The sequence below is a fragment of the Balaenoptera borealis genome (genome assembly GCF_965194805.1).
Source record: "Balaenoptera borealis genome assembly, chromosome: X".
Classification (NCBI taxonomy): Eukaryota; Metazoa; Chordata; class Mammalia; order Artiodactyla; family Balaenopteridae; genus Balaenoptera; species Balaenoptera borealis.
In genome coordinates, this window is record NC_138881.1 from 113,093,138 (window position 1) to 113,154,085 (window position 60,948).

The following is a 60,948-nucleotide window of genomic DNA, read 5'->3' on the forward strand; positions in this document are numbered from 1 at the left end:
AGTTCCCCGACCAGGGATTGAACCCGGGCCACGGCAGTGAAAACGCCAAGTCCTAACCACTGGGCCACCAGGGAATTCCCTGGCTCTCTTTTTTTTTTAAATAAAACACTAATACTATTCGTGAGGGCTAGAGCCTCGTGACTTAAGCACCTCCCAAAGACTCCACCTCCCAATACTATCATTTTTGGGGGCTAGGATTTCAACATATGAATTTTGGAGGGACACAAACATTTAGACCATAACAACAGCTAAGGCTACTACAGAGGAGATATCAGTCCATTTGGGAAGGAAAAATAGGCATGGGGGCCCAAGGACAAGCATTACTAGCAGAATTTATACATCATCAGCATATTCGTTATCTAATGGTGGGGAATAATTTTAAGACTAAATTAGCAGATTAAAACAACACGCATTTAACATCTCACGGATTCTGTGGTTTGAGGCTGGCTCAGCTGAGTCCTCTGCAGTAAAGTCTTCAGCCCATGTGTCAGCTGAGGCTGTGGTCTCTTCTAAGGCTCTACGAGCAAAAGAGCTGTTTCCTCACTCACATGGCTGTTGGCAGCATCCGGTTCCTTGTGGTCTTTGGACTGAGGACCTTAGTTTCTTGCTGGCAGTCAGCCAGAGCCCACCTTGAGCTACTTGTCACGTGACCTTCTCCTTAGGGCAGCTCACAACACGGAAGCTTGCTTCTTCAAAGCCTAAAGGGAGTGAGAGTCTTCACACAAGATGAATGCTCCAGTCTTACACACTGTCACCATGTTCATACTATCACCTTTGCTACACTCTGCTGGTTAGAACGTCCCACTCATACTCAAGGGGAGGAAGTTACACAAAAGCATGGATACCGAGAGTTGGGGATCATGGAGATCACCCCAGCACTGTCTGCCACCCTTGGTGAGCAGGGAGCTGTGGCTCAGGGCAGATCATGTGAAACGGAGGAGACTGCAGAAGGCCATACACTGGCAGCCCATCTTAAGTGCCCCATCCAGAATAGTATTATTCACTGTAGTGAATGTAAAAAGCAACTGAAAAGTAAAAATGAGGTTAACCCAGCAACTAGGGTACCAAAGGGGAAGCTACCGCAACAGGGCTGTGATAGGGGGTTCATCGGCACGTTTTATCAAGGAATGTGCAAATATCCAAGTGCAAGGCCATGGTCAGTCGCAGAGTTTAGACCTCCTCGGAGACCAGGGAGCAACCTGCCTTGGAGCCAGCAAAGCACAGTGGAGGGGAACGGGGACCATTGCAGCAATGCAGGGGTACATCCACAGATTGTCTTTTTCACTTTTAGTGAATGCAAAGCCAATTACTCAGGAAAGGTCAGGCCATCCCAGAAACTAGAGGACAGAAGAGAGGCTAGGCACGATATGGCTTTAACATTAAAAAAACTTCCAAACCCCATATGAGAACAATAGAAAGCACCAAGGACGGGCTCCAGGTGCAGGGACCCCCTCCCTCGGACAAGAGGCAGAACTCTGTGTGCGGGAGGAGCCACCAGTGGGGGCTGAGGACGGCTATGCTCTCCAATCACATCTGAACCCCCCAGAGAGCAGGGGCGAGTGCCCTGGGGAAATGCAAGCCGTACTCAAATGCTGTGAATACGTAGTTCAGGGGGGCAGAGCAAGCCAGCTCCTAAAAGAGATGCTCTGCTTGGGTGGGGTGAATACAAAGAAGAGGGTAGAGGTCAGATCAGCAAAAGGGAGTTAGCCGATCTGGGAAGAGCAGGAAACTGGCGTGGGGAGCCAGGGATTTCAGAGGCAAGACTCACAGCGCAGAGTGAGGGAAATGACAAACTTCTTTTGAGATGTACGGTGGGGAGGTGGCCCCTCAAAGTCTGCTCTTACTCAGTTCGATCCCCTTGGAAAGCAGCCTGTATCCACCCTAACATCAGAAACATTGGTTAACGGAGACCCACCTGAGGTCCCTTTAGCAGGCCAACACCCCAGGAGGAGGGGGCACTCTGTGTCCCCATCTTCCCCACACAGTTCCCCATTGGAAAAGCAGGCCAGACTCAGCAGCGTAAGTGCTGTGTGTCTGTGAGAGAGCCGAGAGTCCTGGACTGGGGAGAGCTTCCCCGGAGCAGGTGGCGATGGTGTGTGTGTGTGTATGGTGGGGGGAGCCCTGTGGCCACAGCAGTTCTTTAGTAATTGTCCCAAACCCCATCTGCTTAGTTTAGTGAATTAGGCATTAGCAAACAAAAATGCCAAAGAGGCATTAGTGAAAGGGAACATGAGGCCAGGCCAGCAACCAGAGGACTGAAAAGCAGAAAATAGTTTCTTACTTGATCTCTTTGGGAAGCCCAGTGAAGCAGACAAACCATAAACTGGGAGAGCCGGGCCAGCCTTTCAGAGGAGCATAAATAAGGTCGGTGGACAGAGGGATGTCTCTCCGAGCCATCTGAGCTCCCGCCGTGATGGTGGAGAGCAAGGGGGGTCTCTCCTCAGTGCAGAGGAGGAGGGGTAACTGATGCGGGGAGACACAGTGACCCCCCCAGCACCCCACCCCACTGCCCCGTTCCCCGCAGCATCACACACATGGGAGAGAGCAAACTCTCTCGCTCTGGTGTGATGAGCCCTTCAGAGGACCTGGCAGGACCCGCACAGCTCCTGCGAGAGCAGAGATCAGGAGGCCCCCTGGACACCAGAGTGACTGAAAGAGCAAAAGGGAGCCAGGGCCACACACGTCCCTCACATACAGAGAGGAGCGAGCACTCCTAGCGTGCAGGGCAAAGCAAAATTTGGCAAAACACTGTACAAATCTCGGTGACACAATTAATCCCCTCCAGGGGCAAAGAAAGTGGCCCCCACATTTTTCTTAGTCTCTCAAGGCACATCCCAGGTTGCCAAAGTCAACCAGCTTCAGGGTCTGAGGCCTCTTGGGCTCAAGATTTCTTGTCCATGTTTGTACTTTTTGCTTCCCACTCCCACACCAGCCATTCATCAGCCTGACCCTGTACAGTGGACCTGGCTCCTGACCGGGTCACCCTCGGTCAATTTCCAAGCTCGGGGGCCCTAAGGCACTTGGGCTGACTTTCTGGTTCAACCCTTGGCCTCCAGATTGGACCGAGATCCATACATGACCTCAGACCCCCCGTGCTTCTGGTCTCTCCAGGTACTACTGTTGGGGAAATACAGGCAGACCTCACTTTATTGTGCTTTGCAGTTACTGTATGTTTTACAAATTGAAGGTTTGTGGCAACCCTGCATTGAGCAATTCTATTGGTGCCATTTCCCCAGCAACATTTGCTCACTTGGTGTCTCTGGGTCACATTTTGGTAATTCTCACAGTATTTCAAATTTTTTCATTATTATTATATTTGCTATGGTGAGACTACAGTATAGTGTAAATGTAACTTTTATATGCACTGGGAAACCAAAAACATTCCTGTGACTTGCTTTATTGTGATATTGGCTTTATTGCGGTGGTCTGGAACCGAACAGGCAATACCTCTGAGGTAAGCCTGTATAATTAAACACGAAAATCTCCTCTCAACCTAGAAAACCCGTTTTCAAAGGTACTAGAGAAAGAAAATAATTTTGTATTGAATAAACATTAAACAAGAATGTGATGCATGTCACAGGCAACCCACTACAGGAATTGTAGAGACAGAAAGAGAGCTACTCTTTTATAAAGCTAAATGGCGTTTAGAACTCATTCCATTACATAGGTTTTGCAGTTTGGAGTCAGGTGGGGTTAGGTCCACAATTCTCCCAGGAAAGGGGGAGATAGAGCTTTCTCTTTCGGGATGATAGCACTTCAAGAGATGGCTTCCAGGTCCTTGAGGAGACATTCCTGAGTTGTGAGACTGGCAAGAGGTTTATCTGGCCACTATAAAACTTACATACATTTGAAAAGTACAGAGGAAGAAGTTCTGAAGGAAAAACAATTCTCCTTATTTTCAACAAGGCGAATTGTTTTGTTTGGTTTCTGGCAAATTATGCTCAGAGACTGAGACTGTCTTTACCAATAATTTATTTAACACAGGTTCACTGAGGGAATTATAGTAATTTCACAAGCCAACAGCATACAGGATAATATCTCTTACTGAACCAATAAAGAAATACTCCAAACCAATTATAGATTAATCGCACTATGGTTCTTGGCAAGGGGGAGATGAAAGGAATAAAGTCCAAATTTAGTTGAGCTGCACCTTTCTACAGTAGGTTCTCGAAAGAGTGGGCTTAGCCAACCATGAGCTGACGAGCTGACGTCCAGCTGCCTGCACAAAGCAAAAGTCTCCTGTTGCTAGGGCACGTTGCTAGGGAAGGAAGACACCATGTTGGCAGGCACAGTGATCTCCCTCTCAGGCCACTGCAGGCAAAGAGTCGCTTTGTCCAGGCAGGAGCTAATCCCCATCCCCACCCCCGCAAGGTCTTCAGAGAACTATTTAGATCAGCAAAGAGTTGCCTGGCCCAGACCAAACACTCTGGAGATGCTGTTCACACCTCTTGGCATTTAAAGCTTAAATGTTCCCCAGCCTTAGTAGCTCCTCCTCGTGCTGTTTAAGCCCCCAGCAGTGCTTGTTAGTAGTTGAACTACTGTGTGCTTATTGACAACCACAGATGTCCGTGACATCCCGACACAGCTCCCTCAATGTAAACAACTTCCCTCTTAGAGCAAAACAGCTTCATTCTTACATCAAAACAAGTGGGTTTGAAATCATATCAATCAATACACAAGAAGTAAGCCTCTTCTTTTTCATTTGTATTTGCCCTTCTACTTCCCATGTTTATTCTGTTTCATGCCATAGGGACAAATCCCAACTAACTGACAGCTTTTCCCAGTGCTAGACGCTGAATGGCTAGCTCCTCCCAACCACACAAAGTGGGAAAATGGGTCTCCACCCACCTCTCAGTGAGGTATGACTTGTTTGGGACCAGAATTTTGGTTGAGAAAGGAACCACACTGACAGAAGATGTCCTGTTCCAAAGGGCACAGTGACAGTTTGCAGAGTTGTGTCACCTCTTCACCATGACCACTCGAGTGCTAGAAACAGCAGTTACCTTTGCCCAGCCCTCTCCAGGGGCCACAGTGGACACTACCTCGCCCCTTTGACATTTTGCTCTTCCTCTCACACAGACCTCTGGGAATTGCATGGCTACGGATTTGGGGTCTGATTTGTGAGTTCCAGGCCATCTTTGCTTCTTGGAGTTGAGAAAGTGTACTATGGCTTCCTGCACGGATCCCAGACATTTTCTACTTCTCTGGCTCCACATTTGCTCTGAGACCTGTCCAACAACATTTGACCGAAGAAGAGGCAGAATCCCCGTGTGATAGGACGACTCACCGATGGGGAGAAGAGGACAGATAGACCATGTAGTAGGGTTGGAATCACCTCAGAGCCCAGGGAGCGATTCCCTTGGGACAAATGGGTACAAAACCCAAGAGCTGTGAGTACGTGGGTCAGGGAGACTCCATAACCAATTGCCTTAAATAGATAAGAGTTCCTCTGCATTATTCAATATAAACATGGAGGCCCGTAAAGAGAGGTTATCGTGAAGAGTGGGAACGGTCCATATGAGCACTGGGCTTTTTTTTTTTTTTTTTTTGCTTTGGAAATGAGCTTTATTAAAAAAAAAACAAAATTCATGAGAAACCAGACAAAAAGCCATGCTTTGCATGAGATAGTAATAAAGTTTGTCCTAAGAAATACAAATCAGCAGGTATTTAAAATTATACTACACATTTCATGACCACTGAATATGATCAAATAAGCTGAACTTCAATATGACAAGTAAACCTAATAGCAATTATATACTATATATTTACATTATATATGTTTACATATAATATGTATTAACATGCACATTTATTTATTGTAATTGTAGAACTATAATCATATAACTATACTACATTATGTGTATTATATCTTTATATGTTTCTAGTTTTTATTCATAGTTTAAAATTGCTCTAAGTCTTTTATTCTTTTTATTCATGATTCCTAAATGAAGAAGCTGATGAAGTTTATATTTCGCTTTCCACTAGAGCAACATTAGGAATATAATACCTTGGGAAGCAGAACTCAAGAAGCATGCTTCCTAACATCTTTTTGTAACAGATATGCATAATGAGCTTTATGTTGACCACGTAAGGTTTTCTGTATTTTTAAATAGTTTTTTTCAATGAAACACAACCTGAACATTAGATTAAAGACATGCCAAACAACTCGTTGGATTCTGTTAATTATTTTTTAAAAATTTTAATTGGAGTATAGTTGATTTACAATGTTATATTAGTTTCTGCTGGACAGCAAAGGGAATCAGTTATACATATACATATATCCACTCATTTTTAGATTCTTTTTCCATATAGGTCATTACAGAGTATCGAGTAGAGTTCCCTGTGCTATACAGTAGGTCCTTGTTAGTTATCTATTTTATATATAGTAGTGTGTAATTATTTGCATGAGACTTTAGGAACACTGCTTAAGAGTTTTTTTGGATCTACATTAGAGCAAAACTACCTATAGGTGGGTTTAGAGATCTATGAATGTTTCCAAAATGCTGGCATGTTGAAAATTGGCTGGGGAGGCCAAGTGAACCTGCAGTTTTTGAAACAGTAGCAATGAGAAATGGATGAAATAGTAGGGAGGAAAGGGGTTGCTCAACAACACTTCCTATCTTAAGCATGTCCCTCTGAATGCCACATGTTCTCTCAAGATGTTGAACAGACGGCTTCTATGGGGATGCCCCTGTCATCAACAGCTTTGTGAAGGAAGGCACCTGAAACTGTGATTGAATCCTTCTGCCTGCATCTGCATTGCCCTGTGGCTCTCAGCATTCCTAGAACTCAACTTTTCCTAGCAATAAATCTCTTCCAGCACACTACGTTGAAAGTTCACTATTCATACATGCTGTCTCCCTTTTACTGAATAATTTGTATAAGTGAAAATGAATAATAGTGGTCACAGGAGTTACAAACAAAAGTGGTTCCACGTGTCCTTAGAGAGGCAATTCACTTTGGCAAAGGGGCAGCCCCATCCTTTAATTCCACTGGCGCTCTAAGAAACCCACGCTGATCCGAATTCTCCAGATGAAGAACCTGATTACTGTGATGATGTTAGTTTGAAGTTGCAATTTGTTGATAAAACCTCTTCCAAAGTAATTGTTTCTAAGGGAGACTACAAAAACCAGTGAGTATAATAACCAAAATAGTATCAGTTTGGAAATTTTTACTCATATCTCTTCTATTACATTATCTAGAGATTCATGAGTATGCTTTCAGGATAAAGCCAAGTGTTTTACTCTTTCTCCTTGAAAAAAAAAAAAACTTTTAATTCTTCCAGGAGCCCTGAGTTTAGGGAAATGAATAAGTAAATGGCTGCTTAATCTGTTCAATAAATCCTATTACTAGAGGAATGAATAATCTCACTCTTTTATCTTGCCTTCCATAAAAGTGAGCAGACTCTTAGATGGAGGGCACAGAGTTTAAGGACAAGTTGTAGCATATTACATGTGAATGACTGAATGAATAAAATCTCCATTGTCCCCAAACAGTGAAACCACAGCTAAAGAAATAGTCTTGGCAGAATCAGAGGAAAAATAAAACCCTACTGAGCTTGACTGCAGTCTCACAGTAAAAAGAAATGAGAAATATAGCAACATCTTCAAAATCACTGGTTCTTTGGTTTGGGTCTCCCACAGCAGTTTTATGTCATTAGATTATAAAGTACCATGGATCTGCCATCCTGTTCTTCCACGGCACACATTTATGAGAAAGAGTTATTTTAATCCTCCCTGAGGCCAAGCGTTTTCTATTTATTTTTTTTATGATTCTACACAGTATCTAGCATGTACTTTACCAGAAAGTATATGCTTAATTAACAAATCTATAAGCAAATGAATGAACGAATGAATGATTTTAATGAAGGAGATGTAGACAGAGCATTTGGTATCTGTGATACCAGGGGAAACTATCATGTTGGAAGTCTGAGGGCATGAAAGAGGAGGCACTTCCAGTTGCTCCCTTCAAAAACACAACATTTCAAGAAGTCTATGTTACAATATCCCATCAATTTATGTGTTTTTTTCACTGCCATCAAACTATATGTTTTTGTGGAAGAGAATATAGAAGTTCCCTTGTAATTCCTGGTTCCCTGAGATAAGACTATAACCTGGCATAAATTGAGTGCTCTATCATTGCTTGTTTGAAATGAAACTTTCTCATCTCTTGATATTCTTTTTTTTTTTTTAATACTTTTTTTATTATTTTTTTTTCACACACACACACACACACACTGTATTTTATTTTTACAAGAGATAAATAGACTGACACCAAGCATTGTACATGGATGACCACAACAAAAGCAACAATGATTGCAATTACCAAACATGAAACACACTCATACTATGTCATAATATTGACATTCAGTCCAGTAATCCTCCACTGCAACAGCTCCTTTACTTTGCAGTGAAAATTGATTTGTATATTCTTTGCCTCGAGCACTGGGCATTTTTAAAGGAGACCCACCCCAGGTCACATTTCCAGGCCAAAACTGCAGTGGGGGAGGAACCCCTGTGTCCCCACGTTCCCCCAAAATCCCCTGTGGAAAAGCCAGCCAGTCTCAATTGCAGGCGTACCCTGGGACTCCGCAGAAACCATGTGTCCTGGGCTGGGTAAGTTGCCAGAAAGAACTTCCCACGAGGGTGACAAAGAAGTAGAGTCATAGCAGTTCCTTAAAAAGTGGCCAGAGTGAGTCATTCTTTAGTAACCCTATTCACATTAGTGAATGAAAAAATAATATTGCAGAGGAAAGCTGGGGCCCTGGTGGTAACTGGTGCACCGAAAGAGAGATCACCCACAGCGAAGCTGGGACAGAGGAATTGAAGCGATCCTTCAGGGTATGGAAAGAACCAGCACTGCCTCGAGGGGATAATGCCCACTGACAGACTCCCGACACCTGCAGAGAGCAGAGAGCACCCATCCCACCTTCCCACAGAGATGGCTGGAGAAGACGGCACACCTGCTTCCTTCAGAACATCTGGTATCTGTTGAGGAGGAAGGAGAATTTCTTGCACGTGACCCACATTCCACTTTTCCCAGGCAGTGGACAACCCTCTCTCCCCCGGTTTGGAAGCGTTCTTCCCAATCTTAGGCCTGTGAGGATGGTCTACCCATAGTCATGAGACCGGGTGAGCCCCAGGTGTGAAGGGGCTCCAAGATCCCAGCTTTGTTCAAAACCAAATGTCAGACAAGTGCTGCTAGCGGAAAGCTGTGTTTTGTAGGCTAAATGGTCCAAAGACTGGGGAGGGGGGCATCGGTGGTACGAGGACATCCTACTCTCCCCCACTGGGGTGCATGGGCGCAGCAGCCTCCAGGACGGGGTTCACATACTCCTTCTCAGAAGCTCAGTCCCAACAAAGAGGCCAAAGCTGGGGTGGCGGGGTTTCCTCTTGTCTTCCTCGGCCAACCTAATTGTTGATGGCAGGGCCCTCACTTGCAGTTTCCTCAATTTGAAGAGGAGACAGCATCCATCATACAACATGTGACCCAAATACCATGATGGCAGCAAGACAGCCAAGTGAATATTCAAGAACAAAGTAGACGGCAGCTTTCTAACAGTGACTCTAGAGAAGAGTAGAAGGCAGTATTTCATACCGTCAAGCCAGGAGTGGAGTGAACAGCAATCCTCACCAGCTCAGGGGTAAGAGCAGTGGCACAAAGTAGAAGGTTCCAGCCATGTTTCTATCCTTTGAAGGTACTGCCATAACAGAGATGAATAGGACATTGTAAAGCAGAGACTTATTATTTGTCTTTGATCCGATATTAAGTTGGAGACCAGGGGCAAGTGTTCATCTCTACATCTGGATTTTTCTCTGCACCACTGCCAGACATACCCCTTTTATCCAGCTCGTCCAAATAGACAGAAAACTCTCCTGAATCTACCCTAATGGTGAGTTTTGGCTTTGGATCAGGACTTTTTGCTTTAAAAAGTATTTTCTGATGTACATTTGTTTCACCAGTGGGCCTCTTCCACAGAGGAACTTCTCTCCTGGCCCTACAACCCCTTGCCCCACCCCTGTGGTCTTAGAAGCTCACAAAGGTAGCCCCATCCCATCCCATCAGTTCCCGAACAATCCTAGACCTCAGTTCTTTCCCCATCAGGCTGGCTCACACAGAGAGCAGGGACCTCTAGTGAATGATGGGCTCATGTAGGGCTGGGCCACCACTTCCCCCAGGGCCTGCCTAGTGGGGAGCAGCAGGGACAATGCTCCTTAGGAAAAGAGCAAGAGTGAGCTTCTCCCCTCACTCCCACCGTGACGGACTTGTCCCCACTGCCCTTGGGCATGGCTCTCTGCTTGGACCCTGGGCCTCTTCCTTGGACTCAGGTCATCCTGGGTTTCTGGGCACATTTATGCTGCCTCCACGTAAATACCTGCTCCCTCTGGACCAATCCTATATCACCTGCCATTTCCGGCACTCCCAGAAGCCTGCCCCCAGCTCCCAGGAAGGGGATCAGAGTGGGCAAGCAGGACCAAGGCAGTGGAGAGAGCCCTGAGGGGACCATGGTCACTCGCTGGGACAGTCCAGCTATCGCCCAGATGGGGAGCAGAGAGTGAGTCCCTCCAGTGGGGTGACCGGACCCTCAGGGAATGCCGGGGCCGGGCCTTCAGATCTGCCAGTACCTCATAGTCGTGGCCCTGCCGTGGGACTCTGCTTAAGCACAGGTCTCACCGACCCCATGGCCTGACGTTTCTGCGGGCAGAAGGGGCCCTTCTGTCCCAGCCCCATCCCCACAAGTCCTAGCCCTCAATGAGGCCCTTACTCTTGGCTCGCTATGATGTGCTGGGCTTTTCCTGGCCTCAGGAGCCCCGCCTCGCAGCCTGCACCTCCAAGCGATGCCCAGGTGCAGCCCTCCCCGTCTGTCTCCTGACTCTGCCCACCTTAGAGCAGGATCGAGGTCAGACTCCACCCCAGCATGTGCACCCCCCTACCCAGGCAGGTGGGAAGAGCACACAGCCTCCCCGGTCCTCGCATGGGCACCTCCAGCCCCCCAGGAGCCGATTCCGTCGGCTCTCCCTTCCTCAGCCTCAGCCTCTGGCCTCAGCCAGCTGTCTCCCACTGCGTGTCTCCTGCCACCTCCTGCTCTGCTCCTGCGTTTCCACCGCCCCGAGCTCAGGGCTCACTCAGCATCTGGGCCCAGGCACAGCCTGTGTCTTCCGATCCAGCGTTCTCGGCACCCATGTTTGTCCCAGGCCTGAGGCTGCCTCTGGGTCTGCAGACTGCACCCCATCGCACGCCCCGCTCCCTGAACCCACTTCCCCAGCCCCGCCAGGGAGGCCCATTCCAGCCCTTCTGCTGCCCTCCCCACCCACCCAGGCAGGAGGAGGATGCCCTGACGGGGCCTGCCCACGAAGGCCAGCGCTACAGGCCCTCCCTCTGGCTGGAGAGCCCCTGGGGCCCATGACTGAGCCGCCCGACCTTCACAAACAGCCGGCCTCCACAGCCCACGCTCCCTCCCACCGAGGCAGTGGATGACCGACCAGAACGCCCAAGGGCTTGCCCCCGACCCCGAGCACTCGGAGGCAGTCTCACTGCCCCCTGCACCAGACTGGCTGACCTCCCCACTGGCCCGCTGACAGTGGCAGAAGCCCCTGACCGCCTCCAGTCACCGTCACCATCTCCAGGCTGTGTTCCACCTCGGCCACTGGGAACCCAGCTGGACCCGAGGCCCTCTGCCCCTTCTACAGAGCAGTCCTCAAGGCTACCCCGGTCCAGCTTCTCCCTTGCCCCGCACACACCCCCAGCAGCTCATTAATGTTCACCCTGATAATGGGGTCACAGTGACACCCAGAGGGCCTGAGGGAAGGCGATTCCTCGGAGACCCTCGGCCGTTCGTTTGGTAAGACATATTTCCTGGGCCCCTCTCCGTGGCCGACCCCAAGGTGGGCCCTGGGCACACACCCCTGTGGACCAGTCAGAGGAGCCCACACAGAACATGTGAGAGCAGAGTAGGTGCAAGGTTTGTGGGAGGGCCCAGCCAGCAGGAAAGCGACCCCCGACGCACCCAGGAAGTAATCTGGGCTCTGGGTGCTATGGCTACCTCCGGGTCCAAGGTCGACTCAGAACAACCTGACCGCCCAGGCCAGCAGAGGCATAGGTGGCCTTTCCAGTTCCCAGAGACTGGCAGCCAAAGGTTGCTTCTTTACATGCTGTAGGTTAAAAAGAAATGTCAGGGCACATGTGACAAGAATTCCAGTGAATGCGCCAGACACAGCTGGAAAGTAATTCCATCGATGCTCTGAAAGTGCATTCAATGCAAGTTTTCTGGAAGGTCTTGTTAAAGCCGTTTCCAGGTGAATACCATGGCAGATCTGAGCACTTTTAAAAGCATCTGTTACTCAGATGTCATGCAAAACCTTGACGCAGACCCTGTGTAGTGTTTTCCATCCTGCTTTTCCTACCTCCCTCTACAACAGATTTTTGTGCCCAGAAGTGCGGAGGGCAGAGCACCAGCCTGGGAGCTCAAAGGCCAGGTTGGGGTTCCAGCTCCACAGCTCACCAGCTATGGGGACGTGGGCATGTCACCGTGCCTCTCTGCACCTGTCTCCTGGTCTGCCCCACGGGCACAGTAATGGAGGCCCCGGGAAAGCAACATCCCAATTCTTATTGATGTTTTGAGACCAGCAGATTCATTTCTCTTATGTATCTAGTTTCTCACTTTCTATGACTTCACGATGATGGCAACTCTCCACGTACCTGCCACCTGCGAATTACTGCAGTTTGACCTTGCACTGCTGGATGCCCTTTCCCCAGTGTCAAATTTAATAAAAAGCCAGACTTTATCACCCTGGGAATCACAGCGAAATGGCTAAAGCAGAGGCTCTACAACCTCACGTTGACACCCACTCCCCTCACTCCCTTCCTGTGCCCCAAGTCCTCCCTTTTCTTCCCCTTATCATGTGCCTGTTGGCAATCTGTATGTCTTCTTTGGAGAAGTGTCTATTTAGGTCTTCTGCCCATTTTTTCATTGGGTTGTTTGTTTTTTTGATATTGAGTTGCATGAGCTCTTTGTATACTTTGGAAATTAAGCCCTTGATAAATTAGGAGTATGATATTAGCAGATACACATCATTATATATAAAACAAATGACAAAGATTTACTGTATAGCACAGAGAATAATATTCAATATCTTGTAATGAACTATAATGGAAAAGAGTCAAATATATATATAGCTGAATCACATTGCGCTACATCTGAAATAACACAATATTGTAAATCAACTATACTTCGGTTTAAAAAAAATACACAACTGGCTGTGCACGGGTGCTATCCCTGTGTCTGAAGGCCTTGGCAACACAACACCCTCCAGCGGTTTCTGATGTAGTTCACGGAATCCACCAGGAGATGGCGCTGTTCCACTAGCGCGGGCCAGCCTCGGGCTGGAGCGTGGAGCTTTCACCCAGCTTTGGCAGAATTCGCTTTCTGTAAATGAACAAACCATGAGGACGAGATATATAGGTTTTCGAGTTCTACGAGGTGCAAGATCTTGGGCAAATAAGAACCTATGAACTGATTACGTGCTTCCGATTTCCATGCACGCTACAACAAGACTTGCAGATGCATCCGGCGGGCAGGGCATCGCAGTAAGTCACCAGGGACTTTTCAGAACACCAGCAGTACTGGAGATGGGCCGTCCCATCTTTAAACCAGGCGCACGGCGGTTGGAGCAGGCTTGGGAAGGGGAAACCAGCTGGGCTCGAACCCGGCGTCTTCAGGTTACGAGCGGAGTCACTTTGGCCAGGTCCTTCAGGCTCTCTGCGCTTCGCTTCCTTCATCTGCGAGATGATTAGTAATTCCCAGGTTCTCTGAGGAATCGGTGAACTAACGCACATCAGTCAGTGAACACTGAGCGCGGTGGCAGACACGTGGGAGCGGTTCGTACACGAGGACTCGCCTTTATTAGTGATCAGCCTGATTCGGAGCTGGTCGGACGAGCTGCTCAGTCTCAGGACGTCAAAAGGCAGCAGTGCGTCAGGGTCAAGGGCGCACACTGTCGTTGGACACAGCAGCTCTACCACTTAATCAGGGCGGCGGGATGGCCCCGGCCTCTCTGAGCCGCAGCGCCGTGACCGGTCCAATTGGCGTGGGCAGCACGCAGCTGGCGGGCTGTCGCGGGGTCCTAGGCGGCCGCGAGCGTGGGGAGGGCCTGGCTCGTGGGAAGGGCTGGGTGGGTGGCGGCTGCCGTGGGAACCCGGCCGCAGGGGCGCCGTCGCCGCGCACCGCCCGGAACCAAAGGTCTCCTTCTGCCCGGTCCGCGCCTCGTTCCCCCAGTTCTCGTCTGCTCGCCCTCAGCTGCACAGAGGGGGCAGCCGAGCTCCAAAGGGAGAAAGAGAAAACAGGAAACACAGGCGATTCTATCCATCAACATTTCCCCGGATTTGGAAAAGACAAAGGCACCCTGTGACTTTGATGGCGGTACTACCGCTGAAATCCGCGGTGAGCCTCCCTCAAGCTCACAGCCTGCCTCTGCTGGCTCCCAGCTTTGCTGGAAACGTCCAGAGGCCTAGTTCGCCGGAACCTTTAACCTCCCGCCGCCCCTTAGGGCTGTCTCTCCTCGCCAGTGCCTCTGGGAGGACAACTGAAGGCTGAGAGCTCCGCTAGATTCCTGCCCTCACTCGGTTCTGCCCTCTGCCTACACCAATCCCCATCTAGGCGCTGTCCATCACCTGTGTCTCCCAAGGAGCATGTGGATTTGCTCTGCCTCTTATGCCACAGAGGTCTTAAAACTGCAAAGTCAGCCACATTTTTTTCCCTCTGGAAACCTTATGGAACTCTAGACTACTATACCTCACCTGGCTCTGGGGGTCTTTGTCCCCACTACCCAGTTAAAATACACCTGTCCTAGCATCCCTTTCCCTCAAGAATACCTTCTGCTTTCTAATTCATGTTGGTATTTTATCCTGACCATTATAGTTCTCACTGTAGTTCTCAATCATGAAAGCTGATTGGCATTCTAGTTTGTAGATCAGTCTCTGGTGAGTATGCCTCAATTTTTGACTCTTGCAAAAATGAGTTCATTACCCTGCAATGTCAAGAACCAGCCCTTAGTGGTAACCAAGCAGGTTCTGATCATAGATCTAGCTGCCTATGGCACACTTAAGTGTTCAAAGTCAAACTGTTCCAAGTTGAGTTTGTCTTTTCTAAAAACCAAAGATACCCTTCTTTTCTTTCTTGGTTCCCTATCTTGGGTGGTGTCACCACCATCCATTCCAAAATCAGGAGTCATTTCTGAGTCGGCTGTGTCCTTCTCTCCCATGTACCCAGTTAGTAAGACTCCCTTTCGTGTGGTTTCTGGATTCCATCCCCCCCATCAGCCTTACCTTGGTTTAGATACAAATTATTTCGCTGTTGACTCTCTACAAGTTTCCTGTCACTTTCTACCTGTTCCCAGGTTTTCAGCCCCCACTCCCAACCAATGCCAAGTTCACCCTCCTTACGCCAGATAATGTGGTTCAAGGAAACCGTAAATACAGCCATTCCATTCTCCTCTCAACATCTTTCAACAAATCTCAAAGTTTAGGATTGAGCCACATCTCCAGAGCACCTCTGACCCCTTCTCTCTGAGTCCAATTTCCAATGCACATTGCACAATAACAAGCTTAACAGAGCACTTCATGTTCAGAAGGGCCTGAACTTGCAGTTGCTCTCCAAGGCAGATTGCATTTCACAAACATCATGAAAATGATCAAACACGTGGAAGTTGAAAAATAATACAGAGAAACTTCATGGCCTCATCATCTATGTACAATAAGTATCAACCCATAGTCAATCGGACTTGGTCTCTGCCCCCTCCTCTTTCCTACCACCATGCAATTATTTTAAAACCAATCCCATACATCCTATATGAGTATGTATAGGAAATTGCTTTCCAAAAGCAATCTGGAAAGCCTTATGAATAACACTAAATATGCAATTTTCAGATCTGTTGTATTCATCCATTTTATTGGCTTGTGAAATACTTCAGACATCCCCCATGCAGGAATAAATTTTTGAGTTTCTAGGTCCATGAAGGATATCCAGCCCAATAGGAGAAGAAACCTTTACAGGTGACTCTAGCTGATCCAAGCAAGTGTATTAGGCCATGTGGTGCAGTGCATGAGGGTGCTGTACTGCATATCAGGCTGCTGTATGAAGCCTATGGGAAGCCGCCAGATGAGAGTCTTCCTGGTGTATACTAGTGTTCTAGAGGAAGCACGTGCTCTCTTCACCTTTTCATTGCCTCCCTTGGCTTGATACTAGGCCCTGATACTAGGAGACTAAATGCCCCACCATGAGATACCAGGTCCCCCAAGCTGCCCTGCATAACTTGTGATTCCCAAGGTTTAACACTTTATTAAGGAAAGAAAGGGAGTAGGTAAATTAATAGATCCCTATGAGAAATGATCCTTTGGGCCACGACATGAAGGCCACACATACATATTTAAGGACTATAGGAGCATTGAGGGAAACCTCCTGACCCTGCTAAGGTAAGGCAGAGTTAGAGTGACTGGTATGGTCTTACACATGATCATATAAGAAGTCAGGAGGTTCTGACACAAAAAGCAAAAGGAGCAAAAGCAAAAATAAACAAGTGGGACTATATTAAACTAAAAGGCTTCTGCACAGCAAAGGAAACGATCAACAAAATGAAAAGGCAACCTACTGAATGGGAGAAAATACTTGCATATATCTGATAAAGGGCTAATATCCAAAATATATACACAAATCCCACACAACTCAAGAGCAGAAAAGTGAATAATGCCATTAAAAATGGGCAAAAGATCTGAATAGACATTTTTCCAAAGAAGATATAGAGATAGGCAACAGGTACATGAAAAGATGCTCTACGTTATTAATCATCAGGGAAATGCAAATCAAAACCACAATGAGGGGACTTCCCTGGCTGTCCAGTGGTTAGGACTCTGGGCTCTCACTGCCAAGGGTCAGGTTCAATCCCTGGTGGGGGAAATAAGATCCTCCAAGCCAAAAAAAAAACGAAACAAAAAAACAAACAAACAAAAACACAATGAGATGTCACCTCACATCTGTGAGAATGGCCATTATCATAAAGACTAGAAATAACAAGTATCGGGAAGATGTGGAGAAAAGGAAACTTTGTACACCGTTGGTGGGAATGCAAATTGGTGCAGCCACTATGGAAAACAGTATGGAGGTTTCTCCAAAAAAAAAAAAAAAGTAAAAATAGAACTACCGTATGATCCAGCAATTCCACTCCTGGGTACATGTGCAAGAAAGGGGTGGGGGGAGAGAGAGAGAGAAAGAAAGAAAGAAAGAAAGAAAGAAAGAAAGAAAGAAAGAAAGAAAGAAAGAAAGAAAGAAAGAAAGAAAGAAAGGAAGGAAGGAAGAAAGAAAGAAAGAAAGAAAGGGAGAGAGAGAGAGGGAGGGAGGGAGGGAGGAAGGAAGGAAGGAAGGAAGAAGGAAGGAAGGAAGGAAGGAAGGAAAGAAAGAAAGCAAGAAAGAAAGGAAGGAAGGAAGGAAGGAAGAATGAAAGAAAGAAGGAAGGAAGGAAGAAAGGGAGAGAGAGAGAAGGAGGGAGGGAGGGAGGAAGGAAGGGAGGAAAGAAAGAAAGAAAACATACAAACCTGAAAAGATACATGCAGCCCTTTCCCGAGTGTCTTGGAGGAGACAAACCCAGTTGGCAGAGGAAATTGTAAAATACTTATGTTTTTCCAATAAAATGTGTATGTTGGAAAAGCTCCCACTTGTAGACGTTATTATTCACAATGACTTCAAGCATGATCGATGAAGATGTGGCTCTGTGTGTGCATCATACGGCGTACCAGGCGGGGCTCTGAGCTCGGTAATCTGGGGTATTGATGTCAGGGGGTCAGTGGCAGGGTGAGTGGTCTCCAGGCTGGGATTGAAGTTCTCCCCTTGTTAAGGTAAGAAAGGTAGTAGGTAATCTGACACCTTCCTATGTGAAGTGATCCTTTTGGCCTCTACATGAGGACCACAGATACATGTTCAGATATTGTGAAGGTGGTGGGCAGTTCCTGCTAGAGTGAGGCGGAGTTAGGGTGACCAGCCCGGCTCTGCAGAAGATCACGTCAAAAGTCATCAGGATCAAAACTGGAACCAGCAAGCATGCAGTTAATCCCTGGTCCAGCCTGCAGTAGAATTTTGGTACCTTAAGTCTGAAGCGTTTCTCACCGGACCACACTACGTGGTTTTATAAAGTCTTAGTAAAGGCAGAATCCAGAGAGGCAGGTCAGTGAAAGATTATTTGTGGCACTGTCCCTTTAAAATGTCAATACATTTTCCACCACTTGTATAAAATTTCCAATTAACTAAAATTGCATGCTTTCTGTACACGTTTTCTGGTTGAAACATTCATCAAATAGCCTTATCATTGTGGTCATGAAAATCTCCCCCATGGGAAAGGAGAGCAAGACTGTGATGATCTGTCCTGACTGAAGACGTGCCCGCTGGGTGGGTGGGTTAGGGTTAGGGTCGCTCTCTGGGGTTCTATGAAGATCTTGGGCTGCAGGTGTTAGCAAGCCTATTCTTGTCATCCGGTCTAGAGGGCCCCAAGCTGCAACATGTCACGTCCTGCCTGCGGGGTTCCTCAGCATGTGAAGGTCAAGGAAGCCCTTCTGTTCTCCCGTGGCAGCTGGCATTTATTGATATCACTATTATTACTACCTCCATGTTAAGGAACAGGTAGCCCGCCAGGCTGCTCCCACCCACCTACGCTCATCCACACCCACAGCCAGCATAACGTGCTCATAATGTGTGCCCCTCTCCACACGGATTCTCAGAAATGCTGTTCTGGGTGGTGACTCCACTTCAACACCAACACAGTCACTGGTGGCCACAGATGGCATTCTCAAACTTTGATGGGAATCCAGCAATGAATCTTTGTCATAGTTCGGATGAGGCTGACAATGCCCAGCTCCTCTGTTTGTCATTTTTCCCCTCTCCAGTCCCACCAGTCATCGATTATTATCAAAATATCTGAAAGCTATGACGACTTCAGGCTGCAGTTTTTGAGCATCATGTAAATGACTGGGGACACCTAGCGGCTTGGGGAGAACGCAGCTGCTTGCCCTCTGGATTAACTTTAAAAGAGACGGATCAGACCCAGCATAATTCCTGCTTACGATAAGACAGGTTAAGAGAGCTTGGGGGCTTCCCTGGTGGCGCAGTGGTTGAGAATCTGCCTGCCAATGCAGGGGACGCGGGTTCGAGCCCTGGTCTGGGAGGATCCCACATGCCGCGGAGCAACTGGGCTCGTGAGCCACAACTACTGAGCCTGCGCGTCTGGAGCCTGTGCTCCGCAACAAGAGAGGCCGCGATAGTGAGAGGCCCACGCACCGCGATGAAGAGTGGCCCCCGCTTGCCGCAACTAGAGAAAGCCCTCACACAGAAACGAAGACCCAACACAGCCAAAAAAATAAATACTAAAAAAAAAAAAAAAGAGAGAGCTTGGAAAGAGCTCTGTTTAAGTGGGGTCACTACCCTCAGAGAGAAAACCAGGAAAGGAATTCAGAACATGAATCCAGCCCAGGGGCAATCACAGCAACTTTGAGAAGAAGGGCGCGTACCTTTAGAGTCTCACTGCCTATCCTGTAGGGATCCCCATCACTTCCCATCTGTGTCCTAGGCCCAGATACATGGCTCATCACTTTAAATGATAGAACTACAGCTCCCAAATTCTTTCAGGGAATACTAGACCTATGAGATATTAATCACTGTTCTGTAAAGAAAGTACTCCCTTGAGCAGTATGTTTGGAAAACTCTTTATATTGCGCTATATCCTTCTTTGGGTGATAGACAATGTCCACGAGCACTGAAGACTCCAAGAAGCCTTCTTGTACTGTACCTCTCCTCTCACTCTTCACCTTCCCCTTTCTCTTCCTCTTTTTTTCCTCCTTCCCCTCCTCTCCCTCCTATTCACATTCCTCTTCCTTCCCAGGAAGGTATCTGGATACAGAGGGAGCTTATATAATTGCAGAAAAAGGACAGATCTGTCCCCTCTGCTCGCTCAGCGTCCTTGGTCTTTGGATGTTGGCCATGGTATAACTGACTCTGGCTGGCTATAGGCACACACCAGCGATGCTGGTGTCTGGCTGCTGTGTGGCTTCCAATAAGGAGGGATGCACACTTGGGCCATCCTCTTCCCTCTCCCAGGCTTCTACTTGTCAACCAAGACTCTTCTCAGCATTTCTATGGAGTCTCTTTCTGAAGCCTGTAGCTGGAACTCATTCATGCTACAAATAAGCCACGGCGAACCCAAGGGCACCATCTCAGGATCTCTCCTAAAGGTCAGGCTGTCATTTCTGACCTCTTGTTGCCGCATCTTGTTGGTGGGAGGCACTGAGTGGATGTCTCCATCCCAGAGTTCCAGGCAGGATATGGGGCCAGGTGTCATTCTGCCCCAGGATTCCCACCGTGTCCTGAATCTCTGTTCCTGTTTCCTCTCCTGGTATTCTCCCCCTCCTTTCCAAGTCTCTCAACACCTTGCCTTTTCTCTCCAGCGTTACCGCATACAGTTATACAGGTGTGTGTACCTGGGGAGAAGCTCCTGGGAGAGCCTGGTGCTTGACGTGCAATATGATGGGAGCCACGGAGCCCCCAAGGGTGGAGTCAGGCACATCTGGGCAGGCCAGGGGCTTGGGTGGAGGAGTGAGGTAACGGGGCAGGGGTGGGGCTGACAGGTCCAAAACCCTGCAAAGCGTCTCTTGGGAGCTCCGAAATCCAGTGGGAAGGAGAAAAGCAGGGAGAGAGGCGGCACCCACAGCACTAAGCATGCTGGGAAGAAAACAAGCAAATTCTCTATATTTCAAAATGTAAAAGTTGGAGGATGAATGAAAAAGTTAAAAGTTGGGGGATAGGCTAAAGAGAAAACACTGTACTCAGGTTGCTAAATTCTCAGGAAGGGATAGATTAACATCTGTGAAGCTGCTTTGCACATATACTGATTGCACAAATTAGTTAGTGGATGGTGGATGGTGGGAGCCGCGTTTCTCACTGTTGGTGAGGAAAGTTCTAGTTAAACAAGAAGGGACAGTGATTCATATGGTAATGGATTAGAGCTGGAGACACCGGTATGAAGTCACATTTATCTTAATATAGACACAGATGGATAGATGTAGAAATATTTATAGATAAGTGTGTATTCAAGTTATATTAGTTTCCTATTGCTGCTGTAACAAATTACCACGAACTTAGTGACTTAAAACAAACACATTGTTTTTCCCTTCGCCTTCTGAGGTCAGAAGTCTAAATTCAAGTTGCTATTAGGGCTTCATTCCTTCTGGAAGCTTTAGGCAAGAATCCACTACCTTGCCTTTTTCAGCTTCCAGAGGCCGCCTGCATTCCTTGGTTCATGACCCCTTCCTGGCATCATTCCAGCTTCTTGCTTCCATAGTAACATCTCCTACTACTCACCCTTCTCCTCCTGTCTCTCTGTTATAAGGACTTGCGGTGAGTTCAGGGATTTGGGAGGTGATGAAGGAAGAGACAGGACCACGAGAGGCAGTAGCACACAAGCTTTCTTTGGGCCACACGTGGAAAGGGTTGTATGAGAGGGGAAGTCCCACCCAGCAAGAGACCTTCCAGAGAAAGAAGCATGGGCCACCACCCAGATGCGGACTAGGGCGAGGGAATTTCCAAGGAAGATGGGGAAGTCAGAGAGGGGACTTACATGCCTAGGCGATGTCACTCAGCAGCTTAGTGGGCAGTCTCCGGGTCCGACTGCAGCTGTTGAGGGTCTTTCATAGCCCCAGGATTTGACTTACTTGATGTTGAGTGAAGTTTTGTGGAGTATATAAAGTAGGTAGGCTCTAAATGGCTTTAAAAATATGTTTTTTTGTACTATATTTAAAACAGTTGGATGTATGAGAATTTGAGTTGGGCTTTAGGCTAATGGTGACAGCCTGCTGTGAAAAAGTTAATGACAAAGGGGCTTGCCTGGAGGAACCGCCTGCAGCTGAAGACAGGACAAAATGAGAAAGGAAACAGCAGTGGTTACCAGAGGGCAGACTTACCTCCCTTAACTTGCTTACTTTTCTCTAAAGCCCCGAAGCAGCAGATTGTAATCTTTTTGGTGGTTTTGAGAATCCGATGAAAGCCATGGATTCACTTCTAGAAAAATACAATACACATCCAATTCTGCATCCAGTTTCCAAAAGGAATGTCCAAGCCCATCTATGGACCGTCTAGAACTGTGCTGTCCAATATTGTAGCCACTAGGCCCATGTGGACACAAGTCAAAATTTACTCAAATAAAAAATTCAGCTGCTAGCCACATTTCAAGTACTTGACAGCCATCGGATCAGAGACTTCTATTGGACGGCTCTGCTCTAGAATTCCCCTGACCAAAGCTAAAACGCCTTGCCTTAGATAAACCCCTAGAGATTGGGTGGCCTTTAAACCCACTCCCAGCCTAATTTCAAATGTCTTGTGTTTCTGAATATAGCTAGGCCACAGAAGAAATGGAGGAGCAATACTTACAATGGTGAAGAACCATGAAAGTCCATCTACCTTTGAGTAACCTTTAGTCACCTTCAACCATGGGCATCTTAGCTAGGGCCATGCCTTGCAAAGACAGCAAACCACCAATCAGTCCCTCATTCCTCTCCACTGGAGGTTCTGCGTAGTTCAGGCAACATCGCCTTGACCCTCATCCTGAAACAGCATTCTAAGTGACTTTCTCATGAGCAAAACACATGGCAACAGGGCAGGCCAGCAGAAATCGGGTCTACATTAATAACCAAGAACATCTGTCACATTCATCACGCCTCGTGCCAGCTACTGTTCTAAGCCTCCCACATGTATTGGTTCATTTAGCCTTCACCCAACGTTAGGAGGTGGGCTCTGGTACTGTGCCCTGAATACAGACGAGGGGACTGAGCTGAGGCTGAGGAGGACTGCATAACTTTGTCCCAAGTGACACAGTAAACGCCAGAGGGAAGTGGGGAGGAGGTTGGAATCTACAGACTCCTGCACTGCTCACGTCCCAAACATCCACATGTTCTCTGAGTGCAGCCTCTGAGGTCACAGAGGCCGTCACGTACATGTCCCCACAGGTCTCAACACCGGTGCCCGCTCCCCCCACCGCCCCGTGTGCTGTGGTTCCTCTCTGTCTGCATTTGCCAGGACGCCTCACGTACCTGTCCTCTTCCTTGGAGTGGTGGGACAAGGAAAAATATGCTCATGATCCCACCCAGTCATCCCAGATGGACACTGCCCCCATAGCACCGTTATCTTGATGGCAGCCTGGGCTTCAGCGGCAGACCCATCTCGTGATAACATGCTAGCTCTGAGGCCCTGACGCCCAGGGCTTCTGTCGCTAACACGAGATAATCACAGCATCTCTTTCACAGAAGTTCCTGAGGCGGATCCCAGCGCAGGGAAAGGAACAGCAGTGTGCCTGGCACAGAGGAAGCGCTCAGAAAGCTCATTTCCTAGGAAGCTTCTATTTCCTCCCACCCCACCCCGCCAAGGCACCTAACCGTCGCTGGAGGGCATCCAGGGACCGTGCTGGTTTGGGCTACGGACCCGCCTTGAGTGCGCTCCAGCCTCACAGCTGGGCAGCCCTCCGCGGACGGTCCCCAACCTTCCACCACGCCGACCAGGGTCTTGACCCTCTGGCTTTCTCCCCGTCGGCCCTTCCGGAGGAAAACTTCACTCCACCCCGGGGCTGATGGCTTCTCCTCAAAGCCTCCTGAATGAAGCCGGCCCACAGGGCCCGTGGATGAAGAAGGGTGTAAAGAGAGGGCACTCGGGGAAAGGATAGGGGGACAAGCCTAAAAGCCGGATCAAAATCGGGTGGCCGCGGTGCGGCCCGAGCGTGCTCCCCGGGGAGGATGTCCCGCCGCCCGGAGGGGCGCTCCCCGCCCCGGAGAAGCCCGGGAAGGCCCGGCCGGGTCGCAGGGAGCGGCGGCGGGGACCCGGGCCGGACAGGGGCCCGCCGCCCGTCGCTCCTTCCCGTGCCCGCACCCGCATCGGGGCTGGAAGCGGCCGGTTAGCGCAGCCCGAGCGGGAAGGGAGCCCCGCTCCCCGTGCCCGCGCCCCAGGGACGGCCACGCCCTCTGACCGCTCCGGGACTCACCGCCTCAGCGCCCACGGCTCTCCCAGGCTCACCGGGTGCAGCTGCCCAGGGCGCAGGCGCGCGGCCGCGCTGCGCGCCGCAGCTCTGAGACCCACTGAGGCCAAGTTGGACTCCTTGGTCTGGACCTGGCTCTCCGGGTCGCCGGCTCGGGGCGACGCCACGCATCCTCGTAAGGGGCTCGGGGCGCCTTCCCGGTTGAGCGCGGTTGGTTTTCAGTACAAGGGCTCCCAGGAGGAACGGGCTTCTAATAGTGAAAGTGCAGGAGCTGCTACCCTTTGGAGGCTTCCGCTTCCAGGAGGTCGTGGGTCCCCGGGAAACCCTCAGGCGGCTTCTGGAGCTTTGCCACGGCTGGGTAGCTTTGGCTTGAGATGCGCACCTTGGAGCAGGTCCTGGCGCTGCTAGTGTTGGAGCAGCTGCCGACCATCCCGTCCCAGGAGATCCACAACAGCGTGCAGAAGCTGCGCCCGCACAGCTTGCCAAGAAGCTGTGAGTCTTTTAAAATACATGCAGACAGAGGTTGCGAGACTGAGGGAATAGGTGAGTGAGTGAGACAAAGATGTTTTATGTGCGGTTTGGTGGCCGCGACTGGGACATCACGGTGTCGTACTTCCCCGCCCGGAGTCTCTTGATTGCCCTGAGTAGACCTACACGGGCAAGTGACTTTGTAGTTTAGTCTGGAACTTCCATCCTCCAGATTTCCCCCCAAGCGCACAGAGGGAACAGTGAAGAGTGCCTGTTTCCACAGGGAGGCAGGTCACTGCTGCAATAGCCAGTGTCAGCTTGGATCAAAGGGGTTCGAATCTTGGCTCTGCCCTGTGCCCACTGGCTCCGTGGCTTGGGACAAGTTACTTTCCTCTTTGCGCCTCAGCTTCCCCTTTGGTAAAATGGCTTCTGGTATTGTTTTGAGGACTAAAGGGAGAGCAGCGCGTACATTTTGATCACACTGCTGGCACGTGGTCAGTGCTTAGAACTGTGAGCTGGCCGGGCGCGGTGGCACACGCTAGCGGTCCCAGCTACTCCGGTGGTTGAGGCGGGAGAACCGCTTGAGCCCTGGACTTCCGGGCTGTAGGGCACTCTGTGATCGCGTGTCTGCACTAAGTTCAGCTTCAATCTGGGACCCTCCCGGAAGCGGGGGACCACCAGCTTTCCTATGGAGGGGGGAACAGGCCCAGGTGTGAAATGGAGCAGGTCAAAACTGCCCTGCTGATCAGTAGACACGTGGCGCCTGTGACCAGCCACTGCCCTCCAGCCTGGGCAACAGAGCAAGACCCCCGCCCTGGCAAACAACAAAACTCTTAGGCGTAGAATTCCCTGGCAGTCCAGTGGTTAGGACTCTGCGCTCTCACTGCCGAGGGCCCGGCTTCGGTCCCTGGTCAGGGAACCAAAATCCCACAAGCTGCGTGGCCAAATCTGTTAGCTGTATATTAGCGTCAGCAGTCAGGGCTGTGGAATGGCCTCGCTGACACCCAGAGGGTGGAGCGTGGATACTAACAAGAAAGAGTTTCTGAAGTCAAGGTTCCTCAGTGTGGAGTGAAAGACCTCAGAAAGGGTGGTTTGGGGTTTTTCTGGGAGGGGGCTGGGGAATATCTCTTAGTAGAGTCCCTCTTTTAAATTAAACATTTAATCTTGGCATGATTGTAGAGTGGCAGGCAGTTGAAAGAAATAGAGAGGTCTCCTTTCCCCTGTCCCTCCTTTCCCCAGTGGTAGGTAACATCTTGCAAAACTATAGCACAAGGTACAACCAGGATACTGACATGAATCCAGTCTGGGTACAGAACAGTTCATCACTGCAAGGGGCCCTCCGGCTGCTCCTTTGTAGACTCACCCACACCTTGTCCTTCCCATCCACCCCTCTCCTGCCCATTCCCAGACCCCTCAGCCCTGGCAACCACGAATCTGTTCTCCTTTGCTAGAAGTTTGTCATTTCAAGAATGTTTTGTAAATGGAATCATATAGTCTGTGACCTTTGGAGACTGGCTTTTTTGTTCTTCCCCCACTCAGCATAGTTCACTGGAGATTTATCCACGTCCTTCTGTGTACCAATTATTTGTTCCTTTTTATTGCTGGGCAGCATCCCATGGTATGGACGTAGCACAGTTTGTTGAACCAGTCACGCGCTGAAGGACCTGGGGGTGGTTTCCAGCTTTTGGCTATTAGAAGTAAGCCCGTGTGAACATTTAATTGTTTGCTGAATTATTTTTATGATCGATGCTTTACAGTCATGGTCAGATAATTCTGACACCTAATTCATTTTGGAGTTAGTGTCACTTGATTGTCTTTTCTCACTCAGGTTGTGAATTTCCTGGTTCTTTGTATGAAGGATGATTTTCCATTGTGTCCTGGACATTTTGGTGTCGTGTTAGGAGACACTGGCTTCTGTTGCAGCTGGGTACTGTAGCACAGGGGTCCCCAAACCCCGGGCCGAGGACCGATGCTGGTCGGAGGCCGGTTGGGAACCGGGCCGCGCAGCAGGAGGTGAGGGGCGGGCGAGTGAGCGAAGCTTTGTCTGCTGCTACCCATCGCTCCCGTTACCGCCTGGACCACCCCCTCCACCCCCATCCGTGGGAAAACTGTCTTCCATGGAAACCGGACCCTGGTGCCAAGAAGGTTGGGGACCGCTGCTCTAGCTTGCAGTCCCCGTGTTGAGGTTTGGCGAGCAGGCCCTGGCCTCCTGCCGTGGGCTGTGCTTGGGAGGACAGCGTGACTTTCCAAGCGTCTGCGGTGCTGTTCTGGTTTGCTTGGTTTACCGCGGGCTGCTGGGGGATGCTGCCTGGGGAAGTGGAAGGCGCTGCCCCAGGCCGGGCCACCTTGGGATTCTAGGCGGGGGAAGGGATTCCACCTGCTGCCTCCGAGAAAGGGATGCTTGCTGCGTGGGGGGCTTCTGGAGGCAGGAGCCCCTGCCAGTGCGCAACGGGGAATGTTTCCTGGGCCTGGGCTCTTTGTGGCCGGTGCCTCCCAGCAGTAGAGTGTCTCTTGGGGGCGGGGAGGGCAGTTTCCGGGCCAGCAGAGAAGCAGTGTGCTTGCTTGGCAGGCACTTTATTGTGATCCAATCCCCCCTTTGGGTGTCTTTGTACGGAGGAATGGAGTCTCAGCTGTGAAGAAAAGAATTTCCCAGGTTGGGTGCTCCTTTTGGTGACCCGTCCCTTGCCAGTGCCCCCAGTTACAAGATTTCTCTGTGTGAGGGAGGGGAGCCTCAGACCGGGTGGGGAGGGGAGTCCTGTTCAATGTAGAGGGAGGGCCCCTGGATGACAGGAGCCCTACAGCCGGCAGGGAAAGATGGCTGCTATTCCTTTACTGTGACCTCACCATTTTGGATATTGTTAAGCCCTAGTTGCCTTCTCTTTTTAGAGTGTTTAGTCTTAAGGAGCAGGGACTGGGTTTGGGGGATGCTGTTGTCATTGTGATTTCTGTCGCCTTCAGCATTTTCTGCCCCCAGACTTTCTCTCCTTCCTCCTGAGGGAACCATGGAAGACAAAGTGATGATGGCCCCAGGTGGTGTGACAGATGCTACTGTCTCCCCGCAGTGCCCTTCCCCCTCCTAAGTGCTCCTCTTGGGGGGCCCTTCCTGCCACTTGCAGAGGGTCCTTTTTCTGTCACCCACACGTGTCACCCCACCCTCCTTGTTTGTCTCCCCCCATCTCAAACGCAGGTCTGCTCCCCTTCTCCCCCATGAAACCTGTTCTCGGCCCGACCATTTTCCCCCTTTACCCCCTGCCTCTTTTCTAGAACTGTTATTGATGGATCTGGGGCTGAAGGGGACATTTTGCTCTTTCCGGTGACTGTGTACTTCTCCCAGGAGCCGTGGGGTGTCAGGGTCCCAGCAAGAGGGTCCTCTCCAGGGACACGGTACAGGAGATTAATGGGAATGTGGACTCAGTGGGCGAGGACTTCTTTTCCAGGGATGAAGACTGGGCTGTTTCTGACCAGGATCCTGTCCCTTAGACACCCACCTCCTGGCATCAGCTCTGAGTTGGGCCAAGAAAGTGCCACAGGAGGTATCCCTTGATGTGATGTCCCCTTGACTAGGATCAGTTCAGCATCAGCCAAGCAGCACAGTAGCCTCAGACTCAAGCCCCAGCCACCAGAGCTTCCGGAAGGGAGGTTGCACCATAGTGGACGTCCTAGGGCAGGACAAGGAGACTCCAGTGACGCCCTCACCCCACACACACTCACGGTGTCTCAGGGTACTGCGCCTGCTTGAAGTTTTTGACTCCTTGCAATTTCAAGGAACTTGTGCTTCTGAATCTCTCGTACTTTCTATTCTCCATTAGTATATTTAGGCTCCTTCCCAAAGACAAGTATTTCAGGGGCACTCACTCAGTGTTTCAGTTTATCAGCTGTCAAGGGCCTTAAAAATTCAGGAAGGAGGATCTGTGTGCTCAGAGATTTTCAGCAAGCAGTACTTATAATTGTGGAAATTTGGAACCAAGGAATATGTCCAAAATAAGAGGCTGTCTAAATAAATAATATGCATGGATGTGATGAACTATTACGCAGAAATGTACAATGATGCCCATAAAGTATGACAAAAAGCTAATCATTGGATTTTGCTGGAGGGTATAGAGGTGTTCACGGTCCAATTTTTCCAACTCTTCTATACGTAGGAAAATCCTCATGGGAAGAAATTTGGGAAAGCCTTAAAAAACAACATTATGGTTCATGCCCACCCAGGGACCCCAAAAAAGAAAAAAAGAACATAAAACAAGATCCATATACATTCTTATGACAACCACGACGAGGCACACACCAGGCAGCATTCCAGGAGTAGGGAACTGTGATGCCAGGAAGGTATCTCAGGATATGGCTCTGGAGGAAGACACCTAACAACTATTATTTGGGAGAAAGAGCAGGTGAGAAAATTCTACTGGCAACAGGCTGTCCAAAATAGCAATTCAAGTGATGGAAACACCCTTGCTTCCCTTTCCTTAACAGCCTTGTCTTAGCCCTGCCCCAGTTTAGTACGAGTTTTTCTTGGTTTTCTTAGCCAATTAAAAAAACGAATGTTCTCTTATTTTCTCCCTTTCTTTGCTCCATATTGTTCACAGGAGGAAATCAGTGTGGGGGACAGGGAGGCAGGGATTAGGAAGATTAGGAAGGGCAAGGGAGAGGGGTATCAGAGAGAGGCTGATATATGATCACCAATGGTGGGACCAGAGCCAAAGTCAAATACAGCAGGGCAGGGCTGGTATATGTGTTGAGGACATGAAATGTGTTGGGGGGAGTAAAGTTGACATTATTACTAAGCATTCTCTCTGGTTAAGATGGCAATTTATGTGGATGGTAAAGCTCGTAAGGATGTGGCCTCTCCTCACCACTGTGGCCACTGTAACAGCCCCCATGCGGCTCTTATGATGTCACCAAACTGATGTTGCTCCTACTTAGAGCATTGTGCCTGGGGCTGGAGCAACAAGAAGGCCCAGATAATTGCCCTTAGGCACTAAAAAAAGGTGTTCCAATAGGGGTCTTCCCGCAGTCCCTAATTTAGTTCCCCTTCCGGCAAACTTTACAGGCACTGCTGTCCTCTGCTTTGTTTTAATGAGATGATGTTATACAAAATATTACATGTAAAACACTTAGCACAGTGCCTGGTGCACACATGTATTGTGTCAACTGTGGGCAGATAAAACTGGCAGATTTCCTTTCTTCTAAGTCCCTGGCACTGGGGTCAATGTAAGACAACGTTGGAAGGAATTTCAAAGAGTAATCTGCTGTTGATCAGCAGGACTAATGACCTTCTAGCCACTTGTAGTCATATTTCAAACAGCAGTATGAGTGCCTTACTGGAGGCTCCTATGAGGTCACTACAAAGGATGGCTAAGTTCATACTTTTTACATTCATATTTGTACATCACATGCCTACTTTTACGTTTATACTTTTACTCTCAAGTCCTCTCATAAAAAAAGCCAGAACAGATTTCACTGTCTTTTATATCAAAGGGAGACTAAAAGTGGGGTCATAAGAATCCCTGGCCCCCAAATCCAAGTGGTACAAAAGGAGACCTGGGAACTGTGGACTTACCTTGAGCAAGAACCACAACTCCCTGTAGCAAAGGTAGCACGTGAGACTGGCAGAAGTCTCGTGGGTGAAGCATCAGTACCACGCTAAAGTAAAGTAAAAGGCTCGGCAGAGCCACGTTCAAAGGTAAAATGAGATGCCCAGCCTAACAGTGAAAACAAAGCCTGTGGTACCAGGGGGGGACAGGGAGTATGGAAGAAGTTTTATAGCAACAACAACAGAATCACTGTATTGTTTTCACTTTTTTTTTTTCTGGGAAAATCCCTTAGAAATCACTTTATCTAAAGTTTTTTTTACTGAAGTCATAAAGGAACTTATGGGTCTAAACATCATAATCAGAAATTTGAGGTTTTATACTCAGCACCTTTTTAAGAAGAATTTAGAAGCTTACTGTTGAATCACTCCATCCGCTTATATAATTTTGGAATGTGCAAAATCACCACCACTACTTAACAGCTGCAATTTATCTAAATGTTTTACAAGTGGCTGAAACAGTTGAGTCTTCATATGTGTCATAAGAAAACCAACTAGCACTAAGAGAATTTCTAACTTTTCTTTCTCCCCAAGAGCTCAGGAATATGAAGATCAGTGAAAGGAAAAATGGGTTTGTTTTGAAGCATTTTCTTTTACCCTTCAATCTATCTTACAAGCACTTTTTTTTTTAAAAGCACTTTTGAATAAAAATTGACTTCCATTCTTGAAAAGAAAACTCATTTCATTATGGTCATATAATTTCTTACGAAGAAGGGATTATGTGTGTTTCTTCTACAGGAGGAAAGGTTTAAGAGTGCCTCTTGCCTGCAATAGGTACACAGAAAAGAGGCAGTAGGAATGACCCAGGAAAATCTTAAAATATTAGACAATGCTTGTTGATATCACACCCTCAAAATGTTTGATAAATCTTGCAGTTGATATTAATATCCTTATACAAATGGCCAATAAGCACATGAAAATATGCTCAATATCATTAACTATCAAGGAAAGGCAAATCAAAACCACAATGAGATACCATGTCACGTGTACTATGATGGAGCTAACAAAAGAGACAGATCATAACAAGTGTTAACAAGAATGTGGAGAAATTAGAACCCTTATACACTTCTGGTGGGACTATAAAGTGGTGTAGCTTATTTGGAAAATAGTCTGGCAGTTCCTCAAACAGTTAAACATAGAGTTACCATATGATCCAGCAATTACACCTCTAGGTATATATGCAAAAGAAATGAAAACATATGTCCACACAAAGATGTGTACATGAATATTCATAGCAGCATTATTCATAATAGCCAAACAACCCTAATATCCATTAACTGATCCATCTTGTTTATCCATACGACGGTAATACATGTTTATCCATACAATGGTAAAAATGTAATCCATACATTTTGAAACACTAAAAATAGAAACTATGTAAAATCTAAAAGGCATATTTTGGGCTTCCCTGGTTTTTGGGCTTCCCTGGTTTTGGGCAGTGGTTAAGAATCCACCTGCCAATGCAAGAGACATGGGTTCGAGCCCTGGTCCGGGAAGATCCCACATGCCGCGGACCAACTAAGCCCGTGCGCCACAACTACTGAGCCTGCGCTCTAGAGCCTGCGAGCCATAGCTACTGAGCCCATGTGCCACAACTACTGAAGCCTGTGCGCCTAGAGCCCATGCTCTGCAACAAGAGAAGCCACCGCAATGACAAGCCCGCACACCGCAACAAAGAGTAGCCCCCGCTCGCTGCAACTAGAGAAAAGCCTGCGCGCAGCAACGAAGACCCAATGCAGCCAAAAATAAAAATAAATAAATAAATAAAAGCCATATTTTTTCCCCTAAACACTTCAATATGTATATCCATACAAAACAAAATGTGGTCTATCCATAAAATGGAAAATTATTCAGCAGTAAAATAGAAATGAAGTACTGATACATGCTACAACATAGATGAAGCTTGAAAACATCAGGCTTAATAAAAGAAACCAGACACAAAAGATCACATATTGTATGATTCCATTTATATGATATGTCCTGAATAGGCAAATGTATAGAGAAGAAAGTAGATCAGTGGTTGCTTAGGGTTGGTGGGGGAATTATAGGAAATGAGGAGTTACAGCTAAAGGGTTTGGTGTTTGTTTTGGGGGTGATGTAAGAATTCTATAATGGATTGCCATAATAGTAGTACAACTCTACATATATACTAAAAACTACTGACTTTTGGCATTCTACAAATGGGTGAATTGTATGATTTGTGAGTTATATCACAATAAAGCTGTTTGAAAAATCTAATTACTAGAACCAGAAGTCAAAGTCATGTTTAACAACTCCTTAATATTATGAGGCCTCAGTTTCAAAAGCTACCACTTTTACAACGGAATCTGCATTGGAACTGTTCTTTGATTACTACCTGTTGCATCTCCTTCAGCACGAAATAAAACTTTTAAAATTCCTTTGTAGTATCAACAGAATCATGGAGGGAGTCCAAACTCTGTCTTACAGCAGATAATTTCAATTCAGCAGCCTGCTGTTATTCTCCACCTGTCTTTCCTCTTTTCCAAACAACTCCCTTTGTAATCACAACTTTGGTTTTTGGAGGCAATCCTTTTCTTTCTCATTCTCATTTAACCACATCCTTTCTCTTCCAAGTTGGTTTCTAATTCTCTCTGTTTCTCAAGAATTTATCTACAATTGCCCTCTGCTAAGCCTTCCAGAACATCTTCAGATTCCTTTCTGTAAAGATTTCCTATGCAGTTGCTAAACAAATTCCTCTATCCCAACTCTTGGCCCAGTTAGAAATTACAACATTTTTGTGTTGTAGGCTTTAATTTTAGAAATTCCTTTTCCTTCTTTGTCCTGCTCATATGACCTTATTCAAAAATTGCAAGATCTTCTTCAAGTTGCTTCCACCTATAAAGTTGTTTGCTGCCCAGGATCACATCTTGATTCCTTGGGTGAATCGAGGTTGAAGTGTTTAGGGGAAAGAAAATGCCCTTTAGATTTTACATAGTTTCTCTTTTTTACTTAGTGCTTCAAACATATTAGCCAAGACATAACTATGGATGGGATCTGGGTGTTATGGGTTTAAATTATAAACCTTTACTTTAATTTTGTAGAGTTTTATAAAAGAAAACATGACTCAATGTATGCTTTTACCACTAACCATATTAACAATATGTAATGAAATTTGTTTTAAGTGAATTACAACTTGTCTTCCTGGAGTCTCTAGTCCTTTTCAAGAATTTTCTCTTTTCTTTGAAGCATATAAGCCATAATAGGTTATAAGGAAAATTGAAGAGATCATTATATTTATGTCCATATTCGTTCTAAACGGCTAACTATATAATCTACAGATAATTTCTATTGAAGACAATTACAAGGGATAACTTTGGCAGATTAATATTAAACTCCACACGGTTTAAAAACCTTACTATTTCAAATAAAAAGGAAAAAGAAAAGAAAAAGAAAATGCCATTATCCGACCATCCTCATTGGTTAGTGACTCAGCTGAAAGGTAAGCCTGGGACTTGTCCAGAAGCAACAGTGCTCTAACTTCCCCTTCATTGTCATAAAACATTCGGTTGACAATGCCTGACCTCAGGAACAGAGCTTTGAAGGAATCATTCTGAAAGTGATTCTCTGGTGAAGCAAACATCTTTACTAGGTTTACAATCACAGATAGCGCACTGTGTCCTCTCGCACACTTCTGGGCAGCTTTACTTTGCAAATATGGATTGACCTTATCTTCTGAGAGTAATCCTCATTTGCATATAAAAAGGCTGACAGGTGATCCTTGTTTATTTTCCTCCCAGGCATGCAGAGCTCTGGTTCCCTAGCCTGAGTGGTTTCTCACACTGATTTCCAAAAGAGGTCAATTTCATCCCCACTGTACAACTGAGCTACATACAGTTTCTCCTCTTTGATTCATATGGATAACTTCTGTCCAAATGGCTCAACACTAGGTAAACACTGAAAAGTTGGAGACACTGACAACCCGAGATATTCGGGTTCTTAGAAAGAGGCCTTCTCCAGAGGGCTATGCTAAGCATTACAGAAGATATAAGACGAAACAAGGTTCCTCTCCTTCAGGGAAGCATAACGTAGTAGCAGAAACACGGGGTATGACAACAGGAGACCGAAATTGGTCTACAATCTGCCACCGGTAATCCAAGTGACCCTGCGGACATCGCGTCCTACATCTCAATTTTTTTATATGTCAAGGAGAAATATAAATGGAACCCACACCATAAGGTTAAAACCTACCTAACAAGAATAAAACAATAATAGCTGGGAAGGACGTGCCAGCGAACCAGACAAGGGTTTTAAAAATATAAGGGACTGTTATTCCTGACCTAGCGAGGGGTCTGACCAGGAGGACCAAAGGCCTCTTAACTTAAGGAGTCCCGGGACGAGCCTAGGGATGACTTTCGGGGTTGGTGGCCCTAACCAGGCGAACTTCCCGGTAGAAAGGGCCACCGACTGCCAGAACGCGACGCAGGAGTAATCTGGACGCCACTCCGCAAGTCGGGGGTCCGAGATCACGGCGTCGGGCGTCAGCAGGCTGCATCGTTCCCAGGCGACGAGACGCCTTCGGGGCGCCGCTAGGCCTCCCGCGGGCCCGAGACTCGGTGACCAGAACTCTTTTTTTTTGCATCCGGGGCTAAACCCGGGACGGGAAGGACCCGCGAGACCGTTCCGGCGTGGCTGCGCTGCGGCTCCCCAGGCGGAGGGACGGCGATGCTGGGCGTGGCTGTCACGGAGCCACCGGAAACGCATTCTTCCTTTTCCGGTTGGGGCCAGTCCACCGCCTGAGACCCCAAAATGGCGAGTTGGGGAAGGGTCTCGGGGCGTTAGAGCGCTCGGGCTGGAACCGAGCTGCCAACGCCCCGTGCTCCCGCCGCTCGCGGGGCCTCGCGCTTTCCCGACATCGCCCCCGGGAGCGCGGGAACCGGACCCTCCTTCCTCCCTGTGGGGGCGGGAGGCGTGACGACGTCATAGCCGAGCCGAGAAAGAGGGAAGTGGCGTCCACGGAAGCCGGAGCTGGGTGGAGGTAACCGACAGGCTGCTTTTCCTTCTGGGTTTGGTCAGGAGGGCCCCCGAGAAATGCCGGCCGCACGCGCCAGCTGCGTGGCGGCGAGCGGGGGTGCGGGCGCGCAGCATTTTCCTTTTCGCGGTGGCGTCGCTGCCGGGCGGCGGGTCGGCCTGAGAGGCGGCGGGACCTGTTCTCAGCGAGGCCGGCACTCAGTCTCCTACAGCCACTTCTAACCTCCGGAAGCAACCTCTTTGTACCCTGTGTGCAGATATAACCCAGGGCTGCTGCCGAACGAAGCACGCTCGGAGGCTGCCGGTGTGCTGAGAGCACGCGGGCGTCTTCGCGGTCGGTCCAGCCTTCTGGACCCACTTGTAGGTGTAGACGGGGGATGGGGCGTAAGGCCTACGAATGAGCCCAGCGAAACTTGCCCGTTTCCTCTGGCGTATGAGCATATCACTGGAGAAAGGGTTATTTCAGCTTCTGAGACATTAGTTTTGGCTGACAAAGAAAAACAGGAAGTGTCCCTGTACCTCCTGAGCCTGGACAGGCAGCAAGGAACCAGCCAGATTATTTCTTTGAATACCGGTGGCATCCTTGAAAGAACTTTGTTGTTGTTTCCGCTGCATCGCCTCCGAGAAAAGCAGACTCTCAAGGCCATCCTCAGCCTTGCTTAAAGATCTCTATGACCCTGAGGAAGTGTAAAGTCAAGAGAAGGCTTACGTTTACAAGGACCCTTCCTGTCTCTGAAGAACCTTAATCGTCACCGTTTTTCCTTTCCTTTTTTACAGTTTGACGTTTGGGTATCTTGTAGACAAAGCCAACTGTCAGTTTTTCCAGTAAAGTAAGCAAAAATTTTCAGACACAGGTACAAAGCCGCTCAGTGCCCTTTATAAGTCTTCCCAAAAAAACCAGTGTTGACGCCATCTGATTGCTTAGTGGGGAGATACTTGCTGAGAGGAATAAGGTTACTTTTTCTCTAATTACTTTACTTCTTTTCTGATCTGGCCACCTCAGTTTCCTTTCCAATATTAATATGATGGAAAAGAGAATATCAAATGTTCCATGAAGCAAAGACATCAGTCTCCATTAAGAGGACGAAGGGGCAGAGAAGTTGTTTTCCCCCTGACTAAAGACAAAAAACTGGGGTGATCTGTTACAATTTAGAGAAAGTCAAATATGCCCCATTTGTAAAGGTGGGACAGGGGGCACACAGATTAAGTATTGGATGATATCAAATCTCGTTTTAGTGAATGGGTGCCAGTTTTTTCACCCATCAACCTTAAAGAAAAAAGAAAAAGTGATCACCTGACATTTGTCTTCCCTGAGCCGTGCTTTGTTTCAAAGTTGGGTAACAAAGGAAAGGGGAAAAACATGTCCTGAAGTAGTCTTGAGTCATCCTGAGTGGCAGTTGATTTTAAAGGCGAGGCAGGACAGGAACTTTTCTGTTCGTTCTTCTCTGATAACTATAAATAGCAAGTAAAATTGTGTCATGTGGCTTTCTTCTTGACGTGTACTTTTTTTTTCTACCCTCCCTCAGTGACCTTGGGGAGAAGATCCACTCATTGGTTTTGTACCAAGCCTGACAAGGCCTCAGTTGTCAAAGGTGGCCCAGGAGGATATCACACATAGGAGTAAAACTATTCCTAGAGCAAATGATGATGAGTGATCTGAACGTGAATGCATGCTTGTACCCACACGTGGAGGCTTTGTGGGAGACTAAGGGGTCTGTGAAAGAGAGCTCCAGTCAGAGTAAGAAATCCAGCCCACAGATGGACAGTCTTGGTCCTGAGAGCGCTCGCCAGCACTTCCGGAGCTTCTATTATCTTGAAGCACCTGGACCACTTGAGGCTGTCAGCCAACTGCAGGAATTATGCCATCAGTGGCTGAGGCCAGAGATCCACTCAAAAGAGCAGATCTTGGAATTGCTGGTGCTAGAGCAGTTCCTGACCATTCTGCCCAGGGATATCCAGAACTTGGTGCAGAAGTATCATCCACAGAGCATCAGAGAGGCTGTGGCCCTGGTAGACCGTTTTCAGAAAGAACCTGGTGGAATAAGTAATGAGGTGAGCGGAAAGATTCCTTACGTGTACACTGAAATAGGGTAAAGGTCCGGGGCGGGGGCTGCTAATTGGAGAATGGGATGGATTAGGTCACTCTTCTGTTGTTGCTTTAGAACAGCTAAGTGCGATCTGAAATCACAGACTTGCAGCGACAGTCAGCCTCCAGGTTTCGGAGTTCCTGGGAGTCTTACCTGGCCTTCGAGAAAAGAAATGCATTTTGCCCTCTTCAGGGCCAGGGTGAATTGAGGGTGGTGGGCCTGGTCTAGCATGGCCGAGGAGACAGGACTTAGCAACAGAGAAATTAAAGGCAAGAAAGACTTGGGGAAGGAGAAGAAAACCTGAAAGCGTGGACAGCATTTAGAGATCAAAGGCAAGCGAGGGTAGCAACCGAAGTATAAATCAAACATCTCTGGGGAGACTGCAGAGGAAGAGAAGAGATAGAAAGAAAAAAGGGAAACAGGGATACGGAAAGAAGAAAAGTGCCAACAGAAAAGTGGAGAGAAAGTGCTGAGGGGTGGTGCCCTCTGTGGTGGGGACACACATCTCAGGGCCAGGAGGAAAGAGCCCTGTGGCCTCCCTCAGTGCTCGGCCTTGGCCTTGCTGGTGAGTGGGGAACCAAGGTCTGTCCTTGGGAGATGGCAGCACACTTCCTTTCCTCGAGAGTCCACCTTGAGGAACACAGGCATCTTATTACAGCTGAAGCATATGGAGGAAAGTTAGGGTCCAACTCTTGCCCCAGTTTTTCCCTCTACTGCATCCCCTTTCTCCATGAAATCGTTCCCTGGGCATGGGAGGATTGGAAAATCTGACTGACGGGAAAACCTTTTTTATTCGCGTCCTCATTTTTTTAGAGAAAACTAGAAGATACAAATCCACTAGGTCAAGGATCCAAGTCTAGAAAGCAAGAGAGTGGAGGCAGCGAGAGGACAGGCAGCCTACCCCAGCCTGCTCGTGGCCTGAGCTGTGGCCATCTGTGGAGGGCCGGAGGCCGGCAGCGGTCGCAACTTCTCTCATTTTAGCCTAATCTTCCTAGATCACGTGTATAGTTCCTTGTGAGAAAACCATGGTGCAGTATCTCTTCGTTTTTAAAAATGACTTCCTTTAACGTTACACGCTCCCCAAACCTGGGCTCTAGTCTTGTTTGTTCCTCCACCACCACCCCAAAACCAAAAGTTCTTTGCTAATGAGGATGGGGATTATTTCTAGGTCACAGCCCATGAGCTGGGAAAGGAGACATTGCTCTTGGGAGGAACAGCAGTGGCCCCAGGCTTTCAGTGGAAGCCAGCAGAGCCCCAACCAATGGATGTGTTCCAGAAAGAGTGTTGGAATACATACTGGGTACTGCAAGAACAGCTGGGCTGGAATACTCAGAAAGAAACCCAGCTTTTATGTGGAAGAGGTGAGGAGCTTCATAATAATTCTCTTCTCCTGGGAGCTGTGGTAGTAATTGGTTCAGCTAGAATGTCACAGGAATTTTGCAGCTGCCCAGCCCTGCTGGCAGTTAGGATGTCTCTCTGGCGGGAGTATAGTAGGCCAGTGGTGGGTGAAGGTGAGGGCCATTCTGTGGTACAGAAACATCCAAATCACGGAACCCTGGTATTCACAATGTGGACCTTGCTCCTTAGAAATTTGAGAGGAGAGAGGAAGATAGAGCAGGGACAGGCAGGGTCATCTCACCTTTACAAGTTAGAGGAGAAATTGGGATCAGAAATGGGCTGTCATTGGCAGAATGGGAAGAAAATTGTACACCAGGAAAAAAGTAATGAAAGAAATCTCCCACATTTCCTACCATACACTGGAGGACCTGAGGCTTTCATTTTCAAACACCTCTAATTCTTGCCCAGCTCAGCGAAGAATTTAGTTTATGAGAGGAAAAACATAATGGATTTCCTTTTATTTCATGAAATCTGTGGAAAGAGTCAACTGGGAACCAGCTCTGTGGAGTGGTGGATATTTGGTTCTTGTTTGCAAGGAGAAGGCCACTTCTGGCACAGCACACCCCCCCCCCCCACACACACACACACGCACACGAAGGTGAGCCATCTTTACCAAAGGAGTCCTATATTGTAGAAATTGGCTCAGGGTATTCATAAATAGAAAAGAGAGAAATTTTTTTCTGGTTCTTTTCCCCCCACAGCTGTGCCTGCTCAACAGATTCTAGACTTTTTTGAGCAGACAAGCACCCCAAGCTGGAAGACGGCATTTGAGCTCATCCTGCCTGAGTCCCAGGTGAGCTGTACTTTCCAGCTTTTCCAGGCAGCCTGAACGTGGCTTTGTCTGCTTTTCTCTGCTACCCATGACCCACCGTACCCGGCAGGTGCTCTGAGGTTCGTTAGCCCCAGGTGTTCTCTAGGCAACTAGGCTTGGCCCTGTGGGAATTGGGCACCTCCCAAGCTGTGTACCGATCTCTTTGGTGCCTTCCTTTTCTTCCTTCATCTCACTTCTTTTCCCTTAAATCTTATACTCTTACCATCTTCAGTGACTGGCCTCCCGTGTCATTCGGAGATGAGTGATAGGACGGCTTCTGTCGTGGCAAGTACTGAACTACAACTTATTCTCTTCTTTAGAGTCCGTTGACATTTGAAGATGTGGCCTTGTTTTTTACCGATGAAGAATGGCAATTACTGGACCCTTCTCAGAAGATCCTCTACAATAATGTAATGCAGGAAAACTATGCGACTGTCACCTCTCTAGGTAAAGATTCTTCCTTTCCTTTGTGTAGAACTTGTGTAATCTGTCCCGTCCTCAGTTCATGGAAAATGAACTCCTGTGAGAGAGTCCCAGTGTTCCAGTGGCGGGTTGGTTCTCAGCTTGATGGTGTGGGGAAAAGGAAAGGCATATCCAGACCACCCGGAGAGCTTTTTACGAATACATGTCTCACTTCTTTATTCTAGGTAGAGTTCTTGATCTCTCATACTCCTGCCCCGCCCTGCAAACCCACTCTTCCATATCTTTTCCATGTCAGTAGCGGGCACCACGACTTACCCAGTTGCTCAGGCCCAAAACCTCTCAGTTATCCTTTATTCTGGTCTTTTTGTTATACCCCCCAGCCGATCCATCAGCAAGTGCCCTGAGCTCTGTCTTCAGAATAGGTCCTGCAATGCCGTTGGAGTATCCTATACTCCAGTATAAGATAAAAAAGTTTTTAACAAAAGGTGCTGAGTACAACCACGTCTCAACCTCTTCTGCTCTCACCATCTGGTCTAAGCCACCTCATCTCTAAGCAGGTCTGCTGGAATACCACTGGACTCCCCGCCCCCTCCACGTCGTTTCCATCTGTCCTCCTTATAGGTTTAGTTCTTCGCTTCCTCATTGCATATCCACCTACAACCACAGTAGAGTATAAAGAAGATGTGGAATCTAAGATTCTGCCCATTTAAATGTTGGGAGTAAATAAAAGTAGAAAAGAGTCATTCACTTTTCCTGAAAATAGTCTGGAATTAAGATGGCAGTCCATGACCTCAAAGTTTTATTCTCAGAACATTATCGTTGCACCCTAAACTTAAAGCGATCTGTTTAGCACAAGGGCAAGAACCATAGACCCGAGGTCCCCAAGAGTTCAAGGACAGTCTTGGAGAGTCTCCTTGAGGTAAGTGTATACATAGGAAGAGGAGAAGATTCCTTGATAGGAACCTTCATAGGAGCTTAACATTTTTAAGATTTTGTTCCTGTATTTTTTTAATTAAACTTTTTATTGAGTTAATTGTAGATTCATATGCATATTTAAAATGTAATACAAAGAGAACCCATGTACACTTTACCCATTTTCCCTCAATGATAACTTTTGCAAAAGTATATAATATCACAACCAGGATATTAATACTGATATAGTCCACTGACCTTATTCATGTTTCCGTTTTTCCTTGTATGTGTGTGTATTTAGTTCTATAAAGTTTTATCACATGTGGAGGTTTGTGTATTCACCACCACAATCAAGATACTGGATAGTTACATAACCACAAGGAGCCCTCCTGTTGCCCTTTTATAACCACACACACTTCCCTCCCACATCCCACCCCATCACCAACCTGTGCCAACCACTGATCTGTTCTACAGTTTTTAAATTTTGCCATTTCAAAAATGTTATATGAATAGAGTCATGCAGTATGTAGCTTTAGGGGATTAACTTTTCTCATTCAGAATAAGTCCCTAGAAATTCATCTTAGCTATTGCGTGTATCGGTAGTTCAGATGAACTGCTGAGAAGCATTCCATGATATTGATATACCACAATTTGTTTAACCATTCACCCATCGAAAGGTATTTGTGCTGTCTTCAGTTTTTGGCTATTGCGAATAAAGCTGCCGTGAACATTCACGTACAGGATTTTGTGTAGAGATAAGTTTTCGTTTCTCTGGGATAAATGCCTTTAAGGGTGCAATTGCTGGTTCATATGGTAATTACATGTTTAATGCCAAACTGTTTTTCAAAGTGGCTGTACCATTTTACATTCTCAGCCAGCAATGGATGTGATCCAGTTTCTCCACATTCTTGCCGTTGTTTAGTAGTATCACCATTTTTAAAAAATACTTTTTTTGCCTTTCTGCTAAGTATGTAGTGTTATCTCATTGTGCTTTGGATTTGCATTTCCCTAATAGCTAATGATGTTTTGTAGCTTTTCATGTGCTTATTTGCTATCTCTATGTTATCTTCAGTGAAATGGCTTTTGCCCATATTTTAATTAAGTTGTTTTTTAACTGTTGAGTTTTGAGAGTTCTTTATAGATTGTAGATTCCAGTGCTTTCTTGGATATGTGGTTTGCAAGGAGTTTCCCCAAGGCTGTGTATTTTTCTTTTTATCCTCTTCCCATGGGCTTCCACAGAGTAAAAGTTTTGAATTGTGATAACCAATTTTTTATTTTTTCCTTTTACAGATTGTATTCTTGTTATCAAGGCTAGCAGTCTGACTAGCTATAGATCCCGAAAATTTCCTATGTTTTTCCTAAAAGTTTTATAATTTTACATTTAAGTCCATGATTCTTATTGAGTTGATTATTATATAAGGTATGAAGTTTAGATTGAAGTTCATTTTTTCGCCTATGGAGGTCCAGTTGCTTCAGCCTCGTTTGTTGAAAAGACTGGCCTTCCTTCACTGAATTGCTTTTGCACTTTTGTCAAAGATCAGTTGGGCATATTTGTGTACATCTATTTTGTTCCATCGAGCTATGTGTCTATCCCTCTGCCAATATTGCACTGTCTTGATTACTGTAGCTATACAATTTAGGAAGCCTTAATATCTATCAGGTAGAGTGATTCTTCCCACTTTATTCTTTTGTCAAGATAAAATTTTATTTTAGCTATTCTAGGGCCTGTTCCTTTCCATGTAAATTTTAGAATAAGCTCATCTATGTCTAAAATAAACTTTGTTGGAATTTTGCTAGAAATTACATTAAACCTATATATTAATTTGAGGGGGATTGATATCTTTACTATGTTGATCTTTCTAATCAATGAACACAGTATGTCTGTTTATTCGGGTCTTCTTTGACTTCTTTCATCAGCTTTTTGTAATTTTCAGTGTACGGATCTTCTGCATGTTTGTTACATGTATGTAGAAGCTAATTTTCATCGGAGCAATTGTAAATGGTATTATTTTAAATTTGGTTTCTGCATGTTCGTTGTTTTTGTATAGGCGTGCCACTAATTTTGTTTTGTTCTTTTATCCTGTGACCCTACTGAACTCACTTATTAGTTCTAAGAAGTTTTTTTGGTAGATTTCTTGGGATTTTTACACATAGACAGTCACATGATCTGCAGTGCCTTTTATTTCTTTGTCTTACCTTGTTGCAGTAGCGCCAGCTTCTGGTACTTTGTTGAATAAGAGTGGTGAGAGCCGACTTCTTGCCTTATTCCCAACTTTATCGTAAAAAGTTTAAGCCTTTCACTATTACCTATGATGTTAGTACAGGTTTTTTTGTTGATACTCTTGTCAAGTTGATATAATTCCTTATTTTCTGAGTGTTTTTTATCGTGAATGGATGTGGGATTTGTCAAATACTTTTCTGTGTCAGTTAATGGGATTATGATCTTTCGAAGCTTGTTGATATGGTAGGTTATGTTGATTTTTTTTTTAATTTAATTAATTTATTTATTTATTTTTGGCTGTGTTGGGTCTTTGTTTCTGTGCGAGGGCTTTCTCCAGTTGCGGCAAGCGGGGGCCACTCTTAATCGCGGTGTGCGGGCCTCTCACTATTGTGGCCTCTCTTGTTGCGGAACACAGGCTCCAGACGCGCAGGCTCAGTAGTTGTGGCTCACGGGCCTAGTTGCTCCGTGGCATGTGGGATCTTCCCAGACCAGGGCTCGAACCCGTGTCCCCTGCATTGGCAGGCAGATTCTCAACCACTGCGCCACCAGGGAAGCCCCGGTTATGTTGATTGATTTCAAATGTTGAACCAGCTTTGCATACCTGCAGTAAATCCTACTTGATCATGGTATATAATTCTTACTTATTGTTGCGTTCAGTTTGCCAGTATTTTGTTGAGGATTGTTGTATTTAAGTTCATGGGAGATGTTAGTCTGTAGTTTTCTTTTTTAGTACTGTCTTTGTATGATTTTGCTGTCAGGGTAATTACTGGCCTTATAAAATGATTTGGGTAGTATTTCTTCTTCTCTTTTCTGGAAGAGATTATATAAAAGTGGTGTTAATTCTATAAATATTTGGTAGAATTCTCCAGTAACACTATATGAACCTGGAGATGTCTTTTTTAGCAGCTTTTAAATTATGAATTCAATTTCTCTAATGGTCAGAGTGCTATTCAGATTATCTATTTCATATTGGTTGAATTCTGGTAGTTTGTGGATTTTGAGAAATTGGCCCATTTTTCCAAACTTTTAAAATTCATGAACATAAGTTGTTTATAGTATTCCCTTATTATCTTTTTAACTGCTGCAGAATGTGTAGAGATATACCCAGTTTCCTTCTTGACACTGATGGTTTGTATCTTCTCTCCTATTATTTTTGTCAGTGTTGATATAGGTTTATCAATTTTATTTTCTTTAAGAATAAGCTTTTTGTTTGATTGTGATTTCTTCTGTGATCTTTATTATTCCTTTCTTCAACTTGTTTTAATTTTATTTTGCTTTTTTTCTAGTTTCTTGAGTTAGGAACTTAGATTATTTATTTGAGACCTTTCCTCTTTTTTATTGTAAGCATTTAGGGCTATACATTTTCCTCTGAGCATTCCCTTAGCTGCATTCCACATATTTTGATATATTTTAATTTCATTTTCATTTAACTATGTATTTTTAAATTTCCCTTGAGACGTTCTCTTTGAATCATGGATTATTTAGCAGTATACTGTTTCATTTCCATATATTTTTAGATTTTTCTGTTGTCTTTCTGGTTTTGATTTCTAGTCTGATTCCATTTTTGTCAGATTGCCTTTTCTCACTCAAGCTGTGATTTTTTTTTTTTTTTTGGTTCTAGGTGTGATGTGTTATTTTTTTTATTGCATCCTGATCATTTTGTCCATTATGTTAGGAGAGTCTGGGTCCTATTTAAATATTTTAATGGGCAGTCACTCTGTTTTAATTTAGCACACAGGTTCTTTCCTACTTTTGTGGAGTATGTGTCTAGTGACAGTTTAATTTTCAGAGCCTTTATAGTGTTATTTTGGTCTCCTTGGTTTATATGGTACTGCTAGGGTTCCCTTGCGTCCCCGCTGGTGCTGCCTGATGGTGAGGAAGATATTTACCTAGGCCAGAGTGTCTCTCAGTGGGAATCTCTGACCTATAGGGATGAAGAGGCTTCCTGGGCCTGGCCACTTGTGGCTAGGTCCCTCTTGCTAGTTCTGCATGCTTAATTTGGCGTCTCCTCACTGGGGTTCTAGTGTTGTCAGAAGGTTTCCCATTCAGATTTGGGAAGGAATAAGCCTATCCAGGTAGCCTTCTGTTGCTAGGTTGAGGTTTGGAAAACACTAGATCTGGTTTGCCTTCTTTTTTGGGTGTGGAGATGTAAGACATCTGCTGTGTTACTCTTGTAGTTCTGGGGTCCCAAACCATTTTGCCTTCTTTTTACCACTTTTTAGAATTGTCTGATCATTGTGTCTTGCATTCTTGAATGGGTTTGTTGTTGTGCCTAGCAAGGAGGATCAGGGAGAAATGGGCCTATGCCGTTTTGTCCAGATTGGACCAGAAATCACTTGTTCTTGTATTTTTTAAAAGCTGTCATCATTGATTTTTCTTTTCATTCCTACAGTTTTCTTGTTCTGGGATCAGATGTCTGATTCTTCTGTTTATTCCAACAGGGTTAAACCTCAAAAATGACACTGGAAATGAGCAACGTGTATCTCTTTCTACATTAGAAATACAAGCATCAGGACGCAAAGTATTAAGAAAGGCCAGAATGAAAGTTGCCCAGAAAACAACGGGCAAAGAAAATCATGGTGGTACACACAGGGTACGGAAACGGCATCGAGCTTTTCCAGGGAAGAAAAGAAAGAAACTTACAACTTGCAGACAAGAGCTTCCAAAACGTATGGATCTTCATGGGAAAGGCCATGCAGGAGAGAAACCTTTTAAATGTCAGGAATGTGGGAAAAGCTTCAGAGTTAGCTCTGACCTAATTAAGCACCAGAGAATTCACACTGAAGAGAAACCCTATAAATGTCAACAGTGTGATAAGAGGTTTAGGTGGAGTTCAGATCTTAATAAGCACTTACTGGCACACCAAGGAATAAAACCATATAGATGCTCATGGTGTGGGAAAAGCTTCAGTCATAACACAAATCTACACACCCACCTAAGAATTCACACAGGAGAAAAACCCTTTAAATGTTATGAATGTGGGAAAAGGTTCATTCAGAACTCCCACCTTATTAAACACCAGAGAACCCACACAGGTGAGCAGCCTTATACTTGTAGCATATGCAGGAGAAATTTTAGCAGGCGGTCAAGCCTTCTTAGACACCAGAAACTCCACAGGAGAAGGGAGTCGTGTCCAGTGTCTCCAGTCTGAAGAAAGCAGCTAGAGCTTGACACTAGAGATGATAAAAGAATACAAAATGATGAGGCACCCAGTGATAGGAATCTATCATCAGCAAAATTTGGGAGGGGCATATGTCATGTTTCACAAAAAGAAATCTAAAGTCTGTTTTATTCAGCATTGTATCCTCAGTGTCTGTCACAAGACTGATGCATAATGACTTCTTTATAAATAAAAGAGTGAAATAGTTCTCATATATCTAAAGTTGTCTGTCTGTCTATTTCTATCTGTATCTGTCTGTTTACTCAGCTTCCCCACCCCCCGTGATCTAAATTCTTCAGGTATCAGGTGCTCAGCAAATACGTGATGGCCATGAGTCCTACTCCCATTCTTTCTCAGGAGAGACGGAAAATAAGAGTATTCAGGTCCTCTGAAGGGAGCTCAGAGAGAATTACTAAGTTCGAGGCAGTTTCTGTGGCTACCATTCTGTCTACATGAACAACCAAGCCAGGGTTCAGGGAACTTCCTTCTGGAACAGGAAGAGAGGGTTCAGTGTTTGCCCTGGGAGAAGTACCCCCATTCTAGTTGCCTCTCTCCTGAGCACCCACTACTGCAGTGTTTTCTGTCAAGGAATTCCAAGCAGCAAGCAGAGGCCTGAATGCCAGCACAGACCTAGGGACCCTGGAAGCACTTGATATCTTTCTTCCTGCTGATCCTCTCAGCACTGAGGTATTTAGAATGAAATGATGAGGGCGGTGGTCGGGGCCCTCATCCAGGTATCTGTAGAAGGCAGAGGGCGGTGGTGAATGGCCTTCTTTTGACTCTCACTGTGTGGACTGCAAGGCTTTCAAGTTGACGCCACCCTGCCCAGGACCTAACAGGAGGCCGATTTCAGCCGTAGCCCCGTACACATGGATGCTTTGCAGGAAGGTCTGGAGATACTGCAAACTGATTTACTAGAGTGGTAAGGAGAGCCACGTGGCCTCATGGCCTCGTAGCCTCGGTGAACATTGGATGTGAGGAGGGAGTGTCCAGTCAGAGCAGGGTGACGCCTGTGACTTAGAGTGATGGCTCAGTGAGAGCCAGGTCAGACGGAAACTGATTTGGTCATGTTGGTGGTTCCTCTTCCTTCTCCATTGGCCTCAGGGAGCGCAGTTGGCCCTCTAGCCACAGGTTCCACATGCACAGATTCAACCAACCACGGATCAGAAAAATTCCAGAAACTTAGGAAAGGTAAAACATGAACTTGCTGCATGCTGGCAACTATTTACATAGCATTTACATTGTACTAGGTATTATAAGTAATCTCGAGGTGATTTAAAGTATATGGGAAGATGTGTGTAGGTTATATGTAAATACTGCGCCATTTTACGTAAGGGACTTAAGCATCCTCAGATTTTGGTAGCTGCAGGGGGTCCTAGAACCAATCCCCTGCAGGAGAGACAACTGTATCTCCTGAGAAGACAATGTGATGTCAAGGGAAGGGCAGGGAAGTTGGAAGACATGGGTTTATACCTGTGTCAGATCCTAGTTTAGGATGTTGGTCAAGCCATTTATATACTTATTATTTCATAAAATTTTACTTTTTAAATGAAAACGGCATGTTGTTTCATATGAGATTTAAACATCAGACAAAATTCCATTGTTTCCATGTTACCCAGAGATGACCAACGTTCACTTTTTTAGAATAGGTGTCTTCAGATAATTTTTCTTTTTTTTTCTTCTTTTTTTTTTGGCCACACCGCGCGGCACGCGGGATCTTAGCTCCCCAACCAGGGGTGGAACCCGGGCCCCGGCAGTGAGAGCGCGGAGTCTTAACCACTGGACCACCAGGGAATTCCCCAGATAATTTTTCCATGAAGTCTCCTTTCTAAGCTTGTTTACATGTTTATAAAATGGAGATAGTGTTTCCTTCCTATCAGGGCTGCTGTGAGAATTAAAAGAGACTGGTGAGCATGCCTAACACTGACTGGTTACAGGAGATGGTCCATAAACATTTGGAACATTCTTCCTTCATCTTTCATCTAGTTGTTTTAAAAAATCAACTCTGTCTACTTATTCAGCTTTTAAGCATCCTTACTGAGTTTTCCATCATTTCCAGCTGTTTTTAAAGCTGGCTCATGGTGGTCAGAAGGGTAGCCTTCTGGTGTGACATTCCTTTCTAGAGATGCTCCTCTCTAGTCAGTGGTAAACAATAAGCTAATGTCCCCATTCAGCTAGATACACTGCTAATGAGTAACAACCACAATATTTTAGATTCCTTCAACTTGAGATGCTTGAAAAAGGAGGGCAAGTGATGGCTAGGGGTGGAATTTTTGTGGACAGTATTTACACTATTAAGTGTATCCTCAAACTCATGAGAGGTGACTGTAGAGCGGCCACTAAAAAGAATGAAAGAGCTAATCTCACAGGAGGAAGTGACCTGGAAGGAAAGGAGCCCATTATACTGCAAAAGGCTTGGAGAAGGACTGCCCTGCCATCCCTTCCAGATCTCTCTGGGATTGTGCCCTTGGAACTAAGGGGAAATTCAGCTTCCTGCAGAGGACACTCTCCGTGTGAATCCACGTTTGGTAGCACCCTAGATAGCTGCTATCATGCTGCCATGCAAAGGACATTTATTTGTGTAGCTTTTTTTTTTTTTTAGCCGCGACACGTGGCTTGCGGGATCTTAATTCCCTGACCAGGGATCTAACCTGCGCCCCCCTGCAGTGGAAGCACGGAGTCCTAACAACTGGACCGCCAGGGAATTCCCTGTTTAGCATTTAGAAAGAAGAGATGGACTCAAAAGTTGAAGGAAGTACTGCGTGGATGGAGCCCGCAGTTACTGCCCCTTCATGAGATTCGGCAAAGTTCCTGAAAACGGGTCAGCAAAAGGGCACTCTGTTTTCCCAAAGCTGCCATCCCCTGTTACAACACCTTTTAGCTTCAGAGCTCATCTTCCAGGTCCTCGTCTATGCTGACCTTCCCAGGAGAGGTCAGAAGCAGGGAACATGGGTCCTGTTTTAGAGAGAAATTTTTTTTAAGGCAAGTGGCAGGAAGACCTTTAGATGTGAATGGGCAGAAACAGGAAAAGAATCGAGGATTCCTGGTTCCAAGTTCAGATACTCCACCGCCCTTTGAACACAGGGGCTCCAGGAAGAATGGACATTCTTGTCCCAGCTGTTGTGGAACAGGATGTAGAAGTTGGGGGTCCTAGCTGACTCATTAGTACCTCTTCTTCCCTTTCAACCCTCTGCCACAGCCTCGCAGGGGCTCCTTGCTCATGCATCCTGACCACTCACATCAGCCCTCATCGTCTCAGACAAAGGAGAGGCGTGGGCACTAAGGAAAGAAATGGCAGGAGGGAATGGAGGGGAGATGTCATTCTGCTTCACACTCACCCGCCACCTCCCCAGCGGGTGGCTGAAAGACGAGAACTCTGATGCTTTTCTGAGGACACAACAGGAAGACATCACACAAAAGCCCAGGGGCTGGAGACACAGGCTGGATATTCACTCAGGGGACAGAATGGAGAGGCAGAACACTCCAACTTCAGATCCCACGGGCAGAGACGGCACTGAGGAGGCGAAAGCTGACCTGAGCCAGGTGCGAGGGGTGTGGGCGCCTATCCCCACCCCTGTGCTCCGGCCCTCAGCAAGTGAGGGACATCAGGGAAAAGATGGGCTGAGCAAAGAGGATGAGAAAGGAGCCGGGAGAGCAGAGGCCAGCGGTCCTCTTGCACTCTGATCGGTCTGCATTTGTGATGCCTGAGGTTGGCAGCCAAGGGGTCGGGGAGCAGGGGGCCGCTGCCCGCTGTGGCCGAGACGCCAGGGCTGTCCGCGTGTCCAGGCCGGATCTGTCCAGCCGCGTGCAGGGCCTGGCTCTTCAGCTTCTCCCAGAAAACAGCGAGGTGACTGCTACTCAAGAGCCTGTGTGTGGGGGGGTCCCTTCCAGCCCTTTCCCCACCCCAGGCTTCGTCCTCCTTCACTGCCTGGCTCTCTTGGCCATGGCCACTGCCAATAGTGAGTGTAAACTGTCCCACTGTTCCCAGAGGAACGGCCACGGTGACTGAGAACGGGCAGGCAGGGCTGGGGAGAGAAGAAGAAAAAAGGAATCATGGTTTCATCTTTGTCAGGAGATATAAATGCTCTCCTTGCTACCTTCTCTCTCTGTTCTTTGAAAATCATTAAATATTAGGTTGTCGGTCACGTAAAGGAGGGGACTCCCTGCCAAAGTCTGTCCCAGGCTCGGCAGCCAGACACAGTCGCTTCTAAGCCCTTCCACTCCCGTGACCGTCTTTGCCTTTCTTCCCTCCCTCTGTGCCCCCTGCTCCTTACTACCATCGTGGCGCCAGGCAAGGGACGCAGCTGTGGACAAAGTGACAGGGAGTCAGGGAAGCCCTCCCGAGGATCAAAGATCATGAGCGTATGAGGGGGAGAGGGCGGGAGGCGAGGTGAGAGGAGTGGTGGTGAGCACCCCGTCACCCTCAGATCTGGACAACCCGGGGGAAGGAGGGAGGGAGGTGGCCAGGCCAGCTTCCGGAGGGAGCTCTGCTCCAGGGTTGGGATTTAGGGGGGAAGTAGAGAGGAAGAGCCAGGAAACACCAAGAAACATTTCCCTCGTCCCTCCTTAGGCTCTGGTATGGCCGTGTGCGACTTGGGGTGACAAGAAGGAACTGACTCCGACCAAGGGCTGCAGACACCTCAGAGGAACTCGAGTTTGGTAGCAGAAAATCTCATGGCTGAGAGCGTTCTCTCTTCAGGTGGTACCCATATATCTGCCATCCCCAGGCCTCCCTTGGGGAGGCTCTCAGCTTCCCTAAAGGGTGTTATTCTGGGTTTTCTTCTTCACCTCGTGCCCCATTCACTGGAGTGTCAGCACCTTATTTTTTGGGCATTCCCCCTGTTGGAGCTGGTGCAGGATCTCACATAGAGTAGAGGTAGTATGGGCGTAAGCTGTCTGCAGATTTTTGTGTGTGAGAGAAATAAACCTAAAGGGATAAATGTAACCCCCTGCCAAGACTGAAAAATAATCATCTCAACTCTATACATCGTTTGCTTTTAAAATCTTTGCTACAACAGGTAAGCGGGAATGTGAGCTGAGAAAAATACAGCAGCATAGGGCAGTCTCTATGGATTATACTCTGCTTTGCCCAGTCCCCACTCCCACAGATCCTGACACAGTGGGTGAAACCTTCCTGAAAATTCTCAAGAATGGAGAAAATTCTCAAGTCTTCAGGCTCAGTGGACATAGGCCTACCCAGGACCAGGCTCCTAATGGTCCTTGTGCAAAGACTCTCCCCCTCCCCTGCCAAAGGGATCCAAAGCCTTTCCACCCGTTTTGCTGGCAAGGGCCCCTCTGGGAGCTGGGCATACCCACGGGATAGATCAGCACACAAAAAAAACATTGGATTGGCCAAAAAGTTCGTTTGGGTTTTTCCTCACAGCCTATGGAAAACCCGAACGAACTTTTTGGCCAACCCAATATATCAATATCTTTCCTTCAATGGTCTTTGACAAACCTGGGAAGCAAGGCTTCCTCATCTGGGGGCCCATGGATGACTTCAAAGGGCCTTCAAAGTTTTGAGTATGTGGGCAATTGTCCAAGAAGCTAGCCCGTACCTTTTTGGGGTTATCAAAAGTCTTCGTGACCCCCAAGCATTTAGGCACAATTACAGCTGCAATTACTTAAAGCTGTATCCCCGACTCCCTCAAGTCTTGTAGTGCATTAGGGCTGAAAGAGCCCTTGGAGAAGCCGTGGAGACCATGCCCCTGGTTTTACAGAAGAGGCAATTGGAGCTTAGGGGGTTTCCTTTCCAGGACCTTGAGGCAGAGGGGTATTGGAATAGAGTCTCCCAAGCCCCAGGCCTGGAGACTAAGGTCCCTCTTTCTACACATCACAATACCTTCACCTCCTGGCAGTGGCATCTCAGAAAATGTTATCACTCTCAAATTGCGATCTCTTGGCTGTCTCCCAGGGGCTAGGAATTCCTTTTTAGCGATGGTCTGTTCTGTTCTAGGAGGGCTCCAAACTCTATTCTTCTTTCAGGATAACCACTCAGGCAGGGATTCCACTCCTGAGCTCTGTAAGAAAGGGCTTCCCTGTGAACGGGATACTGTGTCCTTCAAAAGTACTCCTTGTCCCTGTACACAGACTGTGACCAGATAATCATCCCCATTCTTACGCCCAAAGGGGTCTGGGACTTGTGGGAGAGTCACAGGAAAAGCTGGACAAGAGGGGCATGTCCCTGGAGAGGCAAACTCTCCTCCAAATACCCCCTCCTCATTTCTTGTTTTTTTTTTTTTTGGCTGTGCCACGCGGCATGTGGGATCTTAGCTCCCCGACCAGGGATCGAACCCGTGCCCCCTGCAATGGAAGTGTGGAGTATTAACCACTGGACCGCCAGGAAATTCCCCCATCTCCTCGTTTCTGTGCTACATATTCATTAATTGTCCTCCAGCACCGTGGTCACCAAGTCACTCTTCCACTCAATTTTCAACAGCTCCCATATCATTTAAGTCCCGCTCCCTGCTTTGGCTCAATAGATCACGTGGCTCCACATGATCGCCAGCCCTCTCTCCTCTCTCCCAGCTCACAGACTGTTGCTGCCGAACCAGGCTGTTAGTCTGTCTTCAATTATTCTTTGCGTTTAGCCCCCAGTGTTGCCTCCGGGCCTGTCCAAATCCTTCTTTCGACATCGCATCCTCCTCTTCCTCCTTCTACCCCCACCCCAAACTCACTCCATACTGACTGTCCTTTCTACTAGAACAGTATTTAAAACCCAGATTTTGCTAAAACACTGATTGCTGGGCCTCACCCCCAGAGTTTATACTCCAGTTAGCCGGGGGTAGGGCCAGAAAACTGGCATTTCCAGCAAGTTCCCCCGTAATGCTGATGTGCCAGCAACCCCACTTTGAGAACCTCTGCCTTAGAACCTGTCTCATGTACTTTCTCCTGAGGGCAGAGGTTGTCTTAGAAGCTTAGTAACTCTATCAGAGGCTGGCCCGGGGCTGCATAGCAATCGAAACTCCCTGAACATATGGGCCTGACCACTCTAGGGTTAAATGTGATCTTAATCTGCGCTTTATTTATTTTTTTTATAAATCTATTTATTTTTATTTATTTATTTTTGGCTGCGTTGGGTCTTCGTTGCTGTGCATGGGCTTTCTCTAGTTGCAGCGAGCGAGGGCTACTCTTCGTTGCAGCACGCGGGCTTCTCATTGCGGTGGCTTCTCTTGTTGAGGAGCACAGGCTCTAGGCGCGCGGCCTTCAGTAGTTGTCGTGCGTGGGCCCAGTAGTTGTGATGCACGGGCTTAGTTGCTCTGTGGCATGTGGGATCTTCCCGGACCAGGGCTCGAACCTGTGTCCCCTGCATTGGCAGGCGGATTCTTAACCACTGAGCCACCAGGGAAGCCCTGTATTTTTTAAAGTTATTTTCTAAGTGTTTACCCTGGGGACTACACTTGACATATTAAACTTTTAACAATCTAGTTTGAATTAATAACAACCTAGTCTCAATAGTATACAAAAGCTTTGCTCCTATACAGCTCAGTCCCCACTCTTGTAGTTATTATTACAAGTTAAGTTTCTATTTATTGTTTCCATTAACATAGATTTGTAAGTATTGTTTTACGTGTTTGCATCTTAAATAATGTAGAAGAAACAGAGGTATTACAAACTGTAAATATGATAAAAGTGGCTTTTATATTTACCTGTATTGTTATCTTTACCACTCTTCTTTATTTCTTCATATGACTTACATTTACTGCCTAGTATCCTTTCATTTCAGCTGGAAGAATTAACTTTAGCATTTCTTCTAGGGCAGGTCTACTAGCGATGACTTTTCTCAGCTTTTTTAAAATATGGGGATGTCTTAATTTCTCTTTCCATTTTGAAGCATAGTTTTGCCAGATATAGAATTCTTGGTTGAGACATTGACAGATTTTTTTTTTCTGTCAGCACTTTAAATATGTTATCCCATTACCTTCTGGCCTCCATGGTTTCTTCTGAGAAATTGACTGCTAATCTTATTGAAGATTCCTTTTACTTGAGTCACTTCTTTCTTGCTGCTTTCAAGATTCTCTCTTTATCTTTGTCTTTTTACAGCCACTGTGTCACCATGAGAGAGTTCTGAGTTGGGTGAAAAAAAGCTTACACCTTGTATCTGTCCTCAGGGAAACCCTAGACAGGTCGAAATAGACAAATACAATTCCTTGGGAACAAGGTCTACTCTGTTCCTCCAGAACAAGATACCTACATCAGGAATGAGGGCTACTGTCTTCAAGACTATCACCGTGGAGGGGAGGGGAAGGGGGCAAGGCTCAGTTAAAACACCACAAAGCCCTCCTGTCGAAGGCTTCTTTTTGTTGATTCAGCATTCATTTGGTTGCTTCAAACCTTTATTTCCTAGAGTCTGACCAAGTTAGTTCTGACAGTTTTTGCTCATTTTGGTGTTTCTGTGGAAGGACAGGCCCTCCAAATTCCCTACTCTACTACTTTTGTTGATGTCACTCCTCTGTATTCTACCTATCTATTCTTGCCTGTTATCTATTTTTTTTTTCCATTATAGCCCTTAATGTATTAATCATAGCCATTTTTAATTCCCTGTTTGACCATTCTAAACTCTGTGCCATATCTGAATGTTGTTCTGATGTTTGCTTTGTCTCTTCAGACTCTGAATATTATTTCCTTCTAACATGGATTGTAATTCTTTGTTGAAAGCTGTAATGATATATTAGATAACAGGAACTAAGGTAAATAGGCCTTTAGAGTGAGGTTTGATGTTAATCTGCCTAGGAGTTGGGCTTTGTTTAGTGCTTGCTCTAGCTGGAAGTGTCAGACGCATCAATTTCCTCTAGCATCCTTATTTTGTACCTCCCTTGTTGGTTTGGTTGTCCCTAAAAACTCCTTCTTAGAGTCTGGACCTTGCGGCCTTTTCCACTGCAGTGTAACAGTATAATAATCCCCTGTTATTATTCTAGAGCCTGTTACTGTGGTGTCATTATGTGGGGAGAAGCGAAGTATTATGTTATCAATCACCAGATCCTATGGATTCTGCTTCCTTATTTTTTCCTTATCTCTTTTCCCTCTTCATCTGCTGTAGCACTATCTTAATTCAGGCTTTCACTCTATTTTCTGTCTAGATTAATGTAGTGGACCTTATCTTAATCAGAACTCCATGCTTTCAGTCTAAGAAATCAGACTGTGCATATTAGTGCACAGAAATCAACCACCTTGTTTTCAATGGCTGCAGTGTAGTCCACGGAATGAGCTCACCGTGACTCATTCAGACAGGCCCCTATCGAGAGACATTGTATTAATCGCAATTTATAACTCGCTGGCAAGAGGGACAGGCAGGTTCCAGGAGGATGGCAGGAATGAAAAAAGAGAAAGTGAACACAGTCTAGTTTTTTCATTGAAGAAAGTAAACAAGGAAAAAGCGTCTCGAAGGGTAGAATTCTTACTAATGTTTTGTTGAAAGAGATAACACAGAGAGATCCTCTAACTTGGTGTTTCTAAACTATTTTCTGGGAGAGTGGGGCCCACAACACACTTGGATCAAATAAAATCTTTCTTGAAGGTCCAATATGCAAAAATAGTTGACAATAGGAGCTGCTCTGGCAGAAGGATGGACTAAGCTTAGAGCCACCCCTACCAGCTTCCTGCAGATAGACTTCAGGTAATCTATGAAACCTAAGAGAGAGATAGGAAGTTATTGGTTCATGTGCTTTTTCACTAAGGAAATCCATAATCCCCATGGCCCATAATTTTCATTTGATTTTAACAAGGAACACTGATACGCTAAAGTTTAAGGATCTGTTCTCTAGGGGTTCAAGGGGCATATTTTGAAAACCAATACTCTAGTCCAAATCTCTACCCATTTATAAATTAGAAGGCTAATAATGCTTGCATTTGGGTTGAATGGCTTATTTCGTTCATAGCTCTTGCTGTAATTGGAAATTACTGTTTCTTTATGTATGGTGTGTGGCCGCCCTCCCCCTAGCCTGTGTGTTAAGCTCACTGGAGCAGGGGTCTTGCCTATCATGTTCACTGTTAAACTCATGGAACGTACAACTGGCAGTGTGAGGGGTACATAGGAGACTTTCAATAAATATTTGAGGTAAACGTGAATGAATAAAGGGCATTATCAAGAAAGTGAAAGAGCAACCCACAGAATGAGAGAATATATTTGCAAATCATATATCTATTAATAGAGGCAAGGGTCTAGTATAGCATTATTATTTGACGAGACTGGGATGTTCCCTGGAAGGTTCCATTTGCAAACCTGATTTTATTTGTCCTGACTTGGAGTTAACCCAGGGTGAAAAGCCTTTCCTGAGGCCATTTGTCGAAAAGAAAGTTACTGGCAATTGGCTAATTTTATGGCTGCCTGAAGCTATGGTACACTTGAGAAGGCTGATGCTTTTGCTCTGGCTGATCTTGAGTTTCTGTGTAAGCAAGAATTGAGACTAAAGTAGACTTGTAAACTGTCTACATGTGCATTGAAGGTATGACCTAACATGAACACAAAACCCCTTAACAAAAGTTGGGAGACTTATTGATTCAAGATGTTTAATAAAATCTATTTCCAGTCGTCGGTTCACCACAAAGGTAACTGAGCAGAAACTTCAGTGACCGCAAGTGACAAAGAATACAAACAGTAAAAATTCATTCAGGAAAGTCACTAAACAAACAGCAAAAACAAAAACTAAAAAACAAACAAACAAACTCCCAACAACAACAAACCTGGAAGAAGGGGAAAATGTGACTTCCAGAGTTGCCACATTATAGTATTTGAAATGTATAATTTAAACAAAATGATCGAGGCGTGCAAAGAAGCAGAAATGTATAACCAATACAGAGGGGAACAAAGCAGTTCGTGGGAACTGTCCCTGACAAGGCCCAGATGTTGCCTTACTAGATAAAGCCTTTCAAGAGCTGTATTGAATGTGTCCAAAGGTATAAAGGGAAACATGCTTAAAAATGAAAGGAAAGTAGGAGAACAATGTCTCACCAAACAGAGAATATTAATAAAGATGGGGAAATTATAAAAAAAAAAAAGAACCGAGTGAAAATTCTGAAGTTGAACAATACAATATTGGAAATGAAAAGTCCCTAGAGAATCTCAAAAGCAGATTTTTGCAGGCTGAAGAGAGAATCAGCAAGTGTGAAGACAGCCTAATGGAGACTATCCGGTTTGAGGAATGGAAAGAAGAAAGGGTGAAGAAAAATGAACAGACCCTCAGAGCACAGCAGAAGTGATGTGTTATGAATTCCAAGGTGAGGTCATGTAAGACCATGGAGTGTCCATTTTATTTTTCACTAGGTATACAGTGGAGATATTTTGTGCCTCAATTAAAGAGTCTGTGGCTACATTAACTTAATGCCTGTTCTTAATCTGTGTGTTTATATTTACCTTGGAGGTAGAACCACACTGTTTTGATTACTGTAGCTTCATAGTAAGTTCTGAAATCAGAAAGTGTGAGCCCTCCAACTTTTCTTCTTTTCAAGATTGTTTTGGCTATTCAGGGTCCCTTGAGGTTCTATAGGAATCTTAGGATGACTTTTTCTATTTCCGCCCAAAAAAATGTATTTAGGGTTTTGATAGGGAATGCCTTGAACATATAGATCACTTTGGGGAGTACTGACATCTGAACAATATTAAGTCATCCAGCCCATTTACATGGAATGTCTTTCCATTTATTTCTTTAATTTCAGCAATGTTCTATAGCTTTCTGTGTACAAGTCTTTTGCCTTCTTGGTTCAGTTTATTCCTAAGTATTTTATTCTTTCTGATGATGTTGTAAATGGAACTGTTTTCCTGATTTCCTTTCTGGACTGTCCATTGTTAGTGTATAGAAACACAATAGACTTTTGGTTTTGTATCCTGCAACTTGGTGAACTCAGTTATCTGTTATAACTGTTTTGTGGGGGAATCGTTAGGGGCCTCTGCTTTTTTTTTTTTTAATTAATTAATTAATTAATTATTTATTTTTATTTTTGGCTGTGTTGGGTCCTCGTTTCTGTGCGAGGGCCCCCTCCAGTTGCGGCAAGCGGGGGCCACTCCTCATCGCGGCACGCGGGCCTCTCACTGTCGCGGCCTCTCTTGTCGCGGAGCACAGGCTCCAGACGCGCAGGCTCAGTAATTGTGGCTCACGGGCCCAGCTGCTCCGCGGCACGTGGGATCCTCCCAGACCAGGGCCCGAACCCGTGTCCCCTGCACCGGCAGGCAGACTCCCAACCACTGCGCCACCAGGGAAGCCCCGGGGCCTCTGCTTTTTAACTGTCTTCATATACTATACCTTCAAGAGAGATTTCTTTGACCCAAGTGAACTGCAGCCTTTACCCATCCAAAAAGTAGCTTAGAAATACCCACCTAGATGGTCCGTCTCTACTTATAGTTCCAACATTCCATTTGTGAAACTCCTACGCAGCAAGATATTTTCTCTCTTTACTTTCTTCTGTTAAAAAAAAAAAGATTGTGTTCACCTGCACTTTTTCAATGGCCTAATGGCAGTCTCACTGGCGCTATTTCTCTCAGATCACTCATCCTGCTAGAGCATGCAGCTGCCCACCACACTGGCCAATGTGTTACAAATCGGAAACACTTAAATGAATATTGACAGAGGCCTGCCTGAATAAACTAGAGTGAATGCATTCCACAGACTACACTGAAGACACTGAAAACAATGTGATGGATTTCTGTGCACTAATGTGCAAAGATGGCCATATATATTAATGAATGAGAAAGCAAGTTTGGAAGACAATGTACATAAAATAATACCATTTTTGTTATACTGGAAAAATATTTTGACGTTGAAATATCTGGATTGATACCCAAGATATAAAAAGGGCCCCTCTAGAGAGTAGAATTGGAGGGGGTGGGGTTCAGCTTGTACTTTTCACTCTGTGTTCGCTACACGTTTGATATTTTTCAGAGCTACTGAAAGTTTTATGCCATGCTAAACATAGCCCATGAATATACATATATTCAGTGTAAACCAAAAAATATAGCCAGCTAAATGTCAGAGGGGACCTTTGAAGTTTTCCTCTGTAGCTCATATAGCCTTAACTTGTTAAAATCTCATTAACTGAGATATTTGTTGCACTGGGATGCAGAGGATTCAGAAAGTGATTGTGAAAAGCAGACAGTGCCCACTGAGAAACAAATTTGTGAAGTTTTCAAACTAGGATGCAACTGCGTCTCAAAGTCAAATAAGTGACTTTGAGCCTATATGGAAGTAAACAGAGCACAGACCTACCTCCAAATTGTCAAAGACTCTCCTGTGTCGCTCCGTTGGTAACAGGGAGGGTGGCAATTCGTGGACGCTGCAGTGAGAGATGGCAGCTCACAGCTCCGCAGCAGCCTCGCGTCGCAAACTTCACTAAGACCCAGCCACCTCTGCGGGGCTCAGACTCCTCGAGCTCTGCTGGCAGAGGAGCTGCAGGGAGATTCTGGCACCTGGAAACCGGGGCGCTGCTGAGGGAATAATGCTGCGCACAAGCCGTCTCTGGCAAACTGCCATCCCGAGCGAACGCACAGCGCACGCACTTCCGCGCAGCAGGCGCCCGGGGCGGAGCGCAGAGGTCAGGAAGTGGCCGCGGGGCTCCGGGGCCGCGTGAGACTGGCCTGTGCCTGCCCTCCCCTGCCTGCGTCTCCCCGACCCCGCCGTCAGATGGACTCGGAAACACTGCGACTTGTCTCCGGGAGGTGCTTGAGGGTTAAAGGACGCGGACGCCTCTCGGGCCCTGAGCCCAGTGGTTGGCACAGACGTCGCTCAGCACCCACGGAATCAATGCAACCAGAGCACGGACGCCACGCTCCCCAGCAAACCTCAATTTAACGGATGCCCACCAAGAAAATGACGCCTCCTCAGTGTCTCCCGACTCATGCCTTCAGTGCCAGACTCTGGGGCAGGTTTCTAGGGCACAAAGGTGAGCAAGTTAAACACGGCCCCTGCCCTCCGACCGGGGACAGATACATGATTCGTCCACGTGGCTTCAAATACGCGCGCGTTTGTGAAGTAAAATCAGAGTCACCCTCAGATCGGGCCGATGCACCTGCACCGTAGGGGAAATCTGGAAAGGCATCTGCTGCAGGAGCAGCTGGGGAAATGCAGGGCCGGGAAGTGCCCCTGTGGGCCTTCTCTGCGAGGGTGCTGTGGGGGCACAAGGGGACTGAGAGGGTACCTGGTGGGAGCCCTGGCTGTCCGGGGCAGTCCCCCCCCGCGGGGTCCCCCTCCTCCGGGAGACGGGCACCGCCCTGGTCAGAGGCCTGAGCGTGGTCACCGCAGCCTGGGCACGCGCCACACGAGATGATGCACGAGGCTGACGCCGCTGCCTCACGGATGCCCTCTGGTCACAGCGACCTCTCAGGGCCTCTGGTCACAGTGACCTCTCAGGGCCTGAGCCTCCTGCTGTCTGTCCTCAGCCTCGGTGCCCCCAAGGGACCCTGCTGCCACCCTAGGAGGTGACACGGGCCCCATGCTCCAGTCTGTGGGTTCATCACATGCGAGGCCCACCCCTGCGGCCGTCCAGCCAATGAGGGTGCAGCTGGCGGGCTCCTGTGGCCACTCTCTGGAGCTATCCAGATGCAGGAGCAGCCTGTGCCAGCTTCTGAGGCCAGAGTGTGCCTGATGTGTTCAAGGAAAAGCCAAGTGCTTGGAGCAGAGTAAGTGAGAGATAGAATAGTAGGAAATGTGATCGGAAAGAGAATAAGGATTCCGGCTTCAACTGCACATGAGATCTGAAGTCCCTGGAGGGTTTGGATCCTTAGAGAGGATTCTGTCTTATGTTTTGGAAGGATGCCTGTGGCTGCTTGACTGTGAACAGGTTATAATGGGCTGAAGAGTGAAGCAGGAAGGCCAGTTAGAAAGGTACTGCTTCATGCCTGGGCACTGTG

General features: G+C 46.7%; 1 protein-coding gene across 6 annotated transcripts; it reads left to right on the top strand.

The window, feature by feature from the left end:
• Positions 1-34,817: 34,817 nt before the first annotated feature.
• On the top strand, positions 34,818-46,325 carry ZNF75D (zinc finger protein 75D). Of its 6 annotated transcripts, XM_082377918.1 has the most exons (6): positions 34,818-35,104; positions 36,624-37,149; positions 38,353-38,545; positions 39,284-39,375; positions 39,714-39,840; positions 45,391-46,325. In XM_082377918.1, the coding sequence occupies exons 2-6, from the start codon at positions 36,739-36,741 to the stop codon at positions 46,098-46,100; spliced, it is 1,533 nt and encodes a 510-aa protein (XP_082234044.1). In that variant the 5' UTR covers positions 34,818-35,104; positions 36,624-36,738; the 3' UTR covers positions 46,101-46,325. The 6 variants fall into 6 exon arrangements, with proteins under 6 accessions (XP_082234044.1, XP_082234045.1, XP_082234048.1 ...); XM_082377921.1 differs by lacking the exon at positions 36,624-37,149 and having other exon boundaries at positions 34,823-35,104; XM_082377919.1 differs by lacking the exons at positions 38,353-38,545; positions 39,284-39,375 and having other exon boundaries at positions 34,820-35,104.
• The last annotated feature ends 14,623 nt before the right edge of the window (positions 46,326-60,948 follow it).

Bases quoted from the DNA above. Each gene is read 5' to 3' on its own strand.
- ZNF75D (XM_082377918.1), top strand. From the start codon at position 36,739: ATGATGATGAGTGATCTGAACGTGAATGCATGCTTGTACCCACACGTG. The intron at 38,546-39,283 runs GTGAGGAGCTTC...TTCCCCCCACAG, and splicing joins CCAGCTTTTATGTGGAAGAG to CTGTGCCTGCTCAACAGATT. The intron at 39,841-45,390 runs GTAAAGATTCTT...TTATTCCAACAG, and splicing joins TGCGACTGTCACCTCTCTAG to GGTTAAACCTCAAAAATGAC.